Genomic DNA, 71497 nt, shown 5'->3' on the forward strand with positions numbered 1-71497 from the left:
TGATCAAGGAAGATGAGACTTTACAGAAGCAATATATATGCTATGTCCTTCACTGATCAAGGTTATATAAGGTAAACCACCGTTTTTCATAAACAATAAGCTATCTCAAAACCAATCAACAATATATAAGGTAAACCAATTACTTATGGTTGGACGACCCACAGACACCCACTAGGGTGGAGACGGGCGTGCACCTTGGACTACCAATAAGCGTATGGGCGCACTATTGGTTTTACAGCGTTTGTTAATTGTCAATCGCATAAAATTGAACCTGATGGTTACAGCATTGCTGCCGGAGGGAAGACCGAGGGTTGACGGTGCAGGTGCGGGATAGTCGCCGACGCCAAAGAAAGAGTGTGTGTGCGTGTGTGTGTGTGTGTGTGTGTGTGTGTGTGTGAGGGGAGGGGGTAGGCGCAAAGATTACATTGTGGGAGACATGTTTTCGAGGCAGCCTCTTCTAGCAGCTATAGCTGCCACCATAGCGGCAATCATGGCAATAGCATCAATTTTTCAAGTGGGATTTCTCGAGGCCTTTGCTGATTTTGGAACAAGGTTTGGAGAGAATTTTGCGGCAGCAAGCATAGCGTAGCGGCAGGGTTCCAAGGCAGCAAATAGTGCGGCTGTTGCAGCTATTTTGGGGGTGATTTAATTCCGCGGGGTAGAGGGATGGCCGATGTGGCAACGACAAGGTAAAGGAGGCGGCTCAGGAAGCGCGAAACTAGCAGTGCTGGTGGGAGGGGTCAGTTCTAGAGGTCGGGTTGATGGGGATGGCGGCGGTAAATCGATTAACGTGGATTTATGTTTTCCAGGCAAAGCCAAACCTGTTTTTACTGGGGCGCATGGTTATTTTACCTTTTCTCTAACCAGTGGTTCAAATTGTCCTTCTAAAAACAAAATTGAAATAGAGATGCCCAAAGGTGAATCGCCCAAAAGACCAGTATGCAATAATCAACATATGATCTAATATTACTACCACATATGACCTGCACCCTAAGAGATCCCCGTCTCTAGCTACAACCAAACCAGTACAGATCAACGGATGGGCGCAAACGTGACACATATATGTAAGTATTCGTCAACCGGTCACATACACATTATTACGAGAACCATCACTGCACGCCATCACTATCCGCCCACTGCCTCACTGCCTTCCTCGAAGCACTGTGTGCACACGTACGTGGCTATTTAGTTGTCAGGTCTCACTTTCTGTCATCGGCATGAAGCTCTTATCGCTAGTTATTGTACCCGCTCTTAGCAATCATAAGAAAAACACACTTTTTTGCAAAAAATACATTATTACCCGCATACAGTTGTACTGTGAGTTATCATACCAAAAATTGTTTTCTTGTGCAGTGACCATAGAATAAATTTAATCTGACCCATCCATTCTAAACAAGTTGATCGACCTACACAATCAATGATGGTCTCTTTCTTGGCCCGTGGATGGGGCAAGTCGTATCACAACGACTGACCAATCGAAAACACTACAAATGGTTGATGGTACCGTATATATTAAGAACGGAAAATGTTGAACACATTTCTACTCGGTGTATAAGGAAGCACACTATAGTGTTTGATCTACCCATCTAAACAGGCTGATATCGTGTTTGATCTCGCCAAAACTCAAATACCAACTTCCGGCTGAAGAGAAAATGCATGCATGTTTGTATGGGTATGTTTTATAATTTATTTTAATTTACTTTCTGCAATCATTATTTCCCTCAATACTGTTTATAAATATTAATTGCAGCATATGTGTATGATACATATAGGTCAGCCATCCGTATCCATTGTTGATAATCCAATTATGTGCAGATGGAGTTGTTGTCTCTTGACGACGATGTTGTACCTCCAGATAGGGACAGAAACTAGACATATTAATATCGTCGATTTTTCATAAATGACAAATCAATCTAGTAATTACATGAGCATATAGCTATTGACACATTAAAATGATTTATTTGCTTTTCTGGGCCATAACTGCACAAAAAAAAATGGCCCCTCCATTTTGGACAAGCAGATGGGAGGACACAAATGTGGTGCTGTTTTTTTGGCTTTATTTGATGGATGGATATACTCACTAACCAAAATGTCGTCTGTAACCAAAATTCAAATCTGATTCCGAGATGATATGCTCCTAGAAGGGTTTCTCATCTTTGATTTCTAAAGATTTCAGATTTGTGTGAATTTGTTTTTTAATTTACTGTTCACTCTGGTGCAAATGCGCACGAGCTCCGAAACGTAGCTCTCATCTGGGAGGAAAATAATATGTTTTTAATATGATACTTCATCATATCGATTTGCATAGCCAATTAAATAGTCTCACAAGCTTTAGGTTCTTCACATGTGTACAATTAATTCATCGGTGTTTTTACAAATGGTATGGTGAATAGTTATATAAGTTTGAGCCAATTTCAAATGTGCTAATGCACTTTTTAGCAAAGACATAACAAATTAACATTTTCTCCACGCACAAAAAAACTACTCTTTGGACTTCTCTACGTGATTTCATACACCATGCACGGGACTTGTAATTTTTGTGTATGTAATATAGTTTTGTTTCTGGCCGTATTGTTGCACATAATACTCTTATCTAAAAATAATATTTTAAGCTGGTTATTTGCATCATGCAGAATCATCAACTATCTATAACTAAGATAGCTACGATGCATTTGATATTTATGGAGACAAGATCAAAACCATTTGGGATATTTAGAAGGGAATCACTAGGTTTGGTTTCCAACGAAAAGAAAACAACAACGCAACTAAGAAGAGCCACGCCAGTAAATAAATTGCACTGTATCTTTATAGGTCCAAGCAAAAAAAAAAGTGTTTACCTTCAAGGATGCGTTCTGTTGCAGTAAACAACTCAACATATCAGTATGGTGCAACATCGTGGTGCATCAAGTCATGATCACTATGTGCACCATCTATATTTATCTTGGCAGCATACATAGTGCATATAGATTAACCAGAAGTGTGGAGTAGTTCATAGCGTCTTCACCGATGATGGTGTTGCAGTCGTATCAATAGCGAGGAATCAATCTTTTGTTTGTGCATGTTTATAGTTCCTTTTGCACGAATCATATTCTCACTTTTTATTTATACTTATCTCACTTGCACGCCAATTTTGTCAGTGACTTGGTTGACCAAGCTAAGAAAAAGCCGTGAATTTTTTGTATGCACATATCGATCTTGAATGCATAATCTTTTCTGTAGCTCAGATTAGAAGTGTTATATGCTACTTGTACGTCTTCAATGGTTGTGACAAATCTGCGTCGGTGGTTCCAAGAGAAGATGCAATGGCTATGATCACTGATCAGTGAGCATAGTGCAACGCATCTATACTCGCAAGTGTTCAATAGGAGTCCGTGACAACATACCGATAAAACATCTAAACTCGCACATACTAAAAGTGTCGTGATGCCGTCCAAGTAGGTCTAAATTTTCTCGATGGTGTGCTGTTTTGTGTAGACACATCTCTACCACTAAGATATCATAATTTTAGATCCATAAACCTCCACCATCCTTTTTATTGGTTTAACAATATACAATAGATAATAATTTTATTTAGAAGTACATTTAAACCCATTTTATTACAAGTATCTTATTGAAGATTGCGGTGATATGATGGACTACCGTGTACATGATTCCATGTATCGCATTCAGACGTAGGCAGCTCATTTAAGAGCTAGCTGTTGTAGGCAGACTGCTTACTATGGTGTTGAACCAATCTTCAGCAATGTAGTGGTAAGCTGCCTCCGTCAGGTGGACACCGTCCCAGAATAGATGAGTGGACGGATCTTCGCACGTCGTCGCGGCTTCATCACCACAAGCGACCGAGAGGTTGTAGTGGTACCTCCCACGTCCTCCACAGCAAACTCTAAGAACATCGTCTTTTTTAATCCCTGCAACCACCGCATAACTGAACTCATCAACTTCTGCAATGTTCACCACTACTACTCTATTTTCTAAACCTTACGAATCAAGATTCATGCTGAACAATGGATTCAAAAAGGTGTGCAATATGTTTGGACAAAACTCTAAGCGAGATAAATCTCAGGGCACTTCCAACAATGAAGAGCGTATACACAGAATTATACTGACCGAATTTCTCAGGCGCCTTGACCATCTCCATAACGTGGTTGAACAGGTCAGTGTGGATGATGGTCACATCGGGGTGCTCCTCCTGCAGCTTCTGGACGGCGTCTCGCAGCAGAGAGTTGTGGAGCTTCACGATCTCGTTGGGCTCCTTGAGACAGCCGGTGGTGGCGTCGTATTCCGAAGCATCGGCGTCCTCGAAGGTGACGAGGATCGGCGGCGCGCATCCGGACGGGATCATCCCAGGGACGACCAGAGTCTTCGCCCCATGCTCGATCACTCTCTGCTTGTTGCATTAGTTTACATGATGTTAACATGCATGTACGCTGACTGAAAACAGCCGGAGTGACATGAGGAGCATGATGAGTCAAGTAGTCTTGCCTCGGCACCCATGGAGATGGTCTGGATGAGATCTGGCACGAATGATCTGATTTCTTGCATGCTCTTCTTCCCAAAGGAGTAGTGGTAGTCGTTGATCCCGAACTCACCCACGAAGAAGAGTGATCTGCCAAAGAAATCCTTGCACTCTGCAGTGAAGCATTTCTCCTCTTGATTATATGTACGCACATCAAGTGTTTGGTTAATGGTGCACCACGGTTTGAACAATATATCACTACCATGTGTAGTCATCAAACTCATTATATTTAAACTTATGTTGACATATTCACCATAGTGATTTATCTTTTTCAAATCAGTTTTTTCTCTACACTTTGTTTACTGTGTATGTTCATCACGTTTGATATTCATCCATAAGATGTTGCATCCTACGCTGGCCTAGGTTAGTGACCATAATCAGTTGACTTAACCAGTACTTCTTCAAACCCGGGTGGCAGCCGTTTCATATTAATTTATATGCATTTTCAGTTCAATCCACTGTGTGAAGCTAAGTAAGTATATAACCTTGGTCCGTTTGGCACAAGGAAGGCTTGAGCTCCTCGAACCAGCCAAGCTGCACTTCGAGGCTGGTGTTGAGGGGAAACGGGCTGGCGCCGGGAGGGTCCCCGATGTGGAAGAAGCTGGAGTTGAGAGCGGTGGCGCCACCAACGGCGAAGTTTGCGCCCTGCTGGAAGCTCCCCTTGTGTGACAGGTACGGTGGCACGAGAGGCAAGCCTAGGCCTTGAGCTGAAAATCATACGTTGATCACCTTGAAATACACATATATAGGCAGGGAGGGAGGCTACTGATGATTGATAGATTAATTACCGATGAAGTCAATGATGAGGCGGCCGTTGCAGTTGCGGCCAGTGGGGAGGCCGCCGAAGGAGGTCATGCCGTAGGGAGGGCGCATCACGACGTCAAAGACGTTGTACCAGCCGAAGACGATGGGGTTGTTGCCTGTGTCCGTGAAGGAGTCGCCAAAGGCGAAGATGGATTCGAACGGTTCGCCACCACGGAGGGAGGCCGCCTCAGTCGATGGGAGCAAGATGGCGAGCGCCACCGCCACGAAGGCAGCCAACACCAACCTTCCACCACTACCCATCTTGATGCCTCAGCTCAGTGCACGTCCTTAGTGATGATGAGCTATGTATTTATAGGGAAGCCTCCACCAAGCGCGCGCATGCAGCATCGCATTTGGCACGTTGCACGAGCAGGTTCACATCTTTGTCGCGCCATCTCATCCATTGTTGGCTTTGCATCGCTTTCAATCACGCAAAGCTATCAATCTTTTCAATGCACCCAGAGCGATACGCTCATAAAATCTGTAGATTAATTGTTTTGTGTCATATATAAGGAACCTAACATGTACTATATGAGTAGTATGTCTAGTTTCTCGTCCCTGTCTATATGGGGCACAACGTCATCGTCAAGATATAAAGCACTCCATTTGGAGATAATTGCACCATCAACAATGGATCGGGACAAAATTGATAGGATGATTGGCCTATACATATCATACACATATTACTACAATTGATTAATATCAACAAAGATTGTTTCTTAAGGAAAATAATGATAGCTAAAAATAAACTTAAATTTATTATAAAGCATACTGTGAGACATTCGGGCATATTATATTTACAACTAAAAATTCAGCAGGAAGTTGGATCCTTATTTTTTACAAGAACAAACATGGTATCCGTCCTTTTGGAGAGGGGAAGATCCAACCTTCCTTTCTATCAGGTACTTACTTGAATATATATCGCGTCAGTAAGTTTGGGTATATACCACCATTTATATGTGCAATTTAGGATATGTATCATTTCAATGTATACGGATGAAATGCCATCCATTTGGAGCGATTTCTACGGGTTGGTTTTTTTAGAAAAGGAGGATGACCCCCGGCCTCTGCATCTGAGCGATGCATGCGGCCACTTTATTAATTATTCTCACAAGACCTTACAAAGTCATGCATGCGGCCACTTTATTTCTACGGGTTGGTCATTGTGATAAGATTTGCTTGATCCTCGTCAGGCCACGAGGCCAAGGAGATCAACATTTATTTTTTCTGACAATTAACTCGTTTGCAACAGCCAAGTCAAATTAAATTTATTGGTATGACAGCACACAGTAGCACGGATCTGGCGACAAGATCTTCATGCTGACGTAATAGCAGGCAAAATAATTGGCAACAAGAGTTTCATGTTAACGATAAGAGCAGGCGCAATACCTGGCGGCAAGAGTTTCACGCTGACGATATGGCATACAGGTGAAAGTGCACCAAATAGTCACGTGCGCAGACAGTTCTTCGAGGAAAAGTAATTTGTGAGGCTGTGGGTGGATAGTAGTGATGTGTAGAGATGGACTGATCGTTCTGGTAATAATGTGTATGCTGACCTAGGGATGAAAACGGCGCGGAAACGGACGGAACTGGGTGCTATCATATTTGTTTTCATATTTTTTTACAGAAGCGGAAACGAATACAGAAACCCCGAAAATGAATACGGAAACAGATACTACCGAAAACAAACATGGAGCGAATACAGAGCGGAAATGTAAACAAAACTGTGTGTTGACCGGAACTTAAAACCCCCTTGAATCATAGAGAAATACAAACAAAAAACAAATAAATTGATGGAATTCTTAACATGGCTATAAAATAATATGGTTGTGTTGGTAACATAGGGTAGTATTGTAGTAGTACATGATAATTCCGTATAAAGTCTAGCTGAGTATGTGTGTGGTAGTAAAAGTTGGTACTCAAGTGATACATTTTGCTCATTCTACTCATTGTGTCGTTGTGTGTTGTTTGGTAGTTGGCTACAAAGTAGCCATGGGCCTATAGTAGAAATGGAAATTACAAAGTAGCCACGTGTTTTCCACCGGAAAATACCATTCCATTTTTTATTCCATTTCCGCATAAAAAATTCCAATTCTATTTTCATTTTGCAAATTTCCGTTTCTGCTTTCATATTTCCTCTCCGTTCCCATTTTTCCTCCGGAAAAGCGGAAACTTTCCACTCCATTTTCATCCCTATGCTGACTGGCTGTTGGTGCCTCAAATCCATACGTGTCAGGTTCAGTTGGAGTATACTGTTACATGAGAGGGACTGAAGAAGATGGGATGGGCAAAATGGTGTATTTGTTTCTATTGCATCCATTAACAAGTGATGAACTTGGTCTATCCAAGAGTTTTTTCAGTTTGCCGTGTCTCTGCCTGGTTTTAGATGATATTGGTTCATGTCCTTGTGTACGCCTTGGCTAGAGTCCTGGTCCTATTGTTTCTGTATGATGCGATTTTTTGGCCCATGGACAGCAATGAGCATTTGAAAGTTAAGTTCAGTAAAAACATTTGTTAAATAGCCACCTCCAGTATTGGCAAGCATCAATATCAGTATGTCAAAAAAAAAATAGATGTGAAAGATTGTTATAAAATCACAGTTACCTCCAGCCATTAGATCAATGTGGAAGCATTCTCATCTTCGTCTCACCTTATTTATAGCCAAAGCACATGTCATATTACTTGAGAAGCATAAAGCTAAGATCAAACACAGTGACAAGATAACATGTACTCCCTCTGTAAATAAATATGAGAGCGTTTAGATTACTAAAGTAGTGATCTAAACGCTCTTATATTTCTTTACAGAGGGAGTATACATGATCATATAAGCGAAAGAAATCTGCTAAATTATGCATGCCTGCAGAGTGAATCAAATTGGACATCACAAGAAGTTGGATGGGAATAAGGATGGGGCATCACAGGCAAAATTTACAAGTTTCGTTGGTTCCCATAGATAAGTCTAAACATAACTACTAGGAGAATCTGTGAAGTTAATATTTTTAACATTGTCGTCACCCAAAAGGCTGAAGACGGTTCACGATCTCCATTTGCAACTCATTGTCCAGTTCCTTCAGGCAGACCTAATTGACCAAAAGACCAGAAATACTTAGTAAAAAGGGAATAATGTTAAGTTTAAACAATATCAATAAATTATATATGAACGGAAAGAAATAGGAAAGTAGATGAAATACGAGTGTTGGTGGTCATTGGCAAATGGCAAGCAAGCACAATGAATATGTATAGAAAGTTACAAACTAGTAACCTAACGTCTTTCCCTCAGATATGACACATTCATGGTATCAAGACTCAGAATGTAGAAACGATTTAGTTGAACAGATGTGGTTTTGTCATTCTTTTAAACTGCTGACATAACAAGGTGTGCAATAGACTAGTGCTGCTTTTAAACTGCCCAGAGGTACAGATCGACATGCAAAAGTGGAGTACACAGTTCAAATGGTTATATATCAGGGAGGGAAAGATTAGCAGAATCCTGCACCGCTCCCACCCAAAAAAATACAATCCCCTAATGCCTGGCATGTAATCAACTAGTTTGTCAGATGTAGAAATTTGGCCAGCTTTTTTCCCATGTTCACATCACAACTAACTGCAGTGCAGGAAACAGAGTTAAGTTGAGGTAGATTAAATGATAATAAAACACATGTTTCACAATTATTTCAGACATGTGAACTACCACGCAGTAAAAGATGCTTAGAAATAAACTTTTTAAAATACTCAATTCAAACTTCCGACTAGACAATAATATGAACAATTTACCTGCTCTAAGTATCTCACACCCTCATCAGTCGTTACTTATAATATGAACTTTGTCTGATAATGTGTACCTGCATCATGTACATAGCAGAGACGCCATTATTAGCAGTGATACGCATGGTTAGACATAGCAGAGGCTCCATTATTAGCAGTGATACACATGGTTAGACATAACAGAGGCTGCATTCGTACTTTCATAGCAATAACAGAGGCTGCATTTCAAAATATGTTCCCAGTTGTTAATCCTTCAATGAATTGTTTCCTATTCCATGTACAATCACAAGGAGGCTCCAAGGGAGCATTGTAGAATTTGCTTAGAATGAAGGAATGTTGTAGGGATGTTGTTGTATAGCAATGGTTCCAGCAAAAAAAACATGTCTAGTTAGTCATTTCGAATAAATAGTTAGACATTCTTTGCAACCTCACATTCATTCCTAAATAAAACTGTGGCTCCACTCAACAGTTTAAATCTACAACATAACGAACCACAGAGAACAAATGCATAATATCTACAGTTATTACATGACCATAACAAGAATTCCCCATGAATTAATTCAGTCAACTGCTTGGGTGTACAAATAGTGTGGAACATTCAAGATAATGGCATCAGCAAACCACCAAACCATGAAATTGAACGCAATTCTTCAGAAATTGTATAAAATGCACATGCATTCTCATTGGATTCAATGTTTCATACATGGACAAAGCTTCAGACAAGGGATTGCACCATATTAAAATCTCACCTTGAACTTTGCCCGGTCAATGCGCTCGAACACCAGGCAGTCACCATCGACCAGCTTGTGATTGATGGCAAACGCTTTCCACTGGGCGCTGAGGCCCCACTTGCGCGCAAGGTAGTACGAATCGGACTCAGCACCCATCTCATCCACCAGAGTGATCCACTCATCACGCTTTGGGAGATGCCTGGTGCAGAACTGCTTGGGGAGGCCCTGCAAGTAATCCATCCAAATCGGCACCCGACAACCATCGTCAGTTTCAATCAGGGAGTGAACTGAATGCAAGCATGCAGCAGTGGAAGCCTTTTGCTTACTAGCCAGAAGCCTCCGGTGACATGAGACTGGGTCATGGGCTTGACAAAACTGGGATGGCGGGGGTCCAGCTTGCCCTGCAGCTGTTCGGCCATGTCGGTGGCATAGGTTCTGGCTTCTTCGGTCGCGTAGACTCGATCAATCAAGTCGCTCCTTGTGGTGTGCGTCCTGCTCCCCCTGCTCCATCAAAAACAACCAAGAAACAGAGTTGCTGTACTATGCACGAATCAAATGCTCTCTGGAGAGGAAGAATCGGACGAGACATGATTATCCCCACCTGATACTCTTCTCAAGGACACCATAGGTATCCTACACAAGCAAATACACGGAAGATGCATTCTTCAGTTAGTATCTGAATCTGAATGAAGGAAAAAACAAAAATGAAAATTGAAACCCTTAACGGCAGCATAACCACGTTCGTACCTCGAACCGGTAGTTGGGCTGCTCGGGGAGGCTGGCGACGCGGCCGGAGCGGCGGGGCGGGGCGTCCCCCGGCGGCGGCCCTCGAGGCTTCCGCTTCGCAGATTTGACCTGCGACACGGACGGAAACCCGGCGAGTCAGTCAAATCAAACAAACAAACGAACGAATGAACAGCCTACATACGAATCGAAGGGGGAGGAGGCCAGGGGGGCGGGAGGGCGAGCGGTCTGACCGGCGAGGGCTTGGGGTCGACGGCGGCGTCCCTGAGGGCGGCGGAGAGGTGGTGCAGCTTGAGCTGGTCGAGCTTGCGCCTGTTCTCTTCCACTTGCCTCCGGCGCTGCTCCTCGTACGCGACCGCTCCGGCCATCCCTTCTCCGGCAATCTCCGGATTTCTCTCTCTCGCTGCGGCGGCGCTGGGCTGGGGAAGATGGGAATGGGGAGGAGGAGGCCAGAAAGGAAAGCTGCGGCGGCCAATAAATTAGACTGGCGAGGGGAAATAAGGAGGACCCGGTCTATGGACCGTGAGCATATGGACCGTTTGCGCGAGGGGTGGGCGCTTGGTGGATGAGATGGGTGCATGCACCGGGTTCTGGGACGCTGGGGGTGCCAGGCCGAGAGCCGCGAGATTCAAACGTTCGAAATCATTTGCGCTTTCTGATGGAGGGATTCTAGTCTAGGTAGTTGGGGAAAGAAAATCTTATGTAGGAGGCATTTCCATAGAATTGATTTTGATTTTTGGAAAAGAAAACGGGTTTTCGCGGCACTAGCATTGCCAGCCAGCCACGGTGAGCTCGACGAAACAGAGCTTGAAGTTATGGTAGCAGTCGAATTAGTGGAACGAACGCGGGCAGTTGCACCGAGATGCTACCCAGAACCCTTATCCCCTTCACCCGGTGCAGGTGTGCAAAAGGGCACAGTTGGAGACCTGCTCACCGGAAGGAGGGATTCTAGGGAGTATGGGCCACAAGGCAGTGATGGACAGGGTGGTATATTGACAATTTTTGTCGTCCTCGTGTTGCTAAACTGGGAAGAAGGGCCGACGATGCCGTAAATATAAATACCTCTGGCCTCGCCCCCGTCATGGCGATGCGAGGTGGTTTTCTCACATCCAATAAGTCATGTTGTCGAGGGGAGAGGAGCCCACCAACTGCGATGATCCCAGCCAGGTTTGTGATGGCACCGGTAGTCTTGTCAATAGATCCCGCCACGACACATTCATCAATGATTTGGGGTTGGGTCTCCTTGTTTGGCCTTCTTTTTCTCCAACTCAATGGTTCATGTCTTGGATTATCTGTGTTGCATCTCCTGGCAACGTTGAAAATGTAAGAATCTAATAGTTTTTCAATATGGTCATTTATTGGGCATCGACTTTACAGTGTAATCTCAAAATGGATAAAAAGTGTAAATTATACTCCAATGTTTTAGCAAAAATGGTCACAAGTCATCCATGTCAATAGGCGAGGACAAATCATCCAAATCATTCTTGAGGAAATCATAAACTGACAGCTGCTCAGTTGACTGGTGAGTAGGGAATTAATAAGCTAATCGGTAAGTTAATCAATTAATCGGACAATTTATCAGTTTATTGGCTACACAGTGATCCTACAAGTAGGGATTAATTGGCAAATTAATTGGTTCATCGGACGAATTCTTGAACAAAGGTCCAAATACCAAATACGAGAAAAGCTGTGGCCAAAGATTAAATGACCTATTAGGAACACAAAAAATTGGCAGAATGGAAGGCCACCCGGTAAGCTGGCTTGGTTCGGAGCTGGACGTGGCTGTCGTGCAATGTACTCATAAGGAGTGTACTTCTTTTCTGATTAATATACATGTTTTGCCCCCGCAGAAAAAAAATTCAATTCATCTATTTTTTTAGATAATCATTCTTCTCTGAAGAATCTCATGGAGCTTTGTTAATTAATTAACTGGCATTTTCATAAGTGCAAACACTGGGTCATAAGGAACACCGAGCCAGGCATGATGGCCTGAAACTAAAAAACCTGCATGCTTTTTTTTAATGGGGAAAGCGTACATGGCTGGCTTTAATAAAATCAAACCATGCTTACATCGTCCTGAAACTAAAGAAAACTAGCATGCTTATAGCAAGTTAATGTACTTTGAAATTAATTTGTTTTCTTCTTTCATGAATAAAGGTGCACAACTTTTCTTTTTTTGAACATAGTACAGACACAAGCGCTGATATACACGTGTATACACTCACGCCTATGAACGCACACACGCATATCCTACCCCTATGAGCACCTCCCAAAGACTGAGCCGGCATATCATCTTGAAATTTACAAAGTCGCCATAGGTGTTTTGAATCGAAAGTGATTAACTGTCTTGATCGATGGTTACAGAGAGTATATATATCCCCTGGAGAGATGCGACGATCGCGAAGAGATGCATCGGTTCCAGAAGGACGGGAGAGAGGCGACGGTTGCAACGGACACAGGCGTCCGTGCGGGAGCAACCGCTCGCTCGATGGGCAAGGGAAGATTTCCCTTAATTACAGATTATACTTTAATCTTAACACTCCTCCTAATCTACGCTTGACCATGTAGAATCATCTTCACGATTGTCGGGGAAGCTCTGTCATCTCAAAAGATCCTCTTTCAAAAGTTCTTCATAAAATCTTTGATGAGATCATGAAACACATACTCACAAAGAAAGATAGCATAATGTGATGTCATTAAAATAAGGATATCTCAAGAAGAGACTCCCCCTGACACCTGCAAGTCCCTAAGTCTTCGCATACCAATTCCATGAACACATTTCTGGAACGTAGAATTTGGTAGAGACTTGGTAAATAAATCAGCAAGGTTGTCGCATGATTTGACTTGCAGAATGCTTATTTCCCCGTTTTTCTGAAGATTATGGGGAAAAACCATTTAGGAGAAATATGCTTGGTGATATTATTCTTGATGTATCATGTTTGCATCTGCGCAACACAGGCCGCATTATCTTCATAGATAATGGTAGGTAATTTTATCGAACCCATTCCACATGACTGTTGTATGTGGTTTATCATTCTCTGAAGCCATACACATTCGCATGTTGCTTTAAATAACGAAATTATTTCAGAATAATTGGTAGATGTTGCCACCAGAGTCTGTTTCGAAGACTTCCATGATATAGCAGTGCCACCATGTAGGAACACGAAGCCGGTCTGAGATCTGACATTATGGGGATCAGACAAATAGCCGGCATCTGCATATCCAATCACATCAGAGTCCTGATTTTTCTGGAACTGGAAAAATAGGCCAAGATCCTTTGTGCCTTGGAGATATCGAAAGATATTCTTCACTCCAGACCAATGACGTTTGGTGGGAGCTACGCTATGTCTAGCAAGTAGATTCACTGCAAATGCAACATCAGGCCTTGTGCAATTTGCAAGATACATAAGCGCTCCAACAGCACTAAGGTATGGAACTTCAGGTCCCAACACCTTTTCTCCATCATCCCTTGGTCTAAATGAATCTTTCTCTATATCTAGAGATCAAACCACCATGGGAGTTTTAGATGGATAGGATTTGTCCATATTGAATTTCTCCAATATTTTCTGGATATAGGCAGATTGGTGTACCATGATTCCCGAGGGAAGGTGCTCAAGTTGAATACCTAAGCAAAATTTGGTTTTACCCAAATCCTTCATCTCAAATTCCATCTTTAGGTGATTGCGTGCTTCATCAATGTCTGGTGTGCTGCCAATGATGTTGAGATCATCAACATACACAGAGATGATGCAAAATCCTGTAGAGGACTTCTTGATGAAAACACATGGGCAATCAACACTATTGGAGTAACCTTTCTGAAGAAGGAACTCACTTAGTCGGTTGTACCACATCCGTCCCGACTGACTTAAGCCATATAATGACTTATTCAGCTTTACACAATACATGTTGCGTTTTGCATTTTTATTCGGGATAGAGATTCCATCAGGAACCTTCATATATATGTCCGAATCTAGTGACCCGTAAAGATATGCGGTCACGATGTCCATCAACTGCATAGATAGATGATTTTGCACTGCCAAGGATATAAGATATCGGAAAGTGGTTGCACTCGTTACTGGAGAATATGTTTCAGTGAAATCAATGCCGGGTTTCTGCGTGAAACCTTGTGCTACGAGCCTTGCTTTATATCTCACCACCTCATTGTCTCATTCCGTTTCCGGAGAAAAACCCATTTGAATCTGACAGGGAAAACACTGGGAGGTGTAGGTATTGCTTCAGTGAATACCTTTCTTTTGATAAGCGAGGCAATTTCTGCTTGGATTGCATCCTTCCATTTAGGCCAGTCGGAGCTCTTTTAGCACTCAACGATAGACCTTGGATCATGATCAGTGAGAAGGGTATCTGCAATCTTTTCAGCAAAATATATGTCGACAGTTGTTGTCTTACGGTTAAATGATTCTCCAGAATCAACATAGTTGATGGAAATTTCCTGCACCCCTAGTGATTCTTCGTGATTTCCCAATACGATCGAGTCTGGGTGTTCCAATGTCCCAGTCAGTTTGTGCACACTGAAACTGGGTTGTGGAGGTTGCCCTTCCACTGGGTGTATACTACCCATCAGGTGTTTGTCAACGTTGAGTTGACCTGCATTTACTGACTCCGAGGTTTTTCTCCTCGATTCCTTTTCCTGCTTTCTAGAAGCATGCTCCAGGTCAGAGGTTGTACTACTCTCCCTCTTTTTGGGAATAGGGAGTTGAGTGGTTTTTATCGGTACCTCCACTCTATCTGGCGCGTTTCTGGCCGGATTTAAGGATTTTGTAACACCTTTCAGACCAGTAAATGAATCTGGCAGATTATTTTCAAGATGTTGCAAATTAATGATCTTCTGAACTTGAAGTTCGGTCTCTTGGGTACGTGGATTAGAGGATGAAATGGCATGAGCATTCCAATCAATTTCCAGGCATTCTTTCTGGTATTTGAAATCTCCCCCTAATGCCGAAAAATGTTCCTCATTAAATATGCAATCAGCGTGACGGGCTGTGAATAGATCCCCAGTCAGGGGTTCCAGGTACTTGATAATCGACGACGATTTGTACCCCACATAGATCCCCAACTTCCTGTGAGTGCCCATAGATGTCCGCTGTGGTGGTGAGATCGGGATGTATGCAGCACATCCGAACTTACGCAGATGGGAAATGCTCGGAGGATTTCCATGTACCAATTCCAGAGGGGAAGAACTGTGATATGCAGTTGGCCTCAATTGTATCAAGTCAGCAGCGTGTAAAACAGCATGACCCCAACAAGAGGTTGGCAAGTTGCAATTCGTCAACAAAGTTCTTGCAATGAGTTTGATCCTCTTAATCAATGCTTCGGCCAAACCATTTTGTGTATGGACATATGGAACAGAGTCTAAAACTGCACCATATACAATAATTAGTACTAGACTAATAAAACAGAGATTTAAAAAAACTTGAAGAGAGCAGGTCGATCGCCTGGGCCTGGGCCTGCCACCGCCGACCAAGGCCAGCCCGCAACCACCCACACCGCATAAGAGGAGGCGAGAGGTGGGGCGGTTACGGATAAGGACCCGCACGATCCGCACCACGCTCGATCGCCCACCACCACCTGCGCTCGCAAGGAGCAGGGAGCCCAGTCGCCGGCGATTGGGGCGAGCGCCGGCGCCTCCCCTTGCATCTTCAGGTGTCAGCGACGCGACACCGACGAGGCCTGTTCATCAGAAGAGGAGACGACGATGGTGGAGGCTTGGCGCAGTGGAGTAGCGGTGAAGCCGAGGTTCGCCGGAGCCCATGAGCCTGGGCGATGGACGGGGCGGAGGGCTGCGACGGCGCGCCCGAAGAGGCGGCCGAAGCGCCGCTCCGCGCGGCTGCTCGAGCCCGCGGTGGTGGCACCCTCCATGCCGACTCCAAGGCGGACGACACCAGAGGCGCCAGATGGAGCGGAGATGAAGGCGAGCGCTTCCTCTGCATTCACCATCGAGCGCATCGGCACCGGGGCGTAGCCAGGCGGGCGGAGGCTCGGGCCAGTGGCCAGGGCATCAGGCGTCGGCGTTGACGGCGGGATCCATGCGGCCGGCGGAGGAGGTGGTGGAGGCGGAGACCCAGTGGGCAGGGCAGGCACGATAGCGGCCCCATGCATCATGGGGGCGCTCGGGCCGGCCACCAGCCAAGGGTCGTACCCCATGGGCGCCTGGCCACGGGCGCGGGGACCACCGCTGTGGGCGCATCCAGGAGCACGGGGACCGTGTCCAGGGGCGTGGTGAGGACCGCGACGGGCGCATCCAGCGGCGCTGCGGTCGAACCGTCGGATGGCTTGCATCCGGCGACGGAAACGGCGGTGGCCACCAACTCCATGACGGCGAAGGGCAATGAGGCGGTAGCGGCGACCGTCCTCGCGGATCAAACGGAGGAAGAAGAAGACGAGGCCTGTCATCTCACCGGCGGCGTCTCTTCTCTCTTCTCCTTTCTCTGTTGCCTTTTGCTCTCGCTGGCTGTTCTACGTGCGTGATAACGTGTTTTGAATCAAAAGTGATTAATTGTCTTGATCGATGGTTACAGAGTACCCCTTGGAGAGATGCGACGATCGCGAAAAGATGCATCGGTTCCAGAAGGACGGGAGAGAGGCGACGGTTGCAACGGACACAGGCGTCCGTGCGGGAGCAACCGCTCGTTCGATGGGCAAGGGGGGATTTCCCTTAATTACAGATTATACTTTAATCTTAACAATAGGCAACTCGTCATCGACAGAAACATCTCCTCACACTGAATGCGCATCGCCGAAAATCCTGAAATAAATCTAGGAATAAATGCGAGCATCAGGACTTAAACCCTGGTGGGCCAAGGATACCACAGTCCCTTTAACCATCCATCGCCACAACTTTTGTTTTGAGGGGTATATAAGGTGCACAATCTGGGACTCCTTCGGGCACCGATAAATCACGGGTGGACATGCGGCCATGCGAGGATGGTATCTCATCCGTTCGCTGCACAAAGATCAGTGCAATAATTATACAACGAGCCATGTATATTGATTTCTTGGCAGTGTGTCAATGTTGTATTGTCCATGTATGACACGGCCAGTACGTGTGAATGCCCCACCACACAATAAGTATTTATGTCCCATCACACAATAATTGTACTGATCCCACATTATTGTTTTAGAGGAGTTAATCGGCGGCCTGCACCACCTTCTGCATTTTATCCCCATCCAGCAGCTTCTCTCTCACTCATCCACCTCCTCCAGTTCATGCGTGCATTCTGCTCATCCTTGTTCTCTAGTTCATCCATTCTATTCATGTGCATAGCTAACTAGAACTCATACATGAAGATACAGGGCTTCTTTTCAAAAAAAAAATGTGGATGTAGAGTCGTAGCAATACTGCAGTTCATATCCCTCATCTTTTCTTTTCTCTCTCTCAATCCTCTAGGCCGTAGCATTAGTGTTTTTATCTCCATTAGCTCCTCCAACACCAACACCATTATTATATGTTCATGTCCTAGTGTCGTTCATGTGTTCATCAATGTCCCGGAGCAACTCTTTAGGTCTCCAGTCCATACATGTCGGCCACACTCAGGAGGAAACATTAATACATATTTCACATGCACGATAAATGCCTGGCCGAATTCAAATGCACCATCAAGTGAACGCAGCTCCATACATCCAAATTGATGGCATTCAAGACCTGGACATCGGTCACATGCTGACGGTCAAGAAGCTGGTGAACATATGCAGCTAGTGTTCTCTGTCCACACATTGTCAAACAGGAAAAAATAGTACGTATGAGCGAGTCCATATTGTATGGATAGCAAATGACAGCCTAGATGAATCAACATTGTCAACGCATGTGTGATCCCTCCCAAGCGCACAGATCCGTTGCTTGCCCCCATAATAAGATAATGGCTAGGATGGGCTAACCTGATCTCTGTCTGTGCAGAACCCATCTCCTCCCCTGCTTCTGTTTTTGTTTTTCCACAGGAGACGGCTTGGAGGAGATCTACAGTGCAAGCTACAAGCAGCTATGCCATCAAACGGGGCGTGCGCGTGGGTCGCTAACAGACAAAGTGTATTCATACGATCATAAATGTCGCCTGTTCATTGGCGGTGCATATACCGCGACGTATTCGCAAACGTTGGTAATTAACGTGTCATGTATTTCAACTGGGCCTATAATAAATAGCAATCACGACGTATACATGGACGCTCGGGATTACGGCAGCGCCTTGGCTGCATGTCCTAAAAATTCACGTCCCTAGGAGCACTCTCTATTTTAATTTTTTAATAGTTTTGAGGCAAGCACTCTTTAATTTCTTGGATGACACAAAACACGCACAATGCTCAAGCCCAGCCCAAAGAAGTCAGAAGCCCACACAAACCTGGGCCGATGACACTGTTCTAAAAAAAACAAGCCGAGTCGATCGAGAAAAGCCAGAAGGGGTTTGAACCATGATCGATCGACCCAGAAGATTTCGTTCTGGTGGTGGTCGGTATCCCCCATCCTCGCGCCACCGGGCGGCGCTCCTTCCAATCGAATCTCCCTGCCTGCCTGCCTGCCTGACCGGAGCGGACGCCGGCCGGCGATGGCGCTGGTGCCCGACTGCCCCCCGGACCTCCGGGTCTACGACTCGAGTTACAACCGCGGGTACACGTCGCCCCGGGAGCAGTCCGAGCACAGGTCGCGGCTGCTGCGCAAGATCCACGACTCCTACCGCAAGGCGCTGGAGCGGCTGAACGCCAGGGCGAGGCCCGGCATGGCGGCGCGCTTCCTCCACGGCGGCGGCGGGGCACTCTGCCTCGGCCTCCTCGACCCGGTCTCCAACATCGTGGCCAACACCCTCGTCTCCCGCGGCGAGCCGGGCGACCTCGTCCACGTCCCCGAGGACAAGCTCGGGGACCTGGAGCGCCGCTCGCTGGACGGACTCGTCGCGTTCCTCACCCGATTCTTCCCCTACCTCACCGACTGCCACGCCGTGCGCTTCCTGCTCCTCGCCGGCGCCGACCTGCTCGCCGCCGTCCGCGCCGTCGCGTCGGACCTCGGCATGACGCGGTTAGGGTCATCACCCGGGCCCGCCGTCGAGGAGGCCCTCGTGATGGCCCTCAGGTGCGCCGCCCTGGCCGCCAGGCACCCGGACCCCGACCGCCTCGTCCGCGACTGGCTCGCCATCTCCGGCCGCCTCGACGACACCGTGCGCCTCCTCGCCGACGTGCGCCGCCGCTCCCCCGAATCCAGCCTCGACAGGCTCCCCAACCTGCTCGACGGATTGCCGCCCCCGGCCCACCAAGACCTGTGGCGACGACTGACGGCCTCTCGTCCGCCTCCTCCTCGCCGCAGCGTGCCGCACCAGACCACCACCGCCCTCAACGGCACGCTCCAGGACGCGCTCCACGGGTTCTACCTCGAGGCCATCGCCCGGTTGCCGGCCGGCGAGCTGCGCTCCCGGCTCCACCGCAGCCTGCTCGTGGCCGGCCACTGCTACGGCCCGCTCGACCCCGTCTCCAACATTATCATCAACACCATCTGGCACGACGCGGCGTTCCCGCCCGCCGTAAAACTCGAGGTGGACGTGATCGGCACCATGATCCTCCACCGGACGGAGAACTGCTCCTTGTACGGCCTCGTCTCCTTCCTCTGCACACGCCACCGTCATCTCACCGATTTCGATCAGGCCATCTACTGCCTGCTCCAGGCAGACGGCGACCTACTCCTCGCGGACCGCCGCCTCGATGATGACGACGACGCAGCTGCCGGCTTGGACAGAGCCTTCTTGGCCGCCGCTACGGCGGCCTACCACCCCAACCCCGATGCTCAAGCAAAGCTTTTGCGACGTCTATGTCCATGTGATGAGCGGATATCATCTATCCTACAAGGTAGTACTGGCCAACTCTCCTCTCAAGATGTTCAGTGCCTTGCCAGGTTGTTGTGTCCTGAGGCTGCCTGCAGCGAGCAGCCGCTTCGCCGGTTCCCCCATCCATGGTACTTGTCATCGCAAACAATGATGTGCAAAAAGATCAATGCTGCATTGAGTGCATATGCCGCGATGCTCAGCGGGGTAGGTTTGTTTGTCTTGCTTGCTTGCTTGTTGTTGTTGTTGTTGTTGTTGTTGTTGTTGTTGTTGTTGTTGTTGTTGTTGTTGTTGTTGTTGCTAGCATTTTGTCAAATGCCTTGCTATGCAAAACTAGCTAACTGAACTAATTTAATTTACCTCCCCTCTCCATTTACAGGAACCCATGTATGAGCTTCATACAATCTGTGGTGTGAACAAATATGTGTCAGGCCCAGTTGGCACTGATGCTAAGTGCTACCGCACCCATGTCAATTTCCTGGCAACTCCCAAAGGCACTCAGTTTCCTGCCGGCACAACTCCGCTGCTATTCTTCGCTGAGGTTTGCAATGATGATGATGATGACAGAGCTGGAATGCCACAACCCTTCGTCTGTCGCGTGTGGGTGCCGTTACCATGTGCCGGTATGATCTAGCTAACCCTGTGCAAATTGTTTTCATATCTTGTCCTTTATGTAAACGCCTGAAGAGCATGACTGATATGTATACTTTGGTGATCTAGTTTGTTGTTATGTGCTATTGCTAGTTAATTTATTAACAGCTACTAGGTGTTAGCAAATGAAATGTTGTTGCTAAGTGTTTGGCCGATACCTCCTATTTAGTGTGAAAGACGAAATATTTCAAGGAAAAAACGCTTTCAATCAAATATCTCAATGGTGTAGGTTTGTTAGCCAACACTCAGATCAAGCGGCGTTGCTCCCTAGCAAAGCAGGCAAACATGTAGCTGGATGACCTCCTAACCCGCACGCTAATTTGCTTCAAGAAACATATGGTTTATATTTGTATGCATTGGTGGTTACTTTGTTTTGCAACAATTAGGAGCAACAAATATTTTATGGTTCTATGCATGATGAAATTTGTGAGCCACAGAGCATTTTTATCTTTTAATGAATTTTTGACGCTTAGAGTTTAGGATGCAGCCCTTCATGAATATTGATGACATTTGTTTTTGGCAGGACGAGTACGGTGCCTTTACTGTGACCACATGGGTATTAGGATCGTGCATCCGGTTGGGGAAGACTTCCATGGGCGCAAGTTGGAGTTTGAGAAGATGGTCTGTGGAGAAGACCCCTGCGACGATGATTTTGATCCTGCAGTGGACCAACCATATTACACCAATACAAAGATCATCGACCATAGTCGCGTCACAACGGAGAGGCTTAATGGTAGGGTAGAAGAGGATCGCCTTTACAATGATCCGTTGGAGGATAGTGATGGGTATGGCAGTGACATGACTTTGATGAGCGATGAGTATGATAGTGATTTGGATTCCATGGCTGATGAGCGTCATGTCTAACATCGTGTTGTAGCTGTTATTAAGATGTTGTAGAATTGGAAGCCATAGTAGGTAGAAGAGGGTTAACAGTTGACAGAGAACCTTGTCTTAGCCTGAGTTTTAGATGATGCACTAGTGTATTGGAATGTCGTATAATGGTCACTGGTGATGGCATTCGGAAGTGAGAATGATTGTTTAACAAATAATTTAACAAGGATAGTCATGTACTCCCTCCGTTCACAAATATATGATATTTTGAATATTTTAATATGAACCACACACTAAGACTGTCTGTAATCATCCAATTGTGAATTTTTTTAGAACATCTAATATTTATGAACGGATGGAGTACTTTCTAGTGCCAAAGTTTTAGCAAGATTCACTGTCCATTTGTAATTCTAGCTGCCTAAACTTGGATGGCTAAAGGCCAGGTTTTTATGCACAACCAATGTTAGGTCTTTCTTTGCAATGATGATTTATCTTATTTTATGTGACATTGCAACCCTTGCCTAGTTGTAACGCGTTAGCTATTTATGTGCCGAAAAATCTCAGTATATTTGTGGCCCTTTTTTTTTTTGCTTAGTGTATATTTGTGGCCTTGTGGGCATGCACAATGCTATCAAGTCAGGGAGCCGTACAAGCGTTTCACAAAGCTTCTTACGAGTACTTAGTTTATATACTACACCCTCTGTTCCTAAATGTAACACATTATATACTACACCCTCTGTTCCTAAATGTAAGACATTTTAGCAGTACAATTTGAATTTAGGGTGTACTCCCTCCATCCCATAATGTAAGACGTTTTTGCAAGCTATGGCGTTTCATAAAGCTTCTTACGAGTACTTAGTTTATATACCACACCCTCCGTTCCTAAATATAAGACATTTTGGCGGTACAATTTGAATTTAGGGTGTACTCAGTTGCTAAAGCCAAAGTATTGCTGGTTGCACTAGTGTTGGTCAGCTAGATATATGCCGGAAACAAACCAACAGGTCCTCCAGTCGTCCAGTTCAAAGGGTTGAGAGGTGGATTTGGTTACAGTTGGATCCGAATTCAAGGGCATGTACTGCTAGGGATGGGTGAGAGATATTCAGGAGTTGATTACTCTCTATAATTCAGGTGAAGTGTGAGAGGCCACAAATACTGTTGTTCTACATTTGGACACTAATAATGCAAAAAATAAATATGCCAGGTTTGACAGGAACTCTGCTCCAGGTTTTTAGCTGTGCTCGATTGACAGATCCAATGTGCATATATATGTGCTGGAAGTAAACCAGTTCACAAATATGCAAACAATCGGAAAAATGAACATCAAGTATTTCTCCTGCTGTTTGCAAGTACATCGAACAAAACAAAGTTTTGTAGGTCACGTCAATGTCCGAGTGTCACTGCCAGTCGATTATTTCAGCTGCTTACTGAAATCTGGGAGATCAATGAGTTGGATCCTTGGTAAAGCCCCTGCTTCTTCCCTCTCTTTTTGCGTGTTGTATCCCCATTTCACTGCCCAAACGGCATCCAGCAACATCAGCTACATAGGTTAGTTTTTCAACTACGAGTTAACCACTGGGTTTGGCTAGCCAGAACTATGACTTACCCAGGTAGAGGTTCCATTTGTCCAGCGCTGGTTCTTTGATCACGTTCTTCAGAGTCGCTAGTCGGTCCTCGACGAAACTGTTAAAGCGCAACAAAGAGAAAAAAAAGACAAAATTATCATTCCTTGATTTTCTTGAGTTTGAAGGTACTGTTATCCATTGCATAATTTGTATATTGAACAATGATTCAGATGAGCAACTTTTGATCCACGATATAACAATAATCTGTTTAAAAATCAAGATAACGACGTAGTAAGTGATCCCCATAATGTACAAAGAATTGCTTTGTTTGATTACTGTGCATATTGTAAACATAGGTTAATAAGTAGACAGAAAAAAAAAAGAAAAACAATATTATGACCAGCTGTAAGTAGTATTGTATACCAACTAATTGATTATGCAGGAGAGGAATATTTATATATTGTTCTCCAGAACTTAGCTTTCCGATGCAGTATATGGTATTAAAGTCAATCATACAAATGATGGACTTACTGAAGTGTAAGACCTTGGTGCTGTGGCATTTCCTGCAACTGCTGGAGAACTTTTACCTTCGGACTGAATAATGAAATCAGAGTCAGTAAGAAAATCCTTGATAAGTGAAGGAACGGCAAGAAAGGGCCTTACTAACCCAGATCCAAGTCCATATATCCTTTCAGAGGGAAAATCTACTCCAGCCAATTCTTTAAGTAGTGCTCCAGTAAATCTACTCTGAAAGACAATAAAAAAGTGATCAGTAGAAGATCAGCATTCTGCGTTACCTACAGGGCAGCTGTGAATTAACTAAAAGCTAAATCATCACTGTAAAAAACATCAACAAAATGATAAAGCCTAAAGATGGTTGTTAGAACCATTTGTTGAAACAAAATGCTTGGTTGTTCATAAAACAGAAACTGAAACCCTATGATATAGAAGATCATGATAAGTTAGGTTGCACAGAAGAAAAATGTAGGAGATAGACCTGTTTTGTTGTGACTATGTAAAGTTCAGAGCTTGAAAGCTTTAATGCATCAGCTGTCCCAGGATAAAACCTGCAGCCACACATTGGTTTGTCCATCAGTTGCACAATATCCTTTGTTCGATATGTATAATGAACATGAGACACTTGAGAGACACCACGCCATTTCAACTTTTTCGGACGTGTACTAGCTATAAAACTGAAAAGAGAGTGGGAAAAGTGCAGATACTGCCTGCTCGGAAGTGACATACAGAATTTTGATTTGTCAAGTGAAACAAAACTTTCACGCAGAGCAATAAAATCAACTTAAATTGTAAGACAGAATCATAAACTCAAGCAATATTAACACATAACAAAGCACATATGTTCTCATGGAGACACGCATGCACATAAAGGGATAGGGTGCAAACGTGGAGCCAATAATCAAGAACTATTAATGATCAATATTCTTTCCAACGTATTTGAAAACCACTGATCAACATATCACATTGAGTAACACAAATTAGAAAGTCATTTACAGGTTAGTCCCACTTAGATTCAATGAGTCTTCTGCTACTATTTCTTAAACTATCTTTGCATCTCTGTCTAAGAGAAATAGGGAATAGAAATGCACGATCTGTATTGCATCCATGTGGTCATGAGCCTGAGAGTGCTTTGGAAAGTTTTTAAGTATACCTCTCAATTGAGGATAAAACACCAACCGTCAATAGTGAAAAAACAAAATGTTTAGTTAAATGCAACTCCATTTCTCTGAGTATATTGGTCAGACCAGCAAGAAAATATACACCAATTATTCCATAGATCAGTCACCTGTTAGCACCTATCCAGCCAGACAAATCATTTTCAAGCCAGTCATCCCTTACACAGCCAAAGAGATCTACAAGAGATTCCCTATCTTCTTGCCACTCATCCATGAGAGTGGGCAACAGTTTTGACCAGTTGTCCAATATTTGTTGGATGCTAAGCCCATCTGCAACCTTGCAAATACCACCTTAATATAAAAATTCGATCAAGCTAGAAGCCTAAAATCATTTGCCTATTCTTTTACCACCTTTGACAGGACTGATGTTATTTGGTCATGAATATAATACAGATGAAGCAGTACAGAACTTACTGATGATTTTCGAGCAGAGGGTATCTGGATCTCAACAAGCAACCTTACAAGCAACAGGTTCTCATATCCTGTTTCTATCACTGGACGGAGCTGAAATAGAACAAAACATCCTAAGTAATGAACTATAAACAGTAAAATTATAAGAGGGATACTATGTTACTCGTCATGGAACCAATATGAGAACATGGTCCTATTATGCTTCATGAGAGCGAGCAGCTCAATTTATTCATAGCACCATTCTTTAAAAGCCTTATTTGAAAAACAGAAAAGGTTAATTATCACTGGTGTTCTACTATCCACAGTAGTACCAGATATTTGTAACATGTGGATTGCTCATACGTTTAGGAACTGTGGGCAAACAAGTATGTAACAATACATTTTTAGTTGTACTAGCAAGATGCCTGTGCGTTGCACGGAACATCAATATCTTGTGGGAGAAAATGATGAACGAGGAAAGGCCTTATCTGCAAATGTGGAGAGGAGTGCGGGTAAATTGTCATAGTTTCCTTCCTATCCATTAGATATAGATCGGACGGCCTATATTGCAGGATGGCAGGCACACCATCATCACCAACTCTGCTTTTTATAAGAGTAGATATATGGGATAACTTCATATAATGGATATATGAATGAAGGGGGCAATATTCACCTTGTTTGCTTGGTCAAAAATCATGTTTCATGTGTTCTGGAGAAACTAAGTGAGGAAGGTTTGACACCATTATTCTGTACCATCATCCTCTCAACTCTCAAGAGACCACCTGCTTACAACAACCTTAAAATTTGTTTTGATACCGACACTGTCCTTCGACGCCAGGGCTCTTAATTACCAAAAAATGCACCTAAATTTAACCCAGTCCCGGGTCTGTATCTGCACACTGAGGAGCAGAGAACTGCGCCGAAGTTGCTGCAAAGCTTCCGAATAACTATGGCGGCTGGCTGATGCGCAGCGGTGATTTCACTACTAAGGATGGATGGTGATGATAATTGGCGAGGACCATAGGGGAAAGTAGATTCTTGGTTGAATTTGAAAGCCCGAGGCAACAATAAGCTAAGTTTTACTAAGTGGCTGAGTAGTTCAGGACAGGGCACCAAATAACGTCACAGAACCAGCAACATGAGCAAGCCGCACAGTGCTTACCGCTCCAACCCACTAACCTCAATCATCCATCACATTTTGGGGGTAAGTGTTAGCTATTCATTTTACTGTTCTTTTTTGTCACATTCTTGTCAGTCAAAACTGCTACAGTAAGCCGCAAAATTTGCTGTGGTAAGGTGCATTGCAACATGGAATCTGCTTAGGGGGAGATTTCCTGCATCTCCATAAAAGACGCTTCCAACTAATCAACAAAATCAGTTCTGCAAAGCCACAGCATTTCTAAATGGAGCTTCGACATGCTAGTGTTAGCCAAGAACCTGTACATAGGATTGAGCATATACAGACAGACTGACATACTGTACATAGGCAGCAGCTAAGTACTACATTAGTCGGTGGGGAACAAGAGCAAAGGAGGGGCTTACGGTGTGCATCTGCTCCACGATCCACTCCTCCAAGGCGGCGTCGACCTGCTCAAACACCCACGGCCACCTCACCTTGGCGGCCTGCCACAGCGCACCGGGTCAACCACATCCACGTTTAGTCAACGCAAGAAACACGGCGGAGGAGGACGGAGTTAGGAGCGGACCTTGACGGCGGAGAGGGAGCTCTCCCCGCAGCTGTCGCAGAATACGCCGTCGAAGTCGAGGGCGTACAGGTCGCCGCCGCCCATCGCGGCGCGCGTGGGCCTCGCCGCCCTTACCCCTCCCCTCCCCGCTCCCCCGGGCGGCGGAACGGACCGAAGGGAGCGCGGGCGGGCACGCCAGCCCCAGCTACCCGCGGCCGGTGGAGCCCCCGCCCGCCTCTCCAGGCGGCCGGTCGCCAGAGCCGGACGCGCGCCGAGAAGACCAACGGCGGCCATTGCGTCCGAGGCTGAGCAAGAAGAAAGAGGCAGCTTGGATGAGAGAGCTGGGGCTATATGGGCTTTCTGCTCTGGTGGGCCAAGAAAGAAACGAGGGAGAGGAAAGGGGCGCAGCTGTTGCGCCGGGAGCTATATGTTCGAAGGCCGTGCTGCCAGTGTCAGAAGCATATACTGTTTAGGATTTCCGGACGCGGAGTTTCTCCTCCGGGGTTCATCTGCACCCGCGCTTAGAAAGAAAAACAAAACAAATACTAAAAAATTCAACTTTTTTTGCGCGGTAGATAATTTGATGCGTGAGGTACGTTTCAAATTTCTACTTATTTGGAGATCTGAGCAGCTCTCTGCAAAACAGACAAATTGGAGTCTGTAAAAAAGTTTACTATTCATGAACTGTTCTGATCCGGTTTGTCTTTTTTGCCAAGACCTGCTCAGATGTCCAAATGAGCTGAAATTTAGAGCAGACCTCACGTATCGAATTATTTACCTCACGCACTGTTCAATCACTTGCATTAAAAAGTTGTAACACCCCCACTCCGTTTTTATAAATTAAAAAAAAATCATACATTACAAAATTGTTTGCAGATTAAAAATATCTTGAATTTGAAAAAAAAATATTTGTGGATTTTTTAAAATTTCATGAATTTGAAAAAAAACACAAATTTTAAATATGTTTGTAAATTAAAAATCGTGAATATTTAAAAAGTCAAGAATTTTTTTTAAAAAATTGCGGAGTTGTAAAAATGCTCACAATATTTAAAAATATTCATGATTCTTAGGAAAGTTTAGAAAATGGACAAAAATGGATAATGAAAAACCAAGTGAAAAAGGAGAAACCACAGATAAAGAAAAAAAGCAGGACCGTAAGCATCTAGACACTTCCCAAAACTGGTGCAAAAAGAAACACTACATGGGCCGGCCCACTACTGAAGAAGCGCCAGAGGGGTATAAGGATAGAGTAAATGAATAGGACCTTCCCATGTTTATATAGTAACTATTGGTTGCCTAATGGTTTGTTAAGATAGAGATCAATAAATACTAGTCAAATATGACCAACACATCTTCTACCTTGGCTCTCTTTCCTCTGAAAATGCATTGGTTTCGTTCTATCCATAATTCCCACAAAACCAGGATGATCAATTGCCTTTGGTAGATTAAAAAAATTGTTGCTGTAATTTTACAATCTTTTCACGACTTCAAAAATGTTCCGTCATTTAAGATAAATTCACGGATTACAAAAAAATCATGATTTTTAAACCATTTAAAAATTTTAAACGGATCTTGAAATGTCTATAATTTTTAGAAAATGTTTGTGAAATTTATAAATGTTCACAAACTTGAATAGAAGGTTCATTAAATTTAAAATAAATATTTATAATTTTATAAAAATAAAAAATTCTTCAACTTTTAAATAATATTCTTATGTTAAAATGATGAAAATTGAAACGAAGAAAAAAAATGAAAAAATCGTAGAAAGGAAAAAGGGAAGAAAAGTAGTAAAGAAGCACAAAAAGGGACGCTAATGAGTTGCGTCGGCGATAGCGCTGGAGTGCACCATTTGTACACTTTGTGTAGTATCCTTCGCAGTGAGAACTAAATAGGTGATCTAGGTAGAGGTAGGGCGCTACACTACGACATATCGTTCAAAGAAAGCTCACAGCTTCAGGCCTTTTAGCAAAGTTCCTTTTCATTTCCCACCTTTATAATTATTTCGAAATGGTCTACACATTTGTATATTTTGTAAAAACTTATTTTACAAATTTAATGCAACCAGAGTTAAAAGTTATAAATGAAAAGTCCACGTAATTTCAAAAGTGTGAAGCATTTCAGGAGAATGTACAAGTAATTTTAGAGAAGTTTCCAACCATTTGAACCAAATGTTCATGAATACTTTAAAAATTTATGCGTCTGTAAAAAACGTGTTCACATATTTATACAACTATCCATGTTACTTAAAAAGTCTTAACATATTTTTTCAAAATTATTTTAATTTTAAAAACTTTCACAAGTATGAAAAATGTCAATTCAATTTTATATGTGTCCACACATTTTTATAAAAATGTTCATGCATATTATTAATAAAATGGAAAATGAACCTAAAAGTAATTTAAAAATAAAAATTAATAACTAAACAAAAAACACTGAAAAGCAAGTAAAAAACTGCTTCCAAGAGAAATCCAAAAATATATATATGAAAAAATGGTGGCTGAAACCCCCCGAAAAGAAAGCTGCCCCCAAACCCTGAGCACTACCTGCCAGAGGTAGAGGAGTTAGTATGGCGTAGTGGCGTGAGGGTCAAGCATCGGTCCAACTCCTTAACAAGCATTGCCACAAGATTTTGAAACAAAGACCATGGGGCTTCGTTACTTTTTCACCCTTGGTATTTTTTTATGTTTGGCTGACATGGTTGACTTTTGTGTCATGGGCCAGTATTTGGCGGGTCGTGTGATAGTCAAAGGAGGGGTAATGTCAAAGTGAATGTAACTTCACTCCATGAACTTGATCCAACACCGTGATTTCTTGTAGTATGCATCGGATGGCCATGAATATGCAGAGCGGGAGGAGCTGAGATGAAACATTGTAAGTACCTCAGAGTATGCAGTTCTGATATGTTTCTTGTGCTTCACTGTAAAAAAATGCATTTCATGGCTTGCTCAATTTCTCAAGAGCGCCCATACCCATCTTTTTCCTATCATGTACAAACTCACAGTGCCAACCTACCAACTATTCGAGATTGTTGCAATGTGTGACCCACGATGCGTTGAACGCTATCATATTTTTATTTATAGTCTCAGTATTTTATATGAAATTCTATCTGACTGTCATTATTTGTTTGATATTGTTTTTGTTTGAAATCTTTAATGGGAATTAGTCAAAAGTCATACTATTATAGTCATCACTAAGCCATACTATTATAGCCATCACTTTAGTGATATACATATAGCACTACAGAAGGCTCTTAAGATAATGTGTGTGAAATACCCCATTTCTTTCAACACGCCTGTGTTCCCACACCCTCGTGCAAACATTGTAAACATCATTTGAGTGTAGCTCATATATACTTTTTCCTGCATCGGCACAAACACTACGTCAAAAAACTCAATAACACTACAGTTTAAACAACAACATTGTCACTAGATACCATGTGGCACATGTCATAAGCAACACAAAATAGATGAAATAAAAACATTGTCACTAGATATTACACTACTGGACGAAAGCCAGACAACACTAGAGTTTAACCGACAACATTTTCACTAGATATTGCATAACCAGCGCGCATCGCAGAATCATAGATCACAACCACGAAGCAACAAATTAAAGGATCGAATAACAACATCCGACATCCAGGACTTCGCAACAATCAGAAGTGTCTTCATGCATCCCCTCCAGACATAGGAGCCCATCGATCAGTATCACTGGCCTAGGGTGCGGAGCACAGGGTAATCAGCCCCTTGACAACACAAGGGCAGCTTTTGCTCAGATACTCGAAGTCGTCAGTGGCCATGGCCTCGCTTAGATTTTGAGGAGTGCTGAGAAATTCGAAGCATGCACCCTTGAGATCACGGCAGTGGTGAAGCTCAGCCAATGCTAACACGTTGACCACAGTGCTCACATCGATTCTCTTGCACAACTTGTTTTTGCACATCAACTTGAGCCTCTCCATGTTATACCTGTCTGCTGCCACAAGGCGATGCCGGTACATGGCGTCTTCCTCCTTCTTTGCCATCTCGGGCAACGAGTTGGTGTACATGTAGCTGAGCAAGGCCTTGAACACCTATGCCTCCATGTCACCTATGCCGACCACGCCGGCGGCGACGTCGCTCTCCTTCATTGCGTGAAATAGCTCCGCATTGAAGACCGGCGATCGGGCCACGCACAGCCAGCGGTGTGTGGAGAACTTGTTGCCGATGACCTATTGCAGGCGACTTGACATGAACATGACACAAAGGTAGGGGATTGTCCCTAAAATAATGGGTAGAGATTTTGTATGTATTTTCGTTTTTACTCGTCACATTGGCAATGTATATCCACGCGACTGGCTTTTTTTACCATGTTTACTTGTTACTACCTTTGTACTAATTTACTAGTCCTATTCCGAATCATATTTTGATCGTGATTTAAAATATATGTTAATTATACGTAGCAAAAAAATATCATTGAAAACTACATTCAAATATGAATCCAACAATATAATTTTCAGTGACATTTATTTATATTTTTCTAGTCAAATATGTAGTCAAATTTTGACCCAAAATATGATGGGAACTACTCCCTCCATTCCTAAATGTAAGCCTTTTAGAGATTCTATGCTGGAAATATTAGCTCTTTTGATTAATCTAATACACGAGTAGATAATAAACATGGCAATCACAGTATATGCAACTCATACCGATAACCAAAACATCTATGAAAATAGCTTACACGGCTAGCACATAAACGACCAGATAGGGGATGAACAAATCATACCCTCCAGTTAGCCAGGCCAATGCAGCAGCGGCGGCAGCAGCCTTGACGTCTTCCGCGACCTTCTTGGCTACTTCGTTGTCTGCCATGGAGTCGATGCAGGGGAAGTAGTCGAAGAAGATGAGGACAGAGACGAGGACGGGTCGGGAGCAGTCGCGCCGAGACGTGTTGGAGATATGCCCTAGAGGCAATAATATTTGTATTATTATATTTCCGTATTCATAATTAAAGAGTTTATATTCTATGTTATAACTGCTATGATCCTGGAATATGCGACTCAGTGGAAAACTCATATGCACGTGTGGAATGACAAACAGTTAAATAAAAGGTTATTAGTCTTGCCTCTAGGACTAGCTCAACTGTTGTTGGCAATCACGTTTTCCGGATCTTAGGATATCGTTAAGTATAACGATGATTCTAAAACAACATTAAGATTATGACGTTGGAAGAACGGTCATAGTGAATCGACCCAAACTTGTCTGTATAAATTGAGTTAATATTATTGTAATCAATTGTAATAATAACGGAATGTTAACGTGTGACTTTGCTCCTTATACCATGAGAGTATCGTAGTCACTTCTTAACGTACGGTGGGCTTTGGGGTGGCTCGAACGTCACCTGTAACACGGTGATCATAACGACAACTTATGGGTTAATCGAAAAGTTTGACAAGGGACTAGATAGCTCAAGAGAGGGATTTTCTCCTCCGATGATGGAGAGATATTCTTAGGGCCCTCTCGGTATGACGACATCCATCATCGTCTAGCCAGACACAGGTGACTTCGTCATGGTAATGCCGGAGATAACAAGAAAGAAGAACAAAACCGGTAATGAGGATATCGTTGTAGTGATCATGTGATGACTTAGGAGGACACCGACAAATCCCGGGTTTTGTGAAGTATCGCGAAGCAAAAGGAACATCACACGAAAACCAAAGGTTCACTCGAATATTATTTGTATGCTCATAGGGATCAATATGGACATCTAGGGTTCCGCTGTCGGTCATTGAACGAAGTGGTTTTGTTCATGTCTATGAGTTACCGAATCTACGGGGTCACAAGCTTAAGGCAATTACGATCTGCCGAGTCTTAGTAGAACGGGAGTGATGAGAAGGTATTTGTGGAATTATTTGATAAATATTCGAAATAGTTTCGGGAGGATCCAGAAGCGTTCCAGGGTCACCGAAAGGGTGTTGGAGAGTATCGGGTAATACCGCTAAATATATATAGGTGAAGGTTAGTTTAGTTAGATTGTTAGTCTCTCTTCAATGAGTGCCCTACATACAGATCGTACGAGCTAGAGCAATTCAATATGAGTACCACATATAGATCACATACATGTCTCAACTGATTAATGAACCTGGTGTAACATATCAAACAAAATCAACAAAAAAGATAAAGCAACTTGCTAACGGTTCGGTGGCAAGTTCGTTGTAAATATTTTATGTATACTCTATTTTTTCAACTTTTCATACGAAAATCCTAAACTAGAAGCTGCTACTAAGATATTAATCTGCCTATACATTTTAAAGGTCTCTATTATGGATATATATAGAGCATCGCAAAGTAATCTGCGAAAGGCATACTTAAATTTGTGTTTTATATTTTTAGTTTTCTCACACTACAAAACTTTTGGTTTAAATATTGATGTAAGGTATAACATATCAAAAATAAAAAATAATACAACTTTCATTGCAAGCATGACTAAAATCTGTGAGAGACAATACATACTTTTTAATGATAGAAATTATGACTGTAACTTGAATACACTATTGTTAATATTCCTCCGTCCCAAAATTCTTGTCTTAGATTTGTCTAAATACAGATGTATCAAGTCACGTTTTATTATTAGATACATCCATATCTAGACGAATCTAAGACAAGAATTTTGGGACGGAGAAAGTATATAGCAACATTGTTATTTAGTGAATTATCAAAATATATTGACTATGATTTTCATTTTACAAAAATAACTTATCATTAGGTAGAAGAGTTTAATATAAATATTTAATCATTTTGTTCGTGAGCAAAGGAGGGTCACTAATCGGCGTCTTTTTGGGAGCAACGAATGTTATGAAGTATTATGGTGTATAAATGTCTTGCATAGGAGATGAGACGACATAGCATGGTGAGGCGAGAACAACAGATGATAGCCTATGATAGTCTCAAAGAAAGACTTCTATTTGAACACTTGGTGTCAATTTTGCTGTCGCTTCAATTCCAATAGAGAAGTACTAACTCATGGGGCTGGGATCATTGTAGCTAACCGTATTTTTAGAACCTCATTCGTATGTCGCGTTTCACGAAGGAAAGCAGTGGAATGAGTTTGCGGCACCATGATAGGATTGAAGTTCTTGAACATAACAAACAGTAGATAAATGTTCATCACTCGGGTATGACGGTGCACATCAAATTTTGCTAAACATCTCAGCCCATATACATGCTACTTCATTTTAATTTATGTGTCTTTAGTTTTATCTTTTTGCCTTTGTTCAGTTACAAACCAAAAAATGCAAGTTGTGTGTATGTGTGTAGAATACCTGCCATATCCTTGAGAAGAAGATCAGAAGGAGGAAATGTCTCGTTCGATTCTTCAGCTCCAGCGAGCATTTGTTGCGTGCTTAGTAAGTTGGTGGTTTTCGATCAAGAGGGAGAGCGGGACGTCTTGCACAAGGAAATGCCAGAGTCTATGTCGCTACCATAGAGCCCAAGACTTAGGCCAAGCAAGAGTCCGGCCGTCGGACCAATGGATTACAGGGTACCCAGGACCGGACAACTGAGAGGTTCGACAGAGGTGCCGTGGTGAGCAAGGACTAAAGGAGCCTAGTTCGATGTGCCCAAGAAGACAACACGGGACATTCCCTAACCCGGGAAGAGTATCCCTTGAAGCCTTTTAAAAATCCCGCATGGGAGGGGAGAACATTAAAGGGGCCTAGTTCGATGGGCCCAAGAAGATAGCACGGGACATTCCCTATAGCACGACGCACTGTGTGTTATGTTTTTAGCCACTGGATAGGATCAATGTGACCGATGCAAAACTTCTTTTCAGATGCCCGACGTACAGTACAGGCGCTCCCCTTTTTTATTAAAAAGTTTTGGCTGGATGCCCTTTCAAAAAAAAAGAGAGAAGTTTTGGCTGGATGCACGGTTTAATCGGATTTCTCTTCCTGGAAGGCGCCGGTCAGAGCGAGGCTATTCTGGTTGATGTCGTGCACAAAAAACAGAACGGAGCTGCTGCACACACACCAGGCGGTGCTACTTACTGCTAACCTACTCCTACCATGCTCATCCATTTGTTGTTGGTGCCAGATCTGCTGCCCCTAAAATGGGCGAATTCATGTGAATTTAAGAGCGTACGTTCTCCCTTAAACTCGCTGAGACCACTTGATTGGTCCGACTATATGCATCACTGTATATATTGGAGCTGGAGAACGATCTTAGGTTGTTAATTATCATGCCTATTTTTGGGTGAAGTTTTGTCTATCATTGCACAGGTGGGCTCTTGTGGCATGAGAGTATGGTTAATAGTACAGCCAGCTGCTGGCCATATGGTGTTGCAATGTCATCTATAGACAAGCTTATAAACGGCGAGTACAATATTTAGATGTAAATAACTATTTTTTTATTGATACATGCCCTACATCCCTCTCTCATAAAGTCTCTAGGAGCACATGTTGCAGCCGGCTATTAGTTTGTAGTCAGGTTTTCTTTTCTCTCTACCAATTAAGCAAAAATATATTATTTAAAGTCTTACAACCCACCTAGCCACCTTATTGTACTTGCCCTTATGATTGTTGGATATGCTCCCATGGATGTTTATGGTCCATCAGGGAGTAGCATATCATGCTTGTTATCACCTTCATTCCTATTATTGGTCCAAGATTGTATTTTCTCTGTCCCAAAATAAATGTCTTAATTTACACCTATTTCGAGATGGATAAATACTACTCCACAAATATTCGTTTTGGTGCCCAGGTTCAGATGCTCCTGAAATCTATCCCGTCAGTTGAGCATGTAGATCTGAGCCAGGGCACGTATTCGTTTGCGTATTGGTGTTGCTGGTCGTCCAAAAGAAACGGGCCTTTGGCTGCAGTATAAATACGCAGGTGGCTGTTTGTACCAGACGGAGCTGAATTCTGTTCAACATGTTATTCTGTACTCTCCGTTTTTATTTAGTTCGTGTATTAGCTTTGGTCAAAGTCAAGCTTTATAAACTTAGATCAATTTTATAAACAAAAACATTAACATATATGATAACAAATCAACATCATTAGATTTATTATTGAATGTACTTTCATATAGTATAAATTTGTTATGATAAATGTTTCTATTATTTTCTATAAACTTGGTCAAACTTTACGAAATTTGACTTCAGTCAACTCTAATATGCGGAGTAAATAAAAACCGTCAACGGACAGCTGTAACGACAACGGCAGTCCGTCACGCATTCTATATTTTAACCCGCGCGGCCGCGCCCCAAAATCTCATCCTCGCCCACAGCGCACAGTTTTACTACAACCCATGAACTGCAGTTACTCAGTACGAATTTTGAATGTTGAAAGCCATGGCGCACAGCCTGGCATAGTACAAATGATGTAAATATATGTTTTTTAAAGATTTCAATGCGGACTACGTATGAATGTATATAGATTTGTTTAAAAGTGTAGATTCACTCATTTTGCTCTGTATATAGTTCGCATTGAAATCTTTAAAAAGACATATATATTTAGGAACGGAGAGAGTAGTCTGCACGCCTCTAATTTTAATATGATGATTCATTTTCGCTATGATTAACTTGTGCCCCCTTGTAGCAGAGCTCGCACTCGCTAGCTCCACAATAGATCTCAAGTTTTTTTTTTTTGCGAGGAATAGATCTCAAGTTTGCATACTAAAATAAAATGGCACGGACAGTGTAGTAGCCGAGCCCAGTTGTAGGATTGGATAACTATACAGCCATTTTCTCTTGGAGTTGGTTTCATATTATATTCAAAAAATACAAGTGTGGAAAGGGGCAACCACCCTTGGAGCGTCAGAAACAGGGCTCATGCGGACAACGATAGTCAGTTGGCGAGAGCCTCGGTGCGTCAGTGCATACCGTTGAGCATTGTTCAACCAATATATTGTGCCTCCGTGATAGTTTGTCTCCCATTTTGATAATGATGGTTACTTTTCGATATGTTAATTTAGGCTAGTCATAGTGAAGAGTAACTTAGACTAAAAACATTCATATATTATTACTTGCCTATGTTACTAACTCTATAGTTGGTAGTGTCATAGGAGTGATAACATAACTATCTTCATTTATTACTTTGTAGTGTCATGCATTGGGAATCGCTATCTAATGATGACATATTATGTTACTTTATTTGCGTCCCTCCTCTTCAATAATTTGTCACACACTCCTTTTGGCTTATGTGGCATGCATGTCACTACCCATGTTACCTCCACTATGACCAGCCTTAGCACCCCTTGCGGTACACAGCCGATAGCTCGCACTCACTAGCTCCACAATAGATCACAAATTTTTGTACTAAAATAAAATGATGTAAACAAACAATTTTTTATATAAAATGCAAATACAACGTATCACCTAAACATCACTATTTTCTTATCATCAACTCGTATAACTATTGGAGCTAATAACACATAACCCAAGAAAAGGTACTCCCTCTAGTTGGGTTTATAAGTTGGCTATGAGTTTTTAAGTCCTTGATTTGACTAATAAAAATGTATAATATGCCAAAATAAATATATTGTTAGAAATTTCCTTTGATCAAGACTCTATATGGTTGGTACGTGTGCAAGAGAGCCCTTAATGACCTGATTCCAACCAATCCTTAGGAACACCATGACGCGAGAGGAAACAGTGTAATACAGAGTTCGCTTGTAGGTACAATTGGGTATTTGGGTGTGAAGAGCACCTTGGTATTTCGTAGGATTTTGAGATGTTGCGGGGTTGAAGAGATCCAATTGCTAATAATGCCATCATAGGGGCATGAAAATAGGTCCCGAGGCGATGGGAGGAGGGTGATCAAGGTCATTGTTTCTGGTGCCCCATAACCGCACACAGGGGGACGATGATGTTGAGCACCACGTCTCAATAGCTGGAATTTCCCATAATCTTGAGCAAAATTGATCCGATGTTGGTGAAGTAGCTATTATTTGATGATGCAGGGTACCCATGGATGGCACCGGTTGTCAGGATAATATTTCTGTGGCTCGTGGCAGACAATTATCGCACATGATTTCTTTGGCCGTGGGGCATAATTGCAGTTCAGTAGGGATCACTAGACACAATCCCTTGTGCGAGTAATAGCACTACTCACTCCTAGAAATCATTGTGCACTAAATTGGATTTTGTCTTATTAGCTAGGCTGGCGGTGAAATATTTAAATCCGTCACGCATCATTCTTTGTATCTCTAAGGATAGTAAGTGAGTATCATGACCGACTTGCCCAGTTTTAATAGGAGAAACACAAACAGAAGTATATTTCGTGAAAGGCCTCTCTATTTTCTAGGGTTTAAAACTTTCAGACATGGTCATTTTTTTTCCCATAAAAGTTTGAGTGTTATGAAATTGCAAGTGCTAGTTCCAGCACCGTTGGAAGCAAAAAAAGAGAAATTATTCTAACTAGTAGAATGTTCGTGCGTTGCAACGGGCTTATGAGAAAAAAAAGATGCTATGAAGCTAAAATAACCGAGAACAATGCCATCTCAACCAACACACATCTTTTTTTGACAATCAGCTAACACATATCATATTATCAAACATAATAATATTATTGACAGATAAAAAATGTGTTTTAATTGGAATGAGTTGTGATTCAGTCATCTCAGCACAATCAGAGTCCAGAGCATTGATTTTGTTTGTTTTCGCCACATTTTCCATGAATGTCATATGATGATGAAATTTGCAAGCTATGAAAACATTTGCCAAAGTTTCACACAAAAAAAGAAATTATGTTAATATATTTTCAAATGTTTTTTATTTTACTGTTCACCCGAGCCCATATGAGCTCGGGTTTAGAACAGTTGTGTCTTGTTTTTTTCTTTTTGAAAAAGGAATATATTAATATCGTGAAGATACCAGCCTTTGCATCAACAAGATGTCTAAAAGACATTCAGGATGCACACAACCCGAAACGATAAAAAAACAAAGGCCTCGTCACACTGAACAATTCCAAACCACCACCAAAGACAATACCCGGAAAACATAAAAGGTCTCCAAAAGCGATGCCTTCAAGAAGAAAACTGTCGACAAGCGTCGTCATTGACCGATCCAAGATCTTAGGTTTTCATTCTAAAGAAATCCAAGCTCTCAAAACAAATCCTTCAGCAATGCAATTGCAAGGCACATCCAATGAAGGTCAGACTTTAGTTTTTCACCCTGAAATTCAAGACTCGGCACCTGAGGAGCACCACCAAAAATGAAATCCTCCAGTGCTGCGGCCCCCACTTGTCGCTGCTACTTGTGAAAGTTATCAAATTGTTGTGTCCTGTTTATATACCACTACATAGTAACATGTGGTTGTGTAATGCTTTCCTTAAGATAGGAAACCGTTTAACACTGGCCAAATCTGACCGTTGTATCTCACATCATAACAAATACTAGATAATTGATGGCGCGTGTTGCTGCGCCAATCAATTTTGGCGCTTTAATAATTGTGATTGATACAACTATTTAGAGTGATAGTATTTTTAACATTCTTATTGTTCTATCGACAATGATGATTCTATGTAGCTTTGTTGCGTACCTTCTCATGCATGAATAATGATGTGCATTGATGGGAATTTTTTACACCATGAATTCATAATTACCCAAAGTCTCGATCTGATGGCTAGAAACGCTAAATAGACTGAGATGGTTGGATTAGTGACACTCCAAAAATAATAAGAAAAGGAGCAGAATGGTACTGATCAGTTGTCTCCATTGTGGCACAAAAACATCGTTACTAAGCTCTTGTTTACACAAATATCACATAGCCACATCTTTACTAAACTCTTGGGAACTTGATGTAGCCCGCCACTAAACAGTTTAACGGAATAGCTAGAGTAAATAGTTAACACCCCTTTAGCATGTAATTTCTAAGCACAGCCTACCCCGATAATTATTCAAGTTGGCTGAAACACACTTAGCTATGACTTAATCAAAGACTTTAAACTCGCATCATGTACATCTAAAGTAAAATTATATAACAATAAACCAGCTTCGACGATAGTAGCTACACTTGTATTAACTGAAAATCATATTGAACAATCACAAGCACACAGGCTGTCTCCCATACAGAGGTCAACACAAACTCGCCATTGCTTTGCTCAGTTTGAAACAAGGTAAGAACAAAGTTTGATAATTTCCCTCAAGAGTTGAGAATAACTAATCCCGTACTGTACCTGAGTTTGGTCTTGTTACGCAAAGACTTCAATTCATCTTTTGGTGACAAGACAATATTTTACTTGGTTGGATTTCCATAACAGGCTAATGTTCATCAAGGAAATCCATGTAGAAGTCATGTTATTTCGTTCAGTTTCATTAGACGTTTTTAAATATGAGAAAGCACATGGTTTAGTCGACACTGTCGTAGATCTTCAGGGTACAAAAATGGCAACAGTGAATGCATCCATGAATGATCAGGATTGAAAATGACGCTGCAATAGATCTGCGATGAAATTTCTGTGAAACAAGTAAGACATGGCACAAAACAATGGCAACAGTGAGAGCATGCATGGATAAAATAAGAAGTGTGCTTTCTGGTTTAGCTGTAACACCGAATAAGTGGCCATCAATTTGCTTATGCTTGTACAGCGCTCCACTACTTTCATTCAAGACCTTCAGGGTATCTTGAGCTATATTGACATTTAGTCCCTCCCTTTCTAAGTATAAGCACTTTTAAAAATTTCCATATGGACTATACGTACGGATGTATAGACATATCTTAGAGTGTAGATTCACTCATTTTGCTCCATATGTAGTCCCTATTAGATTATCTAAAAGGTCTTATACGGTATTTAGGAACGGAGGGAGTAGATAACTATAGAGAGTTCACTGACCAGTTAAGCAATTGCAAGTCTCCATTCAACAGCAAGGACATGAGCAGCTTTTTGTGCAAGTATTGACTATGAATATAATCTTATACTGTTAAATTTTATAATTTGAAATAAGCTGGACAAACAATATTCAGAATTTATAAGAACATGGTGGACTGGTACTGGGACTCGGAGTCTCGGACCGGGAAAAGAGAATTATTAGAATATATACTCAGCATGCATGTATTACCATGAAGAATGGGCTGACATCTTGGGCAACCACTCTGCAGTTCCATAGGAAAGGCACGTGTAGAAATTAGATGATCATACGGAATAGCTCTCCTGCAATGGAATTTTTAGCACACCAGATCAATAAGAAAACTTAGTTTGGATCTAAGATCACAAAATATTTCTCGCGATGATTTTGACAACAAATTGGTAGATGAATTATTGGACAGAGCAAGTTAATACAAAGTTCCCTTCCATCCATTAGATTCAGACATGAATGATTTAAGGTTTGAAGGGGTCGTCTTACAGATGGTGTCCCATCCAGCAGCGCATGAACAAGGTAGGGCAGTAAGGGAATGGATGACCATTGTAGCTCGCACGGCTCGCACGCGCCGTCACTTGCGGCCACCGAGCGGGGTCGCCGTTGCTGGGAGGTGGTAGGCATCGGCGAGGAGGATACGACTTGGAAGGCCTGCTGGTGATTATATATGCGAGCCTGGAAAGGAAGAAGGTGAATCACAATAGTAACTGACCTGCAATTATCATCGCACATCGATTGCTAGTAATGACCTGCAGCAACTGCGATTTACGTTGCCAATAACTGGCGAGTCAACAACGATGATGACGGCGTTGCCGCCCTCTCTGAGAGCGCTACCTTGTCGCTGGCGTGGTCAGACCGCAGGCCTACATCACATCAACCCAATTGGCCCAAAATCACAGGAGATGTCCGATTTAGTTACCGGAGCAGCAGCCCATTCCTGTTGAGCAGGTTAGTGGTCAGCTTACAAAGCCCATGCGGGACAAGAACGAGATCTAACGGCCAGAACACCAGATCCTACGGCTGGGAATCCTAATGGCATGAGAGGGCTCTGTTAGTGCACAGTTTTAATGTTTCTAAATTCATATCTTAATAAGGGCATTGTCACAGCTAGACCTCCAAGTATGACTCACACTACGGACACTCAAAGAGACAAATTTTATTCAACTCGTGGAAACTAATATACATAGGGCCCGTACGTGGCGTAAATATACATGCATGCTACCCTAGACCACAATACCAATACGCATGCTACCCATGCATCTACTCAGTGTTTACTGTAGAGCGTGACGTTGGTCCACCGTGACTCCATGCAGCTGGACTGGTCGTGGTGCTGCATGTAAACCCCAAACTTGAAGTAGTAGGCTTCTGAGAGATTGCATTGAGGAATGCACATAGCTTCATAATGACTAATCGAACGTTTTCCGGTAGAAACCCTCTCAATGCAATCGGAAGCAGTTGCGTCATAATCACGTGACCGTCATGAGATTTTAGGTTCTGAAACTTTTTCTCTGACATATTTATTATTTCCTTTATATTCGACGAGAAGCCAGTTGTGACTTTCATACTGAGCAGGCATTCAAAGAAGATTTCTTTCTTTTTTTTTCGTAAGAGCGTAGCTAGCAGGACCTTTATACTGCTTCGGAGGCATGCCGTCTTTTTCGTGCAAACGTTGCAGGTCCTCCCGTGCCTCAGGTGTATCTTTTGTCTTCCCATACACGCCCAAGAAGCCTAGCAGGTTCACGCAAAGGTTCTTCGTCACGTGCATCACGTCGATCAAAGAGCGGACCTCTAGGTCTTTCCAGTAGGGTAGGTCCTAAAATATAGATTTCTTCTTCCACATCGGTGCGTGTCCCTCAGCGTCATTTAGAACAGCTAGTCCGCCGGGACCCTTTTCAAAGATTACGTGTAAATCATTGATCATAACAAGTACGTGATCACCGGTACGCATGGCGGGCTTCTTCCGGTGATCTGCCTCGCCTTTGAAATGCTTGCCTTTCTTTCGACATTGATGGTCGGAAGAAATCGACGATGGCCCAGGTACACATTCTTCCTGCATTTCTCCAGGTATATACTTTCAGTGTCATCTAAACAGTGCGTGCATGCGTGGTATCCTTTGTTTGTCTGTCCTGAAAGGTTACTGAGAACGGGCCAATCGCTGATGGTCACGAACAGCAACGCCTTTAGGTTAAATTCCTCCTGTCTGTGCTCGTCCCACGTACGTACACCGTTTCCATTCCACAACTGTAAAAGTTCTTCAAATAATGGCCTTAGGTACACATCAATGTCGTTGCCGGGTTGCTTAGGGCCTTGGATGAGAACTGGCATCATAATGAACTTCCGCTTCATGCACATCCAAGGAAGAAGGTTATACATACATAGAGTCACGGGCCAGGTGCTGTGATTTCTGCTCTGCTCCCCGAAAGGATTAATGTCATCCGCGCTTAAAGCAAACCATACGTTCCTTGGGTCCTTTGCAAACTCATCCTAGTACTTTCTCTCGATTTTTCTCCATTGCGACTCGTCAGCGGGTGCTCTCAACTTCCCGTCTTCTTACGATCCTCATTGTGCCATCACATCCACTTGGCATGCTCTTAGTTTCTGAACAGACGTTTCAACCGTGGTATTATAGGAGCATACCGCATCACCTTCACATGAACCCTCTTCCTGGGGGGCTCGCCGTCAACATCACCAGGGTCATCTCGTCTGATCTTATACCACAATGCACCGCATACCGGGCATGTGTTCAGATCCATGCAGCTGGACTGGTCGTGGTGCTGCATGTAAACCCCAAACTTGAAGTAGTAGGCTTCTGAGAGATTGCATTGAGGAATGCACATAGCTTCATAATGGCTAATCGAACGTTTTCCGGTAGAAGCCCCCTCAATGCAACCGGAAGCAGTTGCGTCGTAATCACGTGGCAGTCATGAGACTTTAGGTTCTGAAACTTTTTCTCTGGCATATTTATTATTCGCTTTATATTCGACGAGAAGCCAGTCGTGACCTTCATACTGAGCAGGCATTCAAAGAAGATTTCTTTCTCTTCTTTCGTAAGAGCGTAGCTGGCAGGACCTTTATACTGCTTCAGAGGCATGCCGTCTTTTTCGTGCAAACGTTGCAGGTCCTCCCATGCCTCAGGTGTATCTTTTGTCTTCCCATACACGCCCAAGAAGCCTAGCAGGTTCACGCAAAGGTTCTTCGTCACGTGCATCACGTTGATTGAGGAGCGGACCTCTAGGTCTTTCCAGTAGGGTAGGTCCCGAAATATAGATTTCTTCTTCCACATGGGTGCGTGTCCCTCAGCGTCATTGGGAACAGTTAGTCCACCGGGACCCTTTCCAAAGATTACGTAGTGTAAATCATTGACCATAGCAAGCACGTGATCACCGGTGCGCATGGCGGGCTTCTTCCGGTGATCTGCCTCGCCTTTGAAATGCTTGCCTTTCTTTCGACATTGATGGTTGGTTGGAAGAAATCGACGATGGCCCAGGTACACATTCTTCCTGCATTTGTCTAGGTATATACTTTCAGTGTCATCTAAACAGTGCGTGCATGCATGGTATCCTTTGTTTGTCTGTCCTGAAAGGTTACTGAGAGCGGGCCAATCGTTGATGGTCACGAACAGCAACGCCTTAAGGTTAAATTCCTCCTGTTTGTGCTCATCCCACGTACGTACACCATTTCCATTCCACAGCTGTAAAAGTTCTTCAACTAATGGCCTTAGGTACACATCAATTTCGTTGCCGGGTTGCTTAGGGCCTTGGATGAGAACTGGCATCATAATGAACTTCCGCTTCATGCACATCCAAGGAGGAAGGTTATACATACATAGAGTCACGGGCCAGGTGCTGTGATTGCTACTCTGCTCCCCGAAAGGATTAATGCCATCCGCGCTTAAAGCAAACAATACATTCCTTGGGTCCTTTGCAAACTCATCCCAGTACTTTCTTTTGATTTTTCTCCACTGCGACCCGTCAGCGGGTGCTCTCAACTTCCCATCTTTCTTTAGGTTCTCACTGTGCCATCACATCAACTTGGCATGCTCTTCGTTTCTGAACAGACGTTTCAACCGTGGTATTATAGGAGCATACCGCATCACCTTCACATGAACCCTCTTCCTGGGGGGCTCGCCGTCAACATCACCAGGGTCATCTCGTCTGATCTTATACCGCAATGCACCGCATACCGGGCATGTGTTCAGATCCTTGTATGCACCGTAGTAGAGGATGCAGTCATTAGGGCATGCATGTATCTTCTCCACCTCCAATCCTAGAGGGCATACGACCTTCTTTGCTGCGTATGTACTGTCGGGCAATTCGTTATCCTTTGGAAGCTTCTTCAATATTTTCAGTAGCTTCTCAAATCCTTTGTCAGCCACAGCATTCTCTGCCTTCCACTGCAGCAATTCCAGTACGGTACCGAGCTTTGTGTTGCCATCTTCACAATTGGGGTACAACCCATTTTTGTGATCCTCTAACATGTGATCGAACTTCAGCTTCTCCTTTTGACTTTCGCATTGCGTCCTTGCATCGACAATGACCTGGCGGAGATCATCATCATCGGGCAAATCGTCTGGTTCCTCTTGATCTTCAGTAGCTTCACCCGTTGCAGCATCATTGGGCACATCGTCTGGTTCCTCTTGATCTTCACCAGCTCCCCCCGTTGCAGCATCACCGTATTCAAGGGGCACATAGTTGTCATCGTACTCTTCTTCTTCGCCGTCTTCCATCATAAACCCTATTTCTCCGTGCCTCATCCAAACATTATAGTGTGGCATGAAACCCTTGTAAAGCAGGTGGGAGTGAAGGATTTTCCGGTTAGAGTAAGACCTCGTATTCCCACATTCAGTGCATGGACAACACATAAAACCATTCTGCTTGTTTGCCTCAGCCGCATCGAGAAACTCATGCACGCCCTTAATGTACTCGGAGGTGTGTCTGTCACCATACATCCATTGCCGGTTCATCTGCGTGCATTATATATAATTAAGTGTCCAAATTAATAGAAGTTCATCATCACATTAAAACCAAAGTACATACATAGTTCTCATCTAACAACATATAGCTCTCTAGAGCATCTAATTAATTAAACCATACATTGAAACTATGTAAAACATTTCAATGCGAAAACAAATGCGATCATAATCGCAACCAAGGTAACAATTGATCCAACGACATAATGATACCAAGCCTCGGTATGAATGTCATATTTTCTAATCTTTCTAATCTTCAAGCGCATTGCATCCATCTTGATCTTGTGATCATCGATGACATCCGCAACATGCAACTCCTATATCATCTTCTCCTCAATTTTTTTATTTTTCCTTCAACAAATTGTTTTCTTCTTCAACTAAATTTAACCTCTCGACAATAGGGTCGGTTGGAATTTCCGATTCACATACATCCTACATAAATAAAATCTATGTCACGTTGGTCGGCATAATTTTCATAAACAGTAAATGAACCAGTAGTTATAAAGATAATATATATACCACATCCGAATCATAGACATGACAAGGGCCGACGGGGGCGGATACCAAAACCATCGCACTATATAAGATGCAATAATAAAAGTACGAAAATAATACAAGTATCTATGTAAACATACAAGTAAGAATATTTTTTCCTTTCAGAAAGAAGATAAGAACAAGAGGCTCACCACGGTGGTGCCGGCGATGAGCTCGGCGCGGGTGATCGACGGCGGTGAAGACGGGGACGGGGCATGACGGACCGCTAAACCTAGACAAATATTGAGGAAAATGGATCTTGGAGGTCGAGCTTGGAGAGGAGAAAGCTTAAGTAGTGTGGCTCGGGCATTCCATCGAACACCTTGTGTGCATAGGAGGTGAGCTAGAGCACCACCAAGCCCTCTCCCCTCGGCCAAAAAAAAACAGAGCAGTGTGCTCTGCTCTTACACGAGGGGGTATATATAGGCACCTCATTGGTCCCGGTTGGTGGCATGAACCGGGACTAAAGGGGAGCCTTTGGTCCTGGTTCAAGCCACCAACCGGGACCAATGGTGGTGGGCCAGGAGCGAGGCCCATTGGTCCCGGTTCGTCCCACCAACCGGGACCAAAAGGTCCAGACAAACTGGGACCAATGACCCACGTGGCCCGGCCGGCCCCCTGGGCTCACGAACCGGGTCCAATGCCCCCATTGGTCCCGGTTCTGGACTGAATCGGGACTAATGGGCTGACCCGGCCTGGACCGTTGCCCCCTTTTCTACTAGTGCTACCTCCCTCCTTCATGACTTGTGGATCCAGTATTTCAACCAATTTACCTTCTGCAAATAGTTCAACAAATTGTGCAACAATCCCATCTCCTTAGGATGATCTATATGTAGCTGAAATTTTGCTAGTAAGCAACTCAATGAGAATTACCCCGTAGCTATAAACGTCACTTTTGTTTAGTCGACCAATGTAATAGTATGTAGGATCTAAATATCCAAAAGTTCCTTGAACCACTGTTGTTGTAGTTGATTGATCACAAGGAATGTACCTTGAAGCTCCAAAGTCACACACCTTTGTTGTGAATGCATCATCAAGAAGTATATTGGCTGACTCGATATCTCTATATTACTAGGACTGAAATGGCTGAGTGAAGGTAAACAGGGGCTTTGCCAATTTCTGTTGCGATTCTTAATCTATTTTTCCAAGTTATTGATCCCAGCGGTTCCTTGTGAAGAAGATCACATAGGGTACCATTGGAAATGAATTCATAGACCAACAAAGGGACTTCAGTCTCGAGACAACATCCAAGAAGCTTTACACTATTCCTATGGTTGACTTGTGAGATTATGGCAACTTTATTTATAAACTCACTAATTTCTCTCTTGACCACAATATTTGACCTTTTAATGGCTACAACATGCAAGTCAGAAAAAATCCCTTTGTATATAGTACCATGCCCCCCTCCTCCAAGCTTTCTCTCAGAAAACCGCCATTTTACAAAACGTGACACTTTGCACCGAGCCGAAGAATTGACAGTGACAAAAAACACTGATGAGAAATGCTAACAAGTTTGATGACGTCACTGATCGGTTGGGCCCGCCTATCGGGCGGAGTTGGCATAACAAAGTGACACATATAGACAAAAAATGCCAAGTCTTCTTCTTCCTCCTCTCTCTGGTCAAACAAATAATAATGCCACGACCATCGCCGTGACCTCTCACCTCCGCCTCGATCCGGTCAGAGACCGAGCCCTGGTGACCCCCACATTCGGATCCGGCGCCGATCCGTCCATTTCACCGCCCGCCAGACATCACCGACCTCTACCGCGCCCGTTCCCTACCGTGCCAGTCCTTGACGCGCCAGATCCGACGCATCCCTGGCGGAGTTGACCTCCAACACCGCTGTCGTCTGCCTCCTCTACTTGCCACAGATCTGGATGGAAGTGATGTTGAGGTGCCTGTGTGGCACCTTCAGTAGCTGCCGGAAGACCCCTGCAACGTCCAGGCATCCACCGTGAGCAGGAGCAGCTGCTTGGCGATGCCCTCCACGTGCCTCTGAAGCTCCTCTTACGCCAGTCCAGTTCATGGACGGCGTCGGCAACGGCGGTGGCGGGGTACCGCCGGCGGCGGCCTAAGCGACTTGGTTGTCTTTGAACTTCGTGAGGCGCGAGGCGTGGTCGGTGAAGTGGGCCCATCTAACCAAACGTCGTCGTACTGCTGGTGCCGCTCGTCGGCGCCCCATACTGCCCAAGCAAGATTATTCCCTCACAGGCTCAAAAATGTTACATGATAACAACTAATCATGTTTAATAGAGAGCAGATAACCCCAAGGAAGATTGTTGATGGGGTGGGGTGTTGCATTGAATTCCATCTTTATCTATTTTATCCCTCTAGATCATTGAATGTAGCTGAAAATACGAGGCACGCTAGCAATCCTCAGAGGCTTAGGCTGGTCATAGTGGGGGTAACTTAGGTAGTAACTTAACATATTCCAAGGCAATTTTGCTTATGTGGCAAATATTTAATGAGAAAAGAGATGTTTGGAGTAATATAATATGTTACTGTAACATAGCGCTTCCCGAGGTAAAATGAGTCTATAGGCTAATAAATGAAGCCATCTATGACACCACTCTTATGATACTTTACACTATGAAGGTAGTAACTTAGACTAATGTCATATGCATGACACTACTATAAGTTACTTCCCACTATGACCAGCCTTATTGATGTAGTCCTCAGCTCCCCCATGCAAGCACCTGAATAAAAAATTGATTTCAATTTGAATACTTGTATAGAAAATACTCCCTCCTTTCCGGTTTATAGGGCTTATCTCAAAATTTTAGTTTTTTCATTTTGTAAGGCTCAATTTGGTTGTTCCCCATCACATGTTCAAACTTCAAGGTGCAGTGCATGCATGCATTGTGATTAATGCATTCGTAAACATAATTTTTTGAGGAAAACAAGAGCATTAATTGGGTGCTTTTGCAAACTACAAAAAATATTCCACCACTCATTATCTACCTTGGTTGGTGAGATTTTTGAATTGAGCCTTGTAAACAGGAAAGGAGGGAGTAGTTAACTAATGCAATACTTGGTGTTTTGCATTTACTCACTCCATAATTCTTTCAAGGATAACATCAGTGCATGCAATCACTATTGGAATGTGCTACAGCCTATGAGATTCTCGATTTCATAAATACAGAGTTCATTATTACTTCATAACGAATCATAGTATTTACACGCACTTGAGTAAATATAGGACAGCAAAACCACAATTGTGCTTATGATGAAGTTTAGAAATCTCCCAAAAAGTACATGCCTTCACCTCTCTAAGAAAATCATAACTAGTCATATATGGCTTGCAGTATTCAGTGAAAATCAAGTCCACATCATGTTCCTATATCCAAAGTTCATGATGTCAAATATGCCAAATATAGTAAGCAAGGAAAATAACTTCAATAAGTGTATATGTTCTATAGTAAACGAAAGTATGAGACGGTGACACGCTGCCTGCAGCGGGGCGACAGGAGCATCACGAGCCCATATTGGGCTCGTCCGGGCCTAGGTTGCCTGGTTTGCTTCTAATGTTGCATCTGGTCCGTTACTGCCGAGGGCGGGGGAGATTGGCCCCTCTTGCGTGGCTGTTGACTCTGTCGCTCTTTTTTGACGGTGTGCGATGGATCGTCCGGGGCCGTGGTTGGTTGGCAGTCGGGGAAATCTTTGTCGGCTTGACCGACAACGACGTAGTGATGCCCATGGGCGGCGACGTGCCTTCCTAAGGGCGTCGGGTATACCCCTTACCCCATGCCCCTTCATGTACCGGGGAAAATCCTGGGACAAGTCCGGGCAGCGTCATCGTCGTCGTGTTCCTTCTAGAAGGCCCTGCCTGGTATGCAGCGTTCCGGCGTGCTAGGAGCGTGGTGGAAATTTTCCGGTTGGGGCAATGGTTGCGGGTCATCATCATTTTCATTGATCCGACATGGTTGGCATTATTTTCTCTTTTTTTTCGTTTGGGCGTGCTTGTGCTGAGACCCCATCAGTTGTATCGTGTTGTTGATATATTAATATATAGCAGGGCGACAGCCTATTTTGAGGATTCAGTTAGTTCCATGAGCTTGGAGATTAGATTACACAGTCCGAGTGAGAGTACAAAGATTAGATATATACTCGTTGGGTTTCTATTTGATTTGATTTCTTGGATTTGTTCTTTGACTTGCTTGGAGCATAGATTAATTACATAGTCCAACTATGAACGAGTCTCATCTTTGTCAAAAAGAATGAACTAGTATCATCTCAAATAGTTAAGACCGATGATATATTCATGCTGCGAACTATTTGGTTGCTTGTCTTTGGTTTTCCTTAACGTTACCATGCTCAATTCTGTAACATGCTGTCCATTGCCAATTACAAGTCCGGGCAGTGTCATCGTCGTCGTGTTCCTTCTTGAAGGTGCTGCATGGTATGCTGCGTTCCGGAGTGCTAGGAGCATGGTGAGAATTTTTCGGTTGTCGCAACGGTTGCCGTTCATCATCATTTTCACTGATTCGATGTCGTTGGCATTATTTTCTCTTTTGTTTCGTTTGGGTGTGCTTGTGCTCAGACCCCAGCAATTGTATCGTGTGGTTGATATATTAATATATATAGCAGGGCGGAAGACTATTTTGAGCATTCGGTTAGTTCCATGAGCTTGGACCTTAGATTACACAGTCCGAATGAGTGAACAGAGATTAGATATATACCCGTTGGGTTTCTATTTGATTTGCTTTCTTGGATTTCTTCTTTGACTTGCTTGGAGCGTTGATTAATTACATAGTCCAACTATGAAGGACTCTCATCTTTGTCGAAAAGTATGAACTAGTCTCATCTCATATAGTTAAGACCGATGATACATTCATGCTGCAAACTGTTTGGTTTCTTGTCTCAGGTTTTCCTTAACGTTACCATGCTCAATTCTATAACATGTTGTCCATTGCCAATTACTGCTTGCTTGGTCTATATTTGGTTCATAACCTAATTATATATATATATATATATATATATATATATATATATATATATATATATATATATATATATATATATATATATACCAAAACTGATCAAACAATTTGCCCAACTTGATGCAATTGTGATAAACTAATAACTGATCCTACAGTCCTGCATCCAGGTCCGGGGGTGGTTGGGAGATTATTGAGAACAATAAGAAGAAATCAGGGCAAACATCTAGGAGGGGACAAAGGGTACCACGGACTTCATCCTCGAATGCTCCACCCAATACAACATGCCAAACTTGAATGGCAATGGATCTTCACATCCTTCAGGAAACAATTCGACTCCTCAACTTGAATGGCAATGTTCATCTTTGGGAACACGTAAGAAGTCAGAGTTTGCATTTTGAGGCGATATCTGCTCCTCAACTCCTTGTAGATGTGATACTTGATTTCCATCTTTCTTGGGATGTATCTATCTGGAAAGAAAAACTTCACACTTGAAGTATCGTTATGATTCAACATGGAGAGGGACCGATATTTCATATATAATATGGAATGTTTCATAGTATTAAAACAATGTTCCCAACATTTTCAAAAAATGTATAGAAGTTTCAAGTATATGTTTGTGACACTTTAATAATTGTTCGTACTATCTAAAATAAAGTTGTTCTCATAATTTCAATTGAAATGTTTTATCTCATTCCAAAAAATGTTTCAGCCATTTAAATGAAATATTTACACATTAAAAAATATGTTCATGAATTTTTTAAATTGCTTTATAAAAGTTTTGAAAAATTGTATAATTTAAGAAAAAGTTTCATACCATTAACAAATTCACTCATTCATATGTGTGTCATAGTTTGTGTGTGTGTGCGCGCGCGCTCGTGAAAGTTGGCTCTCTCGCGTGTTGTACTAGCTTTCTACATATTAAGATGGGGCTCGCATTCGGAATTGTGGCCGGACCTGGCCATGATGGAGTAAGCAGAAGAGATTGAAGAGTTAGGAGAGGGGACGGGAGGGGACCTGAGAGGGCGAGAGGACTAAGGTTTTGACTAGGTTTTGTTAGACGCGGGTGGAGTTTTTTAGGGGAGTGGTGGGAGGCGTGGGCCATAGCAGGCCGATACGACGTGGCGGCAGTGTCCAAGCCTCGCCATACCCGCCCCACATACGTCTAGTTATGGGTTTTCCGGACAGCCCAAAGGGTTGGGCTGGTTGTGGGGCAGCATTGAGGGCTTTAGTTGTAAATGCTCTTATTCCTTTTTTTACTGGTAAATGCTCTTAAGCCTTGTCTCTAACTTAAGGAGGTGGGGTCGGTTTAATAGACATAAAAAGGTATTATCACTTGGTTCGAAAAAAATCGATAGGAAAGAACATGTATATACAAAATATCAAAACCGTAATGATGACATTATGTATTGATCTAACTCGTATATATAGAATAGTGCAGGGGAGAAAGATTTGAAGTAGTGGGCAGGTGGTAAAGGCTTTTAAATCTATTATTCTTTTATAACTCTTACTATCTGTAAATTAAGGGAAACAAATGAATCCGCAAAAAAGGGAAACACATAAATTTCCTTCTTTCTAATTGTATAGTCTACAAAGTAGAGACATGAGCTGGAAATAAAGGGGATGTCTACTTTGGTCGTCAGGGATTAAAGTGATTTCCATCCAGCTCAAAAGGAAGGAAAGTGGCAGCTCCGCTCAACACTAGAAGCAAGAGCAGAGCGAATCCTCACGATGTCTGGCAGTAGACGCAGCGGCGGGCCTCCTGGCAACGGAGAGAACCCCAGCGAGAGCCCCCCTCCTTGCCGCGGTTAGGAGATGTCCATGCTTCTTTGGCGATCCGCGCGATGGCTGGGGCTAGGGGCGAATCAATTGTTGCATCTGGTGATTTGTTTTTGCTCGATCCATCCATCGGGACAACGACTGATGAGGAGTGATTTGTGAATTAGGCATGATTATTTTATTATTATTATTGTTATTAGGTTTTGGTTTGTTTGCTTTTAAGGGGATTCAGTTAGTTGAAAATTTTCAAATCTGGCCGAGATTTCGGATCTCCCTCCCCCCACGTCATCTAACCGAGCGTGGCGACTAGGGGCTCTTCTCCCTCCTTACAGCGCCCCCGTTAACCCCCTCAACCCTTGTGGTGCCAGCGGCGAATGCCCCAACCCCTCCCCCTACCGCACCCCGCACGGCGATCTGGCTCGGGTGGAGGCGGCTTACGGCGGTGCCCCTTAGCCGTTCATGGTCCGGCGGCGGTGTGTTCTCTCGGGTAGCGCAGTGTCGGGTGTTGAGGTGGCAGTGGCGTGGTTGCTTGGCCGCGGGGCGGCTGGCGGCGGTGCCCTCTCAGCCCCGATCTAGGCCCTTTTGGGCCCCATTTGGGCTGAGCAGGCTATTTGGGTTTGCCTGCATCGTCTCCAGCAAAAGGAGGTGTGAATCATGCTGGTGGTGGTAGAGACACTGACACGCTGGCTACAGCTGGGCGACAGGTGCTTAATGAGCCCATTTTGGGGACGACCGGGCCTAGGTTGCCTGGTTTGCTTCTGATGTTGCATCTGTTTAGTTACCGCCGAGGTGGAGATTGTCCCCTTGCGCGTGGCTGCTGACTCTACCGCTCCTCATTGATGGAGTGCGATGGATCGTCCGGTGTCGTGGTTGGTTGGCAGTCGGGGGAAATCTTTGTCGGCTTGACCGAGACTGACGCAATGATGCCCATGTGCACCATCGTACCTTCCTTAAGGGTGTTGGGTATACCCCCTTCGCGTACCAGGGGAAACCCTGGGACAAGTCCGGGCAGTGTCGTCGTCGTGTTCCTTCTTGAAGGTTCTGCTTGGTATGCTGCGTTCCGGAGTGCTAGGAGCATGGTGAGAATTTTTCGGTTGTCGCAACGGTTGCGGTTCATCATCGTTTTCACTGATCCGATGTCGTTGGCATTATTCTCTCTTCTGTTTCGTTTGGGCGTGCTTGTGCTGAGACCCCAGCAATTGTATCGTGTGGTTGATATATTAATGTATACAGCAGGGCGGAAGACTATTTTTAGCATTCGGTTAGTTCCATGAGCTTGGAGCTTAGATTACACAGTCTGAGTGAGTGAACAGAGATTAGATATATACCCGTTGGGTTTCTATTTGATTTGATTTCTTGGATTTCCTCTTTGACTTGCTTGGAGCGTAGATTAATTACATAGTCCAACTATGAAGGACTCTCATCTTTGTTGAAAAGTATGAACTAGTCTCATCTCATATAGTTAAGACCGATGATACATTCATGCTGCCAACTGTTTGGTTGCTTGTCTCAGGTTTTCCTTAACGTTACCATGCTCAATTCTATAACATGCTGTCCATTGCCAATTACTGCTTGCTTGGTCTATATTTGGTTCATAACCTAATTGTATATATACCAAAACTGATCAAACAATTTTCCCAACTTGATGCAATTGTGATAAACTGATAACTGATCCTACAGTCCTGCATCTAGGTCCGGGGGTGGTTGGGAGACTATTGAGAATAAGAAGAAGAAATCATGACAAACATCTAGGAGGGGACAATGGGCACCACGGACTTCATCCTTGAATGCTCCACCCAATACAACATGCCAAACTTGAATGGCAATGGATCTTCACATCCTTCAGGAAACAATTCGACTCCTCAACTTGAATGGCAATGTTCATCTTTGGGAACACGTAAGAAGTCAGAGTTTGCATTTTGAGGCGATATCTGCTCCTCAACTCCTTGTAGATGTGATACTTGATTTCCATCTTTCTTGGGATGTATCTATCTGGAAAGAAAAACTTCACACTTGAAGTATCGTTATGATTCAACATGGAGAGGGACCGATATTTCATATATAATATGGAATGTTTCATAGTATTAAAACAATGTTCCCAACATTTTCAAAAAATGTATAGAAGTTTCAAGTATATGTTTGTGACACTTTAATAATTGTTCGTACAATCTAAAATAAAGTTGTTCTCATAATTTCAATTGAAATGTTTTATCTCATTCCAAAAAATGTTTCAGCCATTTAAATGAAATATTTACACATTAAAAAATATGTTCATGAATTTTTAAATTGCTTTATAAAAGTTTTGAAAAATTGTATAATTTAAGAAAAAGTTTGGTACCATTAACAAATTCACTCATTCGTATGTGTGTGTCATAGTTTGTGTGTGTGTCTGCGCGCGCTCGTGAAAGTTGGCTCTCTTGCATGTTGTACTAGCTTTCTACTGATTAAGATGGGGCTCGCTGTTGGAGTTGTGGCCGGACCTGGCCATGATGGAGTAGGCACAAGAGATTGAAGAGGAAGGAGAGGGGACGGGAGCGGGCTGGAGAGGGCGAGACGACTAAGGTTTTGACTAGGTTTTGTTCGACGTAGGTGGAGTTTTTTAGGGGGAGTGTGGGTGACCTGGGCCATAGCAGGCCGATACGACGTGGCGGCAGTGTCCAAGCCTCGCCATACCCGCCCCACATACGTCTAGATATGGGTTTTCCTGATAGCCCAAACGGTTGGGCTGGTTGTGGGGCGGCTTTGAGGGCTCTAGTTGTAAATGCTCTGATTCCTTTTTTACGGGTAAATGCTCTTACTCCTTATCTATAACTTGGGTCGGTTTAATAAACATTAAAAGGTATTATCACGTGGTTCAAAAAAATTCGATAGGAAAGAACATGCATATACAAAATATCGAAACCGTAATAATAATATTATGTATTGATCTGACCTGTATATATAGAATAGTGCAGGGGGGGATTTGAAGTAGAGGGCAAGTGGTAAAGGCTTTTAAACCTATTATTCTTTTATAACTCTTATCTGTAAATTAAGGGAAACTAATGAAAGCAATAAAGGGAAACAAATAAATTTCCTTCTTTCTAATTGTGTAGTCTACAAAGCAGAGACATGAGCTGGAAATAAAGGGGATGTCTACTTTGGTCGCCAGGGTTTAAAGTGATTTCCATCCAGCTTAAAAGGAAAGGAAAGTGGCAGCTCCGCTCGACCCTAGAAGCAAGAGCAGAGCGAATCCTCGCGATGTCTGGCAGTAGACGCTGCGGCGGGCGTCCCGACAACAGCGAGAACCACGGTGAGAGCCCCCCTCCTTGCCGCGGTTCAGAGATGTCTATGCTTCTTTGGTGATCCGCGCGATGGCTGGGGCTGGGGGCTGGGGGCGAATCAATTGTTTCTCCTGGTGATTTGTTTTTGCTCGATCCATCCATCGGGGCAAGGACGTATGAGGTGTGATTTGTGAATTAGGCATGATTTTATTATTATTATTATTATTATTATTAGGTTTTGGTTTTTTTGCTTTTAAGAGGATTCATGCAGTTAGTTGAAAATTTCCAAATCTGGCCGAGATTTCGGATCTCCCTCCCCCCGTGTCATCTAACCGAGCGAGGAGACTAGGGGCTTATCTCCCTCCTTACAGCGCCCTCCTTAACCCCCTCAACCCTTGTGGTGCCAGCAGCGAATGCCACCCCGCCGCACCTCGCACGGCGATCCGGCTCGGTTGGAGGCGGCTGGCGGTGGTGCCCCTTGGCCTTTTACGGATCCGGCAGTGGTGTGTAGTCTCGGGTAGGGCAGTGTCGAGTGGTGAGGTGGCGGTGGCGGGGCTGCTTGGTCGCAGGACATCGCGTCGGCTGGCGGCGGTGCCCTCCCGGCCCAGATCTAGGCCCTTTTGGGCCCCATCTTGGCCTGAGCTGGACATGTTGGGTTTGCCTGCATCGTCTCCAGCAAAAGGAGGTGCGGCTCATGCTGGTGGTGGTAGAGACGCCGACACGCTGACTGCAGCGAGGCGACGGGAGCTTCACGAGCCCTTTTTGGGCACGGCCGGGCCAAGGTTGCCTGGTTTGCTTCTGATGTTGCATCTGGTCAGTTACCGCCGAGGGCGGTGGAGATTGTCCCCTCCTGCGTGGCTGCTGACTCTACCGCTCCTCATTGATGGAGTGCGATGGATCGTCCGGGTCGTGGTTGGTTGGCAGTCAGGGGAAATCCTTGTCGGCTTGACCGGCACCAACGCAGTGATGCCTGTGGGCGCCACTATTCCTTCCTTAAGGGCGTCGGGTATACCGCTTACCCCATGCCCCTTCGCATACCAGGGGAAACCCTGGGACAAGTCCGGGAAGCGTCGTCGTCGTGTTCCTTCTTGAAGGTGTTGCTTGGTATGCTGCATACCGGAGTGCTAGGAGCGTGGTGAGAATTTTCCGGTTGTCACAACGGTTGCGGTTCATCATCGTTTTCACTGATCCGATGTGGTTGGCATTATTTTCTCTTTTGTATCATTTGGGCGTGATTGTGCTAAGATCCCGGCAATTGAATTGTGTGGTTGATACATTAATATATATAACAGGGCGAAAGCCTATTTTGAGCATTCGGTTAGTTCGATGAGCTTGGAGCTTAGATTACACCGTCCGGGCGAGTGAACAGATATTAGATATATACCCGTTGGGTTTTTATTTGATTTGATTTCTTGTATTTCTTCTTTGACTTGCTTGGAACGTAGATTAATTACATAGTCCAACTATGAACAAGTCTCATCTTTGTTGAAAAGAATGAACTAGTCTCTGTAACATCCCAAATTTTTAATTTGGAATGTTATACACTAGATCATCATTGCATATCATATTTTATTGCATTTTGGTTGATCCTAGAAATTTCACACAACTCAAGGACCCTCGGAGAGAGTTGGGGATTTCGTTATTTTCATATTTGAGTTGTCTCAAATTTTGAAAATAGGATCATTTGATTTTATTTATTCTATCTTCAATTATTTCTATTAAAAATATGAGAGAGGGAATAAAATGACTTTCCCAAAATAAAGAAATATTGAGGATTTAATAAAAAAATCAAATAAGATTTTATTTCAGATTTATTTGCTATTTTATTTGAATTTAGGAAAAATGCGCGTTTTTCAAAATTGCATTTAGGGCCCAAATAAATGTTCATCCTGTGCGGCTTGATTTTAGAAGCCGGGGAAAATTTATTTCGGGATTTTTGGAGTCTGTTTAGTATTTCTTTTGTTTTTTCTTCCGAGCGTAATTATTTAAAAAAAGGGTCCAAACCGACCTTGGGCCGTAACCGGCCAATACCCTCCTGGCCGGGCCTCTTATAAGCCGCGCCCCGCCCCCAGCGAAAGCCCAAACCGCCGCCGCGCCGCCGCCGCCGCGCCACCCCGCCGCCACCGCCGGACCCACCGCCGCCCGCCAGACCGCCGCCACCGCCAGAGTCGCCGGAGGTAGTTTTTTTTAGCTCCGGATTTTCTCGAAAAACCGTTCGGTTTTCTGACGGTTTTGCTCGTTTTTAGTTTCGTTTTTTAAATAGATCGGTTTTTCCGGTTTATTTAAATAGCGAGCGTTCGTCTGTTCGTTCGTTTTAACGAACGTTCGTTGTTTTTCTTTTTCTCAGATTTAATCCGCGATTTTTCTGATCGCGATCTCTGATCCGATTTTCGTTTTAGTCTAACTTTTCGCTCGTTTATCGGAATCAGGCAATTCAAGCGCCTGGAGTTTCGTCTCGAAACCCTCTTTCCGTTAAAGCAACTCAAACAAGTTTTTGCCACTATAAAAATTTCCCTATATCCAGAATAGTAAACGAAGCCTATTTCTTTTACCGTTTGTCTTTCGTTGTTTCGTTCGATTTGATTCTTTTTGCCAACCGGAGTTCTTAAGTTGAACTTTCTGGTTAGATCTCTTATTTGAGTTTTACCTGTGCATTAGTTGAGTACTTATTGTATGCTTGTTTGTTTGCGATAGAGTACCCGGAGTGCACCGCTTGCTACTTCGAATCGCTAGGTTTCTCGGATCATCAGCAAGACAAGTAACACTTTGATCATGCTTTCCCACTACCCAGTTTTATTGCATTAGATCAATCCTCACACTTTGCATGATTAGGATCGAATTAAATTGTGGGTTTGGGAAGTAGATGAGGTAGTACCTATTACCTGTTATTATCAAACCTTTGGGAGTTACTTCTACGTTTGCTTATTATGCCATGCTATGCTAGTAGACGTGGATTGGGTGAGTGAAATCCATGACAGATGTGAGATTGTTAATTAATGGTTTACTTAAGGTGGCAACTTAAATACACATCTGGGTGGATTGAGGCACCTGGGTAATCCAGCGATTGCCTGTTTTTCTTTATGGACCGCCACCCAGGCTCAAATGGATCATGATTATTCATGCTAGAAACTTTCGTGTGCAGCCACAAGCTATTATGGGCTCTAGCATAGTTGATTAAGTTGTGCGAACTCTTACAGTGGTAGACTAGCAGATGTAGGGGAAAGTATGTGTAACGTTCTACCCGATCGTAAGGTGCTAGCGCTTCTGAAAGACTATGTCTCGGTCATCCGTCTTCTCAAACACCATGTAGTGCGAGAAATCAAACGGAGGCGATCGAGTCTTGTGGGGAAAAGTGCGCAAACCTCTGCCGAGTGTATAAACTAATCATGATTAGCTGTGTCCCCGGTTATGGACATCTTGAGTATCTAGTACCTGGATTATCATGTGAATCTCAACATGTTACTCTAAAATTTAATTTTGTTCAGTTTTGTTTAATGATGATGCTTAATTGGGATTGAGAATGCTGTCAACCATTCTCAATGTTTAACAACTACCATGATAGTTAAATAAATTTATTCCTTTGCAGTAGGGAAAAATTGGCTTTACGCAAAACTGTAACCATAGAGCTTTCCACCAGCCAAATATGCATATAGAATAGCTGTTTCATTCCATTATTCTCTATGTGTTACTTTGCCAGCATATTCCATGTGCTGACCCGTTTCGGGCTGCAACGTTAATGTTGCAGACTTTTCAGACGACGATTAAGGAGTTTTTAGGTCGTGGTTCTATACTCAGTGATGCCGTTGGAGTTGATGGACTCACTTATCTTCCAAGCCTTCCGCTGTTATCATTAGTAGATGGCCTTAAGCCATATTTATTGTAATAAGTTCTGTTTTGAGATACTCGATGTATTAAGTGTGTGATTGCTACTCTGTTATAAATCCTTCAAGTACTGTGTGGTGTCAGCATTACTGATCCAGGGATGACACCTGAGCATAGAGATTGGACCGTTTGAGGTCTGGTCGCTACAAGATGGTATCATAGCACAGACTGACTGTAGGACACGACCACTAAGCTAAAGACGTAGATCAGTACTCACTCTCTTCTCTTTCTGAATTCTCATCTTTTCTACTCTTTTACGATGGCGGATGCAAGGAACAAGTTCACGCAACCAGATGAAGATACGCCCTTTGGACGTCACTTGAAGGAAGTCACTAGATACCTGAACATAGGAGTACCAAGCTTCACCGGAACCTACAACGCCACTTTACCTAAAGAAGAGTGATGGATGATTCAAGTTCAAGTTCCAGGAAGGACGTTCATGCTAGTCACCGAGCCCATAGAGTTTTCTTTTGATGCACCAACTTGGAGTCTAGGAAAGAGCATGGCATCTCACATCACCATGGGACGTATTGGAGAAGTCTACTGCAAAGATCTTAAGGATACTATCTACCAGATTTGTGGGCGCCGAGATGAGCACTGGGAGATGATCAGCACCAGGAAGGATAGATCAACTGCAGCTTTTATCCAGGAGCTAAACCAACACATTCGACGTCAGGAAAACCAGATGTGTGCCGACATGATAGATCTGAAGAAGGCGAGGACAAGAATCAAGGAACTGGAGGAAGAGCTCAATGCTACATGTGAAGATTATGAAGAGGAAATCGAAGTACTAGTGGACAAAAATGCCGATCTAACCATGAAGATTGGAATATTCATGGGAGGCCCTACACCAGTAGAAGAAGACGAAGAACCCAAGGAGATTCGCCCAGAAGACTACATCATCATCAACGACATTGACTCAGATCCAGATGATAGCGATGATGACTATGTTGATGAAGCTGGAGCAGATATCATGGAGTCTGCAACCGAAGAATATTTTTAGTAGACCACCTCATCAGTAGTAGTAGCCCACCATGAAAATATAGTAGCCCGAGCACTTTTGCGATAGTTAGATCGATTGTATGCCCTTGTTTGATTGATTGAATGAAGTGAATTGTTTGCTTTTGCCTCATGTTCATATGGGTGGTGTTTTCTCTTTAGACCCCTCTCTATTCTTAAATCTCATCTTTTCTAAAACCCTCAGATGCCTCCGAGACGTGACCCCGGATTTACCTTCCCACCGGAGCTCACCCAATTGATCCAGCAGCAGAACACATTGATGCAGTTGCTAGTCCAGAATCAGAATCAGGGGAACAACAACAACAACAACAACCCACCACCACCACCACCACCTGTTGATCACTTAGCCCGTTTTATTAGGCTGAATCCGCCGGTGTTTTCCAGTAGCACCGAGCTGATAGTAGAAGATGATTGGCTCCGCAAGACAGCTAGGGAGTTGACCACAGCAGGATGCACAGATGCAGAGAAGGTGAAGTTTGCCGCACATCAGCTTGAAGGACCCGCAACATCATGGTGGGAGAATTTCACAGCCACTTTCCCTGTCGACACTGTCACATGGGACCAGTTTCAGTAGGCTTTTCGAACTGCCCATGTTTCAGCAGGAGCTATGGCCATGAAGAAGCGAGAGTTTCGCAACTTGCGCCAAGGAGGACGGACAGTTGGCCAGTATGTGGAGGACTTTAGTAAATTAGCACGTTATGCCCCAGATGACGTTGCTACGGATGCAGCTAAGCAGGATAAGTTTCTGGAAGGACTGAATGGTGAGTTGAGCATGCAGTTGATGGTAGCCACCTTTAACAGCTACCAGGAGTTGGTAGATCGTGCTCTCATGATTGAAGGGAAGCAGCAGCAGATTGAGAACCGCAAGAGGAAGTATGGACAAGGGAAGCACACTTCAGGAGCTCAGCAGAAGCCACGTTTTACCCCTAGACCGGGAGATCATTTTCAGCATACCCATGGAGGAGGTAGTCGCAATCCCAATGGCACCAAAAATGGTAATGGGAATGGAGGAAGCAACGGCCAGAATCGCACCAACCCATCGACCCCAGCCAAGAGAGACCTGAGCCAAGTCCCTTGCTTTAAGTGCCAGAAGACCGGACATTATGCTAATGAATGTCTCGTATCACAGAATAGAAATGGCAATGGAAGCTCTGGGAAGAAGCCGAACCCTTTCAACAGGGGACAGGTGAACCACATTAACGTGGAGGAAGTTGAAGAGCAGCCGGATGCAGTAATCGGTAAGTTTTTGGTTAAGTCTTTTACTGCACTCGTTCTTTTTGATACTGGTGCATCGCATTCATACATATCAAGGGGATTTGTGGATAAGTATAACCTGCCCACCAAAGTTCTTAGAACACCTATGTTAGTAAGCTCACCAGGAGCGGAGTATATGGCTAGCCAAGGATGTTTTCAAGTGCCATTAAGTATAGGTAGGCATGTGTTCCCCTTAGATTTGATAATATTGGAATCACAAGGTTTGGATGTAATTCTGGGTATGGATTGGTTGTCGATGTATGGAGGAAACATCGATTGCGCCAGTAAGTTGATCTTGCTTACCACCCATAAGGGAGAAGGATCAAGTATGTATCCCGGCATGTGCCGAAGAGGACTCAAGTAAATTGTTTAACAGGAGTTGTGCAGGAGGAAGTACCAGTAGTGAAAGATTTCCCCGAAGTATTTCCAGAAGAGTTGCCAGGCATGCCACCGGATAGAGATATTGATTTTTTGATTGAGCTTTTGCCAGGCACAGGGCCAATATCAAAGAGACCATATAGGATGCCTGCAAAGGATTTGGTGGAGATTAAGAAGCAAATTAAGGAGTTACTGGATAAAGGATACATTTGCCCAAGTTCATCGCCTTGGGGATCGCCAGTACTTCTAGTGGAGAAGAAGGATGGATCGTTAAGGATGGTTGTTGACTATCGAGGATTGAATGAAGTAACCATCAAGAACAAGTACCCACTACCGATGATCAATGATCTGTTTGATCGATTGCAAGGAGCTAAGGTATTTTCCGAGATCGATCTACGATCAGGATACCACCAGTTGAAGATTCGAGAACAGGATATACCCAAGACAGCTTTTACCACCAGGTATGGGCTGTATGAGTATACCGTTATGTCATTTGGTCTGACTAACGCACCTGCATATTTTATGAACATGATGAACAAAGTGTTTATGGAGTTCTTGGATAAGTTCGTCGTAGTGTTCATTGATGATATCCTGGTTTACTCGAAGAATGAAGAGGAACATAAGGAGCATTTGCGTTTGGTTCTTGGTAAACTCAGAGAACATCAACTATATGCCAAGTTCAGCAAATGTGAGTTTTGGTTGAAGGAAGTTGGATTTCTCGGACACGTTATATCCGGAGAAGGTATAGCAGTAGATCCCACTAAAGTTGATACCATGACCAAGTGGGAAGCGCCAACAACAGTTGGAGAGATCCCGAGTTTTCTTGGACTCGCAGGATACTACCGGAGGTTTATTGAGAATTTCTCAAAGATTGCGAAGCCTATGACGGAGTTTTTGAAGAAGGATACCAAGTTCAAATGGATTGAGGAATGTGAGGCTAGTTTCCAAGAGTTGAAGAAACGTTTGGTTACCTCACCAGTGTTGACTTTACCTGATCAGACCAAGGATTATGAGGTGTACTGTGACGCTTCACGTCGAGGACTTGGAGCAGTTCTTATGCAGGAAGGAAGAGTTGTTTCATATGCCTCACGACAGCTTAAGCCTCATGAGTTGAATTATGCTACGCATGATTTGGAGTTAGCAGCCGTAGTGCATGCATTGAAGACTTGGAGACATTTTCTGATTGGAAACCATTGCGAGGTGTACACGGATCATAAGAGTTTGAAGTATATTTTCACACAGAAGGAGTTGAACCTCAGACAAAGAAGATGGTTGGAGCTCATCAAGGATTATGATATGAAATTGCATTATCACCCCGGAAAGGCTAACGTAGTAGCTGATGCGTTGAGCCACAAGAGCCATGTCAACACCCTAATGACAGGAGATTTACCAAGGGAGTTAGCTGAAAATCTCTGAGAGCTATGTTTGGAGATAGTTCCGAGAGGCTATGTAGCAGCACTGGAGATTCGGTCTACTTTGATGGATAAGATCAGAGAAGTCCAGAAGACTGACAAGGAGATTGCCTCCATAAAGGAGAAAATGAGCAAGGGAAAAGCTAAGGGATTTTGTGAGGATGAGCACGATACCTTATGGTTTGAAGACCGTGTCTATGTGCCCAATGACCCGGAGATCAGGAAGTTAATTCTGTAGGAGGCCCATGATTCACCATACTCAATTCACCTAGGAAATACCAAGACGTATTTGGATTTGAAGGATACTTTCTGGTGGACCGGAATGAAGAAGGATATTGCGGAGTATGTAGCAGTTTGTGATGTATGTCAGAGAGTAAAGGCAGAGCATCAGGAGCCATCCGGATTGCTACAACCATTGCCGATACCCGAATGGTAGTGGGATAAGCTAGGCATGGATTTTATTACAGGATTGCCCAGAACACATTCAGACTATGACTCGATATGGGTTGTAGTCGATCATTTGACAAAGGTAGCTCATTTCATTCCAGTGAAGACTACCTATACCAGTGCAAAGTTGGCAAAGATATATATGACCAGGATCGTATGTCTGCATGGAGTTCCAAGGAGCATTGTATCAGATAGAGGAACCCAGTTTACCTCAAAGTTCTGGAATCAGTTGCATGAGACTTTGGGTACCAGATTGGAGTTTAGCACAGCTTTCCACCCGCAGACAGATGGACAAACTGAGAGAGTCAATCAGATTTTGGAGGATATGCTAAGAGGTTGTGCACTAGATTACGGATCTAGTTGGGACGGGAATTTGCCATATGCAGAGTTCTCTTACAACAACAACTATCAATCCAGTTTGAAGATGGCACCTTTCGAAGCCTTGTACGGAAGGAGGTGCAGGACCCATTGTCTTGGGATGAAATTGGAGACCGCTAGTTGTTTGGACTAGATCTGATTAGGGAGTCTGAATAGAAAGTGAAATTGATTCGCGATAGGCTCAAGGTAGCCCAATCCAGGCAGAAGAGTTATGTAGATTCTAAACGCAAGGAGACAGTTTACGAAGTCGGAGACCGAGTTTATCTTCGAGTATCTCCACTTCGAGGAGTTAAGCGCTTTGGAGTTAAGGGAAAGTTAGCGCCACGTTTTGTAGGCCCATACCAAGTTTTGGAATGTATGGGAGAAGTAGCCTACAAGTTGGAATTGCCTGAAGGATTGTCGGGAGTTCACGACGTGTTCCACGTATCCCAGTTGAAGAAGTGCCACACACAGATGTCTGATATACCACTAAGAGATACGGTACCACTGGAAGCAATTCAGTTGGACAGTGATTTGACCTATGAGGAGAAACCAGTTAAGATTCTAGAGTATGCCAGTCGAGTCACCCGCAGCAAGGTTATCAAGTTTTGCAAGGTTCAGTGGAGCCACCACACGGAGGATGAAGCCACCTAGGAGCGAGAGGAAGATTTGCTGAAGGTCCACCCTCACCTATTTTCTAGCCAACCCGAATCTCGAGGGCGAGATTCATCTTAAGGGGGGTAGGTTTGTAACATCCCAAATTTTCAATTTGGAATGTTATACACTAGATCATCATTGCATATCATATTTTATTGCATTTTGGTTGATCCTAGAAATTTTACACAACTCAAGGACCCTCGGAGAGAGTTGGGGATTTCGTTATTTTCATATTTGAGTTGTCTCAAATTTTGAAAATAGGATCATTTGATTTTATTTATTCTATCTTCAATTATTTCTATTACAAAAATATGAGAGAGGGAATAAAATGACTTTCCCAAAATAAAGAAATATTGAGGATTTAATAAAAAATCAAATAATATTTTATTTTGGTTTTATTTGCTATTTTATTTGAATTTAGGAAAAATGCGCGTTTTTCAAAACTGCATTTAGGCCCCAAATAAATGTTCATCCTGTGCGGCTTGATTTTAGAAGCCGGGGAAAATTTATTTCGGGATTTTTGGAGTCCGTTTAGTATTTCTTTCGTTTTTTCTTCCGAGCGTAATTATTTTTAAAAAAGGGTCCGAACCGACCTTGGGCCGTAACCGGCCAGGACTCTCCTTGCCGGGCCTCTTATAAGCCACGCCCCGCCCCCGGCCGAAGCCCAAGCCGCTGCCCCGCCCAAACCCTAACCCTAGCCGGCCCCGCGCCACCGCCGCGCCCCGCGCCGCCCCGCCCAAACCCTAACCCTAGCCGGCCCCGCTGTAACACCCTCGATGCGACTATAGCTCCCACGTGTCGAGGCACGACTTAGAGACATAATCGCATTGAAGGCATATGTCGCAAGTGAGGTAATCTTCACACAACCCATGTAATAAATAAGGGAAAGAGAAACATAGTTGGCTTACAATCGCCACTTCACACAATTACATGAATAAACATTACATCAATCAAATCCACTCATGGTCCGACTACGGAACCAAAATAGAAGAAGAACCCCAAATGCGACACGGTCCCCGATCGACCCCAACTGGGCTCCACTACTGATCAACTAGAATGAAATCAACACAAAGGACAAGATCTTCATCGAGCTCCTCCTGAGCTTGGTTGCGTCATCTGCACGGTCTCATCGGCACCTGCAAACTGGTTTTGGAAGTATCTGTGAGCCACGGGGACTCAGCAATCTCGCACCCTCGCGATCAAGACTATTTAAGCTTATGGGTAAGGTAAAGGTATGAGGTGGAGCTGCAGCAAGCGACTAGCATATATGGTGGCTAACATACGCAAATGAGAGCGAGAAGAGAAGGCAAAGCACGGTCGTTAAAAGTATGATCAAGAAGTGATCCTATAGCAACCTACGTCAAGCATAACTCCAACACCGTGTTCACTTCCCGGACTCCGCCGGAAAGAGACCATCACGGTTACACACGCGGTTGATTCATTTTAATTAAGGTCAAGTTCAGGTTTTCTACAACCGGACGTTAACAAATTCCCATCTGCCCATAACCGCGGGCACGGCTTTCGAAAGTTCAAATCCCTGCAGGGGAGTCCCAACTTAGCCCATGACAAGCTCTCACGATCAACGAAGGAATAGACCTCCTCCCGAGACGTTCTGATCAGACTCGGTATCCCGGTACAACAAGACATTTCGACTGGGTAAAACTAAACCAGCAACACCGCCCGAATGTGCCGACAAATCCCGATAGGAGCTGCACATATCTCTTTCTCAGGGCACACTCAGATTGTCGTAGGTACGGGTAAGCCAGCCTAGAGTTACCCTTGGTGGCCACCGGCAGCTGACAGGTTGGACCAACACTCAGAGGAGCACTGGCCCGGGGGGGGGGGGTAAAATAATGATGACCCTTGGGCGCGCGAAACCCAAGGGAAAAAGAGGCTAGGTGGCGAATGGTAAAACCAATGTTGGGCATTGCTGGAAGAGCTTTACTTAAGGCGAACTGTCAAGGGGTTCTCATAATAGCCCAACCGCGTAAGGAATGCAAAATCCGGGAACATAACACCGATGTGACGGAAACAAGGGCGGCAAGAGTGGAACAAAACACCAGGCATAAGGCCGAGCCTTCCACCCTTTACCAAGTATATAGATGCATTAATTAAATAAGGTATATTGTGATATCCCAACAAGTAAACATGTTCCAACAAGGAACAACAACTCCATGTTCCAACAAGGAACAAACTTCAATCTTCACCTGCAACTAACAACGCTATAAGAGGGGCTGAGAAAAGCGGTAACATAGCCAATCAACGGTTTGTTAGGACAAGGTGGGTTAGAGGCTTGGTTCAACAAAGTAGGAGGCATGATAAGCAAGTGGTAGGTATTGCAGCATAGGCATAGCAAAAGAGCGAGCAACTAAGCAAGCAAAGATAGAAGTGATTTCGAGGGTATGATCATCTTGCCTGAGATCCCGCAAGGAAGAAGAACGAGTCCATGAAGAAGACAAACGGAACGTAGACGAACGGATCCTCACAACACGACGTTACCGGAACCAACCCGAAGAAGCAATCACCGGAAAAGAGCAAACAACATAGTAAACAACCAACACATAATCATGGCATGATGCACAATCAAGTATGATGCATGTCCAGTTTAAAGAGGCATGGCATGGCAAAATGCACAAGCAATCCTACAAATTAAGTGGAGCTCAATATGCAACGAGTTGCATATTGACGAAACACCACGACAAGTTATTTAGTTCGATATCGTTTATGTACCCAACAAGATTAAATGTTGATTAACATGGAAAGAGGTGAAGCACAACAAAACTACCTATCTAGGCAAGTTTAAATGAGGCCGGAAGCAACGAACAACAATTCCGGAAAATCCTCATATGCATAAATTAGGTTTGGTACTGTTCTGCCCTAAACATTATTTTAGAGTTGTTAAACATGCAAAATAAGGCCACCATGTTAAACTAGGCAAAATTCTACCCCATTTACATATATAATTTATTAAATTCAGAGTTACGGTTAATTAGTTATGAATTAAATCATTTTAGCATGGCATAGGAGCAAATTAATGCAAACAACATTTTTAACATCTCAAACATATATGAAAGTTGGATATTATTAATCTACACAAAATTCTGAGCAAGTTTCATATATAAAACATTTTAATCCGATGCACGGTTAGTGAGTTATTAAATGCATGAACTAGGAGGACTTTTCTGCAAAACTAGCAATCTCTGGATAAATAGGAAAATCCCAGGCGCTGAAAAAAACATGATATGGGCCGAATCAAGATGGCCCAACAGGAGGAAAAAAACAGAGGCGGGGCGCTGGGGTGGCAGCTCACCATGGGCTCTTGGCCCAGCTGGAGGGGAAGCAGGCCGGCGATGCTGGGCCTTGGAGAGGAAGGCGGCCCACGCGAGCGAGGCGTCGTCCTCCTCGCGCCTGGCGCACGAACAGGAGCAGGGGTGGCGGCGCCCTAGGTCAACGGCGAGGCTTCAGCGGGTCTCCGGCGGAGGAGGGAGGCGAATCCCATCGGGGATGGAAGGATCCGGGCGGTGGGGGCAGATCCTGCCGGATCCGTCGCTGGAGCAGGGCGGCAGTAGGGAGCCAACGACGAACTCCATGGCGGTGGCGGCGAGGATCACTGGGGTTCGCCGGCGAGGGTGGTCAGCGAGGCGGCCGGCGATGGGGCTCTGCGGCGGCGTAGCTCCTGAGGCGGCGGGGCACGAGCGGGAGGCCGCGGGTAGGCGGCGGCGAGATGGGCCCGCGCGGGCCCGATCTGGGTTCCGCGGGCCGCGCGGTGGAGACGGCGGCGATCGATGACGTGGCAGGAGCGGATTGGCTGCGGCGGGCGGCGCGATCTCGTCCGTCCGGGACGGACATGTCCGGCGGGCGAGAGGGGAAGAGGATTAGGGTTTCATCCGCGAATTGATCCGAAATTTCGGGGAGGGGTGCTCTTTTATAGGTAGAGGGAGCTAGGAGAGTCCAAATGAGGTGCGGTTTTCGGCCACGCGATCGTGATCGAACGCTCTAGAAGATGGAGAGGATTTAGGATGGGTTTTGGGCCAAATTGGAGGGGTGTTGGGCTGCAACACACACGAGGCCTTCTCGGTCCCTCGGTTAACCGTTGGAGTATCAAACGAAGTCCAAATGGTACGAAACTTGACAGGCGGTCTACCGGTAGTAAACCAAGGCCGCTTGGCAAGACTCGGTCCAATCCGGAAATGTTTAACCCCCACACAAGAAAGACAGGTAGAAATGACCACCGGAGGAGAACGGAGCGCCAGAATGCAAAACAGACAACGGGGAAAATGCTCGGATGCATGAGACGAACACGTATGCAAATGAAATGCACATGATGACATGATATGCAATGCATGACACGCAAGCAATGACAAGGCAACAACATCGAATAACTGAACGACACCTGGCACATCGGTCTCGGGGCGTTACACCCGCGCCGCCCCGCCACCGCCCCGCCCCGCCGCCGGGCCGCCGCGCCGCCCCGTCGGAGTCGCCGGAGGTAGTTTTTTTAGCCTCCGATTTTTCTTGAAAAACCGTTCGGTTTTCCGACGGTTTTGCTCGTTTTTTTAGTTTCGATTTTTTAAATAAATCGGTTTTTCCGGTTTATTTAAATAGCGAGCGTTCGTCCGTTCATTCGTTTTAACGAACGTTCGTCGTTTTTCTTTTTCTCGGATTTAATCCGCGATTTTTCTGATCGCGATCTCTGATCCAATTTTCGTTTTAGTCTAACTTTTCGCTCGTTTATTGGAATCAGGCGATTCAAGCGCCTAGAGTTTCGCCTCGAAACCCTCTTTCTGTTTAACAAACTCAAACTAGTTTTTGCCACTATAAAAATTGCCCTAGATCCAGAATAGTAAACGAAGCCTGTTTCTTTTGTCATTTGTCTTTTGTTGCTTCGTTCGATTTGATTCTTTTTGCTAACCGGAGTTCTTAAGTTGAACTTTCTGGTTAGATCTCTTATTTGAGTTTTACCTGTGCATTAGTTGAGTACTTATTGTATGCTTGTTTGTTTGCGATAGAGTACCCAGAATGCGCCGCTTGCTATTTCGAATCGCTAGGTTTCCCGGATCATCAGCAAGGCAAGTAACACTTTGATCATGCTTTCCCACTACCCAGTTTTATTGCATTAGGTCAATCCTCACACTTTGCATGATTAGGATCTAATTAAATTGTGGGTTTGGGAAGTAGATGAGGAGTACCTATTACCTGTTATTATCAAACCTTTGGGAGTTACTTCTACGTTTGCTTATTATGCCATGCTATGCTAGTAGACGTGGATTGGGTGAGTGAAATCCATGACAGATGTGAGATTGTTAATTAATGGTTTACTTAAGGTGGCAACTTAAATACACATCTGGGTGGATTGAGGCACCTGGGTATTCCAGCGATTGCCTGTTTTTCTTTATGGACCGCCACCCAGGCTCAAATGGATCATGATTATTCATGCTAGAAACTTTCGTGTGCAGCCACAAGCTATTATGGGCTCTAGCATAGTTGATTAAGTTGTGCGAACTCTTACAGTGGTAGACTAGCAGATGTAGGGGAAAGTATGTGTAACGGTCTACCCGATCGTAAGGTGCTAGCGCTTCTGAAAG

At 43.9% G+C, this 71497-nt stretch overlaps 5 protein-coding genes and 1 pseudogene across 5 annotated transcripts; 1 reads left to right on the plus strand and 5 right to left on the minus strand.

Annotated features, from left to right (window-relative positions):
• Positions 1–3502: 3502 nt before the first annotated feature.
• LOC125522141 (GDSL esterase/lipase At5g45910) lies at positions 3503–5612 on the minus strand. The gene is made up of 5 exons (XM_048687219.2): positions 5305–5612; positions 5002–5223; positions 4483–4628; positions 4108–4384; positions 3503–3908 (listed from the first exon to the last, which is right to left on the minus strand). Exons 1-5 carry the CDS (start codon positions 5579–5581, stop codon positions 3685–3687), a joined length of 1146 nt encoding a protein of 381 aa, XP_048543176.2. The 5' UTR covers positions 5582–5612; the 3' UTR covers positions 3503–3684.
• Positions 5613–8145: 2533 nt separating this feature from the next.
• Positions 8146–10954, minus strand: LOC125520854 (B3 domain-containing protein Os06g0194400). Its single transcript, XM_048685889.2, has 7 exons — positions 10794–10954; positions 10564–10671; positions 10418–10449; positions 10143–10317; positions 9835–10041; positions 9095–9162; positions 8146–8400 (listed from the first exon to the last, which is right to left on the minus strand). The coding sequence occupies exons 1-6, from the start codon at positions 10926–10928 to the stop codon at positions 9127–9129; spliced, it is 693 nt and encodes a 230-aa protein (XP_048541846.1). The 5' UTR covers positions 10929–10954; the 3' UTR covers positions 8146–8400; positions 9095–9126.
• Positions 10955–16224: 5270 nt separating this feature from the next.
• LOC147957486 (uncharacterized) lies at positions 16225–16971 on the minus strand. The gene has a single exon (XM_087534394.1). The coding sequence runs from the start codon at positions 16969–16971 to the stop codon at positions 16225–16227; it is 747 nt and encodes a 248-aa protein (XP_087390520.1).
• Positions 16972–18822: 1851 nt separating this feature from the next.
• Positions 18823–22184, plus strand: LOC125522017 (uncharacterized). The gene is made up of 3 exons (XM_048687084.2): positions 18823–20585; positions 20758–21001; positions 21553–22184. The coding sequence occupies exons 1-3, from the start codon at positions 19116–19118 to the stop codon at positions 21891–21893; spliced, it is 2055 nt and encodes a 684-aa protein (XP_048543041.1). The 5' UTR covers positions 18823–19115; the 3' UTR covers positions 21894–22184.
• Positions 22185–23065: 881 nt separating this feature from the next.
• LOC125521521 (ribosomal RNA small subunit methyltransferase G) lies at positions 23066–27514 on the minus strand. Its single transcript, XM_048686575.2, has 9 exons — positions 27216–27514; positions 27052–27132; positions 25534–25623; positions 25230–25396; positions 24423–24492; positions 24093–24172; positions 23957–24019; positions 23467–23543; positions 23066–23372 (listed from the first exon to the last, which is right to left on the minus strand). Exons 1-9 carry the CDS (start codon positions 27486–27488, stop codon positions 23272–23274), a joined length of 1002 nt encoding a protein of 333 aa, XP_048542532.1. The 5' UTR covers positions 27489–27514; the 3' UTR covers positions 23066–23271.
• A 3395-nt stretch (positions 27515–30909) lies between these two features.
• LOC147957487 (BTB/POZ and MATH domain-containing protein 2 pseudogene) lies at positions 30910–31215 on the minus strand (annotated as a pseudogene).
• Between the last annotated feature and the right edge of the window lie 40282 nt (positions 31216–71497).

Source organism: Triticum urartu, chromosome 7A (assembly GCF_056163025.1).
Source record: "Triticum urartu cultivar PI428250 chromosome 7A, HENAU_Tu73, whole genome shotgun sequence".
In the NCBI taxonomy this organism is placed as follows: Eukaryota; Viridiplantae; Streptophyta; class Magnoliopsida; order Poales; family Poaceae; genus Triticum; species Triticum urartu.

Coding starts and splice junctions, on each gene's coding strand:
- LOC147957486 (XM_087534394.1), bottom strand. CDS start 16,971: ATGACAGGCCTCGTCTTCTTCTTCCTCCGTTTGATCCGCGAGGACGGT.
- LOC125522017 (XM_048687084.2), top strand. CDS start 19,116: ATGGCGCTGGTGCCCGACTGCCCCCCGGACCTCCGGGTCTACGACTCG. Junction 20,586..20,757: donor ATGCCGCGATGCTCAGCGGG/GTAGGTTTGTTT, acceptor CTCCATTTACAG/GAACCCATGTATGAGCTTCA. Junction 21,002..21,552: donor GGTGCCGTTACCATGTGCCG/GTATGATCTAGC, acceptor TGTTTTTGGCAG/GACGAGTACGGTGCCTTTAC.
- LOC125521521 (XM_048686575.2), bottom strand. CDS start 27,488: ATGGCCGCCGTTGGTCTTCTCGGCGCGCGTCCGGCTCTGGCGACCGGC. Junction 27,133..27,215: donor GCTCCCTCTCCGCCGTCAAG/GTCCGCTCCTAA, acceptor GCGCTGTGGCAG/GCCGCCAAGGTGAGGTGGCC. Junction 25,397..25,533: donor CCTCTGCTCGAAAATCATCA/GTAAGTTCTGTA, acceptor GGTATTTGCAAG/GTTGCAGATGGGCTTAGCAT.
- LOC125522141 (XM_048687219.2), bottom strand. CDS start 5,581: ATGGGTAGTGGTGGAAGGTTGGTGTTGGCTGCCTTCGTGGCGGTGGCG. Junction 4,629..5,001: donor CTTGTGCCAAACGGACCAAG/GTTATATACTTA, acceptor GCTTCACTGCAG/AGTGCAAGGATTTCTTTGGC. Junction 3,909..4,107: donor CAAGGCGCCTGAGAAATTCG/GTCAGTATAATT, acceptor CGGTGGTTGCAG/GGATTAAAAAAGACGATGTT.
- LOC125520854 (XM_048685889.2), bottom strand. CDS start 10,928: ATGGCCGGAGCGGTCGCGTACGAGGAGCAGCGCCGGAGGCAAGTGGAA. Junction 10,672..10,793: donor TCGACCCCAAGCCCTCGCCG/GTCAGACCGCTC, acceptor TCCGTGTCGCAG/GTCAAATCTGCGAAGCGGAA. Junction 10,450..10,563: donor AGCCCAACTACCGGTTCGAG/GTACGAACGTGG, acceptor TTGCTTGTGTAG/GATACCTATGGTGTCCTTGA.